Source organism: Varroa destructor, unplaced genomic scaffold, assembly GCF_002443255.2.
Source record: "Varroa destructor unplaced genomic scaffold, Vdes_3.0 BEIS01000003.1, whole genome shotgun sequence".
NCBI classification, from domain to species: Eukaryota; Metazoa; Arthropoda; class Arachnida; order Mesostigmata; family Varroidae; genus Varroa; species Varroa destructor.
The window spans coordinates 2,360,849-2,432,937 of NW_019211456.1; the positions used below are offsets into that span (position 1 = coordinate 2,360,849).

Below are 72,089 nucleotides of genomic sequence, written 5' to 3' on the forward strand. Positions count from 1 at the left end.
TACTTTACTTCAGTGAGTTTGTTTCGATTATTGGGGTGTTCTAATTCAGATATTCTACTATTTCAGATATTTTATGGTTTATGGCAGAAAATGACAAATTTTTGAAAGGTTTTTTTTAAAAAATCAAATGCATATAGTTAATTAACATATTCATAAATAAATAATTTCTTAATAAATTTAATAATACTTTATTCATTGTTGACTTACTGTTGCTTGCTTGAAAGTATACTAAAGTCCTTCCTGCATTACTATCGAAATCTGTGAGACTAGCTTGTCGAAACTTCTCATAGCATGAGTGTTATTACTGCAGAATTTCACCTGTGTAGGTTGCGCTCAAGATAGAGGCCGCTTCAAAACGTTTTTTTTTGCCATTTCTCATATTCTTATTGGTACCTTTTATCCTTTTAAGCATTTTGTTATTTTACTAATGGGAAGTGGTCCGGCACACGAGATGAATTAGGCACCAATGCGGTGTACGTCGTATAGGGTCGACTTCAAAGCGCGTTGTCGCAGCTAAAAAAAACTCGAACCGGTAATAAGACCCTTATCGCGGGATATACATTTCAGTAAAACAAACAAGACTGGCTTCAAAAGGCGGATTTATAATCTGGTCTTTTATTCATCCCGTGTCCTGGGTAACATGATCATGAGATGAAGTACCCTGAGTTTGGTTTCCGTTAGTAGTTTCAACTAACTACAAATATATACAGCATTTTTATTGCTTCACTGTATATTAAAAGTTAATTAGAAAAAATTATACATCTCATTTCACCTGGTAGTTTAAATGACAGCTGATTAATGATTTGTTCTAGTTGAAGAAATATCTGGAGTATTTTTAAAATTCGTAGTTATGCTTAAAGTAGTTCCTAGTACCCACAGTAGTTTCGTGTTCCAGAGGAAAAGTTTTGTTTTTAGTACTATTTAAAGCTTCAGCAACATCAACACTTTTTGAATCGAGCGCGCTTTCGTATTTTTTTGGTTCTGCTCAGAGAAAACACAGCGTACAATTGCAAGCGAAAATCTTACAGGCTGTTTTATGGTAAATTCAAGTAGTCACAAATCATGTGATACAAAAAGACACACATTAACGTACAGTTTGGTCATTTCAACATGACAGAAAAACGACTAGTCACTTCTATGCGATGCCTTCAAATTATAGCCATTTTTGCCTGCAGTATATTCTGAGAATGGCATATTAATTCTCTGGTCTAAAAACGTTGCATATCGCGATGCGACGATGACCTGATGTTAGTTCAATACATCTCACAAATGCTTTCAGAATGGAAATAACAGAACAACGTTGCCCCAGCGACAGAGACAAAGAGAGAGAGTGATAGAGGGAGAGAGAAAGAGGGCATCTAATTCGAGTCCTCTATTCACATACAGAACAGGAGCAACATGGTTTTTAATTTACGAATAATCGCTTCTACGTTTGGTTACATACGGGGAACATTTGCTCGGGTAAACTGAGGCTCTGCGAAGTTGAAGCTTTTTTGTTTTTCTTTATGGCTTCGTTTTTGCATTCGTACATAATGTACAAGAAGAATAGTCAGAGCGGCTAGTGTAAGTAAAAGTAATGTACCGAAAATGTAGAATCGCCACCGCTTCTCACTGTTGTGTGTTCTGAAGCTTGAAGTGCCACCTCGTGCACATATATGAGGCACCTTTCGTTTAAGCTGAATATATTTAACCCGATCGATGCTGTTGAGTGGGGCTCTGACTCTGCCAAATGTATTTGATGGAGATCTGATCTGTTTGATGCTGTTGCTTGCAGATCCTACATTTTCAATGCTACTGTTCAGATATCTGCTTTCTTCGATGTTTTTTTGTCGGGAAAACTTGGCTTTTGTGATGCTACTCAGCGGGGACTTTTTCCGGGTAAGACTGTTGGCTAGATTCGACGGCACCTTCATCGTAGAATCGTTGTCTATCAACATTCAATCTAAATCTTTCGTTTTGCATTTGTTAAAGCATTGGAAGGGAAAGTTCAAAGGGTGGCGGAGAGATGAGAAAGGGTAGTGAGAATGACGGTTTTTAATGGCAAGGAAAACACTTTTCTGCATTCAGCGAGAGCCAAAAAGGCAAAAAAAATAATTGGTCTTCTCTGGAATTTCGGAAGGTTGAAACATCTTCAATACAGTTTGGATTTAAACGGCTTTCAAATTCACAGGTTTTCCTAATTCGTAAGTTTAACACCCATTTTAAAATGGGAGATATCAATTGCTAACAGGGTAGTCCAGATAAGTTCCGATCGTTAATCCTCTTGGCTTCTTTGGCACCTTTTTAAGTTATGACCGTTTTGTGCCCTTACATTTTGAGACTTTGAACTTGTTCTCAGTCCGAAGTTTAACTTCGTTGAAATTTTTAGCATGTAGCGTATTTGAGCAACACTTTAACGAGTTTACATCCGCCAGTGTAGCCCCAAGAACAGTACAATTAACGAGTTAAAGAAGGAATATTTTGAGAATGACTGGTGAGTGGTTTAAGTTAGAGCTGTAATCGCGGTGAATGATGGTTCACAATGGTTAGTTTCAACGTTCAGCGTTAGAAGGGAGGAGCACAATATGAAAAAAGTAAGCTCACATTTTGATTAAATAGCCGTTAAGCTCTCCGACCTATAAAGGTTTTGTCGAAGTAGGAAATGGGCAGTCCTAATCTTTCTAATGTGACACATTCAGAGTTGGTTAACGAACAGCAGTAAGGAAACAAATGGTTTAGGATGGCAGCGTGTATTATGTAACAAGACATTGGCTGATGCCAAGGCAGATAGGGTGGACACGAGAGTATTGCAAACCTGTTGTCAACTGCAAATGTTGTGAAAGAGGGCAACAAGGACAGATAAATAGGCGGACTTTGCTGCAAAAATTAAAAGAGATATTTCATTGGTAACTTCAGATAAAGGTTGCTTCGATGAAGGCTAGTAGGTTGTTACTGTTGTTTCCCCTTAGATATTTCCTTCCCTTCAACCGCTCGATTATTTGTCTCGTTTGAAAGTGCTACCTTTTTCCATAAGAGCGAATGAAAAAGGTCTCCAGTGAATGGAACCTTTGGCCACCGAAAATTAATAATTCCGCTACATTATCGATTATATTCGTTAAAATATAGAAGAATGTTGGGCGTAGTGACGATAAATACGTGGTGAATTAATTTGATACTATAGTTTAAATGAAACGGCGCGTTTTTTGTTATTATTTATGTACCAACCTACTAATAACAGCAATGCTGTGGATTGAAAAACAATTACGTAACTGAGGGAATACAATTTTATTAGTTTAAATTTTAACGTACCCTAATCAAAGGAATGCTGGATGCACGTGAGCGGACAGCAGCGGAATGATAGAACAAAAAGTATCACAAGCAAACAAAAGTGATCTAGATATACTGTAAATAACAAATGTACATAATGAGGTGTCAGTGATAGATAACATGCAAAATATATGGTAACAACCAAGCAGCTGTTTGAGATCGTCATTTTTGAGGCTATATAGCTTTTGCCGAGTCCTAGTGGAATGAAATATCAACATTGCATGGCCACTCTTGTGAAACGGTTGCCAGAAGAGCCACTTTTCGCCTAATTATACAGAAAATAATAACGTCATCTTCTACTATCCAAACTTTCTAATTGTTCGTCGCTGAGGATATATTTGCTTGTGATTTCTGCCTGCGGAAACGGACTCTAGAAGTTGCCGTTTGATCATTTTGCCTCTAGACGGGTTGCTCCTGCGGTGTTTATTTAAAGATATGGCAGCTGTTCAACGGTTTGGTTTCTCTATAGCCTGTTTTATTGGGCCTTGACCCAGAGAAGTGGTTGAAACTCACTGAGATAGAACTGGCGGTGGCAAAGCGGTAGCTGACGAATATCTGGACATTTTCAAGACCTGGGATTCATAATTATTACGTTCTTTTTAAAATGGTGTCTTCCGCTGACGTTGACGTGAGTATGTGGAACTTGGTCTCGTCCTAATTTAACGGCTGAAGCGTTAAAAATATCTTACGGTTGATGAACCGTTCTGTACGAATGAACTTAATAATATTAAGTTTATGAAGGATCTAGAAATGTCGATTTTGAACAACGGAGATGTACGATAAAAGCGATGATAAATTTAGCGAGTTGATCGAGCAGTTTCACATGAACAGCCAGAGTTCATTCATCCTAACAGCATCGCGTACTCTAAAAAGATCAATCTAATTGTTGCTGTAACGGCTGGCGAAAGTAGTAAATTAGGGTAAATAATTCTTATCTAAATACAACGAGGAGCATTCTCGGGCAGGTGCCAGTAGGAGCGACGTGCGGTGCGTCAACGCAGAGCAATCCTAGACATTTTATTACATCTTAGACATAATTTTACTAGGAGGCCCTCGCGAACATCTCGACTGTATTCAGCTATCCGGCCACCCACTGTTCTGCGCACGTTTTCTCTCTTTTTCCTTGGTCTCTTTTCCAAGGTCTCTCTCGTTCCTTGTGGCTTCTCGACTTCTGATCCCTATGGTCGATACATACGATAAACACGGCCTGCAACAGCGTTATAGCGCCAAAAGTTCTGCTTTAATTAGCGCGTTAGAGGGGCATCGCTTGAATTGGCACAAGTTATAAAAGTGCGTACTTTAAGAACATCTTCGCAGTATGGGTCTTGCTTTCGAAGCTTAACAATGGTAACACTATATATGTACTGTAGATTTTCTATTGTGGAACGTGTACGGTTAAAATGCTTCTAATACATATTGTATAATATGTATTAGATAACCAATATATAAATTATATATTGGTACAACTCAATATGCCCTGAATTGCATGCACCATGATATGTTATATTAAACATAACAGTACGTGACATGCTTGTACCTTATTCCATAACGATGGGCAAGCCTATGTCGTAATAGTGTAAAAGTCCTAGATTTTCACATGACAAAAATCCAATGAATGTATGAAACGATACCGTACCCGCTGTGAAACCGGGAACACAAATCATTGTGTGACTGCTGTTAATATCATACAACACGGTCAAAATCGTTAGACTATTATAGAAAATTAGAGTGCATCTACGGAGATATATGGCAGAAATCCATATAAACTCTTTTGTGACCCGAAGTCCATTGTTAGCTGTTCAGATTACGCATGTAAGCTATGACACATAGAATAAATTCGTAGATGACATCTAGGAATTACTTCGTGCAGCATAACATGTGTAGAGTTGGAGTTAACATGTGAAGTAACATGGGAAGTAAACATGTGAAGTTTCTACATGAACGCTTTTGAAAGAAAAAAACAACAAAAAGTGTATAATAAGCTTTCTTCTTCTTTCTATAAGAAGCCGGCTTCAAGTAAGCTGATTGACCGCCACCGTTCTCGCTGTACCGTCAGATCGTTCGACGTAAATGTACGTTTTCGAGCATGAACGACTATTAGATAGGGCAATTGAGCGTTCTCGGTAGTGTTGTACGATGATGGTGATTATTGTTGTTACCATTGTTGCTAATGGTAACTATGGTTACTATTTACAGTTTACAATAGTAACTGACGATGTCACGGTCATTTCTACGAAGATGACGCCAATCCTTGTATTGTCGTCTGATGTTCACCGGGTTCTGTTAGTAACGCATCCCCATATTCTCAAAGAGCGATAAGTTCTTGCAAGATGTATGCACAAGTTCAATACAATGTCGAGTCACATGCTTACTCTAGAAAACTGTGACTATTCCATTCAAAATCAATTCCTTTATATAGAGCAATAGGCGCTTCGTTTGCTCTATTATTGCTCTGTGTTATTGCCTAAGGCAAATGGTAGCCTGATAAACTGAAGCAACGCTGCTACTAGAACAAAAACGAAATAAAGCAAAGCTTTTTTTTTTTTTCCCACTCTGTCATCACCAGCTTCGTTTATTACAATGGCAACTGACGAGATCTTGTTCAGGCTTACCATATTATAAATAAATTTGTTCCTACAACTTGGCTTAACTCAATATATATATATATATATATAGAGCAATTATCTTAATTGAGTCTTGTCGAGTTTTTAAGCGACACGCACGAATAGCCTGCAGTACACGACATCCAGCTAGTTTCTCAAATGCGCGTAGGGACTATGTTCTGGGAACATTGTCCTTGCGACACCGGTTCCACGCCGATGTTGTGCTTACCAAAATACTGATTTTAAAATAGCATTATTTTTTAAAGCATGAAATGCTGGCTGGGGAAAATGGTCTAGAAAGTTGTTTCTTCGTCTCACCCGAATTTGGGTATTCTCTTTTGGGCTTAAATCGTATTCCTTAGAACGGGTCCGTTATGCTAGCAGTTTCTGACTGGCTTCTAAATTAGGCAAATCTAGAAAATGGGGTCATTTTAGGGATTAGGTCATCGTTTGTTTATCAAACGAAATATAGGTAATATAAGGCCTTAAGGAATACGTTATTGTATAGAAGTATTTTATTGAGTCTGTTTTATCAAAACAGGGCTTTCTAACACGGTGCAAGTCGCTATTATGAAGAAGTTCACTGCCACACGGTCAGTTCGAGACTGGTGGATGATGATTCGTCGCTATAAACGTTCGCCTTGGATTAGTCAACGATAGCTTTTTGCGGTTATACGGCCTTTGTCGCCACGTGGAGGCCTCCAAGAGAATTGTCTATACTTTATTATAATTAGAAATATATTATAATTTATAATAATTAGAAATTCGGGTACAGCCGGATATACATTAGGGAAAGCCCCATTTGTTCACTCCTAGCCAGAAATGTATTTGAATAAACGTTACCTAAGGCATGTTGAAAAAGCGAAGTGGGTTGCAGTTTCGACGCCGACGAAAAACGTGGATGAAACGTAAATACGCCGCTATAGTCCTAACACTAGAGCATCATTGAGGTAGTGGACAAAAAATGTTAATGGGCCACGAAAAAGGCAAACGCTATTCCCTCGGCCGGAAAAGTAACGGCGACGGTTCTCTGGGCTAGTCAAACGGTCGGGTTAATGGACTAATTGGAAAAAAAAAACAAGCATACATTGCATTATTCGCTGAGAGGCCGCTTTGACAAAAAAGATCACGTACCGCACCACAATACACTGCTCGTCATCGAAGAAATTGAATAAGGAGGCTGGGCCTTATAGTCATGAATGTGTATTTTGCAACCCACGATGTGAAGTATTATTCGGACGAATTAAAAAAATGCAAGCATCGCTGGGAAAATATATAAACTTTCAATTGAACTATGGATATGCTTCTACGTTAGGCTGAAAACCTTTAAAGTGCCTACTTTTAGAATTGAGGTCTTTTAAATAAACTACTGTGTTTATGACCAGCTGCTACATGAAAATTTTAGTTTAGTAATAGCGATTGATCTAATTGTACGGTTCATTACTATTAGAAAATAGTCGGCCTCAAATAGGACTTTATCATTTCCAATCTGTAGCTGCATTATTAATAAATATGCCCTATACTTCACAGCTTAGGTATAAGAGAAGTGTTTTTTGGTAAAATGCAAGTTCTTCGGTACAGGTGGTAGCGGTCCTGCCGTAGATAGTAGTTCGTGAAACTTAGACATTGTATTCCAAAGAGTAAAATGCCGGTCATCAATTTTAGCTTATATAAATATTTGAAAGAAGATAACAGACAGCGGCAAGGTGAACCTTGTAAGATAAAATTGTTTCCGAAAAGAGCACCATAATATTCTCTCTTACTGACACCAGAGAGCAATCAAGTAATAATGTTGATTTTCTTAGAATTAACCAATGACTTTTCTATGCCGCGGATAGGAAATTTTTGTGGTTCATATAATAACTTCCGTTATGAACAAGTTGAGGACATACCAAAATAATTTATGCATTTATTTATCTGCAAGAGAATCAATTCTAAGAGGAACCAGCTTTTTTTTTGTAATTTTTATTAAATGGCGACACTATTAGTTTAACACAAATCTGTGAACATGCTTTTTTTTTTTCACTTAGAAAACAACCAGTATACCCTGCATGCTAAATTCTGTCGTAACATCTGTGCTGCCAGTGTAGTCACCATAACGTTCCGTCATGATTGCTTTCAACCACACAGGCCTCCTGTGGAACACCCTATATTTGGTTTCCCTTTACGAATCAATAAAACCTGTCCGTCTCGTTCGCCTTTTTCCTTCACTCGCCCTGTTTTCCGTCGTCTCTCTTCTCGGCCGTTCCTATCTCACTTTGTATTTTGTAGTCGTTGTTTCACAGTGAAGCGAGAGGCCTTCTCTATGGCTCGCCGATGTCACTCACGCTTAGAAGCCTTCGCGTTTGGTTTCCCGCTCGCCTGCCTGCGCTAAACAAAGGGAAGGAGAGCGACGGCCTCATGCATCTAGCTGCGCTTCGCTCGGCGTTACCACGCCCTCTGCGACTGGAAGCCATTATCTTGGTTCTCGCTCCGCCCCGTTTGCTTCCCCATTTTGATGAGGCTCGTCCGCTGCCATCGGCCCAGCCGTTTCTACCCGCCCGACACTATCATCACTACTGGTGATGGGACACCCGTTGTGGTCGTCGCCATCGTCATTGCTGTTGTCGAAGTTGCTAGCAACTCCGAAAACTGTGTGTTCCCTGGACACCTTTTCTCTTTCGTACGCCACCTTTGTTACATTCTCTCTTTTACTGTTGTTGAAGCGACGCGAGGGACGCTTGCCTGACTCTGAGCTTTACTCCCACCAACAATGGTTGATTATGATTATGTGTTTCCACCTCATGGAACCCCCTCCGATTGGCATGTGTCTCTTCCGAGCTGCGTTCAGACTTTCTATCTGCTTGTTCGCGTCACTCTGTTGACTACACATATACGGCTCACACCTTGACTGCTGTAGCTGTGTCCGTCTATCGTATGAACTGTTTCTGCGGCACGTCGGGGCGCCTCGGCTGAGAGGCGAATGAAAACGCAATAGAGACGTTGGGAACGATGACAGTTCTATGATGATTATAGCTTTGGCAATAGCCTGTAACTGCAACTGCTCCTCCCTGTTCCTTCGCTGGTGGATTGATGATTTTGTTATGGATTCACAGAGTGCGACGAAGCACGAGTTCACTTTAAAGCCGCAGAACTCCCTCTCATTAATGGCGTCTTCTCCGATTGTCATATCAGATCCGTAGAAGTACAGGCAGGGGAGTGTTTCATAACGGGCAAATGCTTAAGTTCGTTTATACACAAAAACGTTGTTATTGTCACTCGGCACCCTGTGCTGATATACCATCGTGCTGCTATAGCCGATGTTCATTTCTGCTGCTGTCTAACATTCAGAACCCAGACCCTTTTAATCAGGAGCTAGAAAAACGATGGACTTAGATCTACTCCAAAAGAGCTTCAGTAGTTTTGTTGCTGTAGCCCCCGCCACATGACTGCCGTGCATACGGTAGAAAAGTGAACGACGCGATGGCATCGCCGCTGCTACATCTCGCCATCATGTACGTGACTACTCCAATTCCGAACACATGGAAAAACTACTCTTCATATTGTGCCGCTGTTTGCTTGGTACCACAAGAACTTGTTGCCGTTTTCATTGATCTCGTTTGCCGTTTGTCACAGAACACCAGCGCTTCGCCGCGCCAGGTGGCAGCCATGTACTCAATGCGTTAAAAGTCTTCTCTCCCCTGCATAGACTGAATAAGAGGACCTCTGACGTGATTGGTGATCTGTAACCTTCGACTAACCTTACTTCGCCAAAACACAATCAACAACAAAATGTATACGTTTTTATAAAGATACAACTGTATTATGTTAATATATAAATTAAAAAAATCGAAATTTAAAATTCTAACGTCATAGACTCTTGTTTTTTTTTAAATTCCAAAACCTACAAGTTTTTGAAGACCTGTGTACCCGACGAATGAGGGTACCAGTGTGCACGAGGCCGCATGGGATTCGAAGTTCATTGCGCGAAATTTTTTGTATATGCACGTGACGCTAGGCCAATGAAAATCCATTGTCACACAAAGTAAGTAGATCAAGCTTATGTACTCCGAAACGTGTAACTATATGTCGGTTTGTTCTGTGCGTCCCTGTTGGTAGTAAAATTGGAATCGACATCTGCCAACCTACCCGTGTTCTATTGAACTCCAAAGACGCGGCGGTAGCGGGGAGTTTGAACCTGCATCTCAGTTACCCTACAAATGGTGTATGTCATCTGGAAGGTACACGTGTTTATTTGCAATGCAGTTCCGTAGCTTGTTTCAAGGATGTAGACTTGATCTGATCAAGCCTTTCATATTGCATAGGCGAGCGGACATAATACAGATTTCATAGGGAGTAACTGACAACATTGTTATTTTAAACAGAGTCAACGCAAGGAACTTTTTGAGGGCATTCGTATTCCTACACTCGTAACTATCGTCCGCCATACTCTACCCATGACATGCTTCACAAAAAAGGCAAGACCATTTCTGAATACCTTGAGCCATTTACGTACTTTAAGATAGTTCTAGCTGTGTGAAGTGTATGAGAAGCAATGAAGCAGTCTTCGCGAGAGAACTTTATGGGTTTTATGTTCTCCATGTTGATTGGTAGTCTAGGTTTCTCCACAAAAAATGACAAGGAGGATATAAATCAATGTTTTTACCTGGCCAGCTGGGTCGTGCCTGGGCGAATGTTCCCAGCCGCCCCTCTATGCTCTCCGGGTAGGATTTCCATATTCAAATGTAGCATATCTTGTAGAACTCCGCATTCTGCCATGCTTACTATTTTGATGGGAGCCATATCTAACGCCGGCTTAACATACACGAACACAGCAAATAACGTCTGCTTGACTCCGTGACGGACAAGGTGTGCCTCTCAAAGTAATGCGTCGTACGCCATGAGACTGTATTGTTCTGCACGAAATCCATGCTATTCAAGCGGGATACACGAGCAAACTTCGAGGAACTTGAACTGACGTGCGACAAGATGGGTCAGAAACTTGGAGCCACCCCTGTTCTTTTGATATCGTCCTCAGTGAAAATGGCTCGTGCGGATTGCCTTTTTTTAGATATGACGCCCAACAAAGCATCGCTCCAGGTTGCTGGTACACGCCCCTATTGTAAGCCTACATTAGTTTTGTTTAGCATGGGTAGGTGTCAACTGCACTTTTAATGCGCTCGCTGCGGATCAGATTTGGCCTCGCCGTTGTGTTCGATTTGAGTTGCGCTAGGGAATACAGCATCCTGCCTCCAGTGCCTTGCACATTACAGACGTTTGTGCCCCATTACCGCACAGAGGTACTATTCTTGGTGTTCGCCATTGGGTACATACTTGTGAAGTATGCTAGTAGCGGTACATAGTTGCTAGGGCAATGCGTCGACCTTTCTTTCTGCTGCCATTTGTATAGTATGAGGCACTCTGATCGCCGCCTTGGGTTGCTTGGAGACGATTTTAGCGCCTTGGTCAGGGTTTCAGTATGAGGGTCAATGTTTGTGTGCGGATTTCGTCGTACCCAAGAACGGGGTCGTTAGCTTGTTTCCAAGTTTGATCGGACCCAACATTTTTGATAATCTGACACCTTTTCTTTGGGAAACAGCTCGACTCCAACCGATAAATACAATCCTAAAGCGTTCCCCTCTTTTAGGGAATTGTTTCTTCCAATTCAAGTATCAAATTATTTTCACTGGCGGATTCAACGCGAATCTATTGATTAGAAATCTTCCCATGTACCCTCAAACGCTGACGCATTGTTATCAGAAAAAAAGTGGCGGTTGATATCACTGAGTAGGTCAAGTAGTACGTACGTGCGGAGGTAATTCGGCCTGTCGATTCTCGTGTTATTAGCCAGTACGAGCGGAACTCTCAATAGTGGAATCGCATGCATGACACGAGTGTTCCTGTCGATGAATAACGTCTTTCCTGCTCGGAAGACGGAATGTATGTTGCTTTGAAGCTATATTTACTACTTCCAGTATTACTACATCGCTTTGCCATGAAGCGCTCCTTAGTATATCTCATCACTAGCAAAATGGCCTTGCAGCCTAGCACATAAACGTGCGATGCGCGGCATAGGAACTCGATAGCTGAATAATCAATAACAAATGAGATAGAAATTTTGCAGTATATGCTCCTATATCGATCGCAGGACCACAACGGACGGGACTCGCGAACATCGCACCAAAATATACTATTAGCTATCTTATAATACTGGTCCAGTAATAAACACGGCATTGAGCGGTGCTGGTCGCTGCCTATGGGATAGATGTATAAGGTTTGATGTAAAATATCAATAGTATATATATATATATATATATGAGAGTTGACAAAATGACACTTAAAAAGACGACAGGCCGAATTGTCAAAAGGCAAGATATTACGTTACGCTCTGTTGTAGATAAAACTATGTTTTTCTTGTAAATCTAATACGAAATGAAGCAGATCTTAGTGAAAAATTGTACGCCTTGTCGATTCAGGTAACGAGATCTTTGGACGAACCGTAGCTAGTTGATAATCCAAGTAAATGGTATACTAAGGCAAGGGAACTTCTATCTACCAAAGCTACTGTCTTTTTTGCACGCTTCATTTAGAGATCCTGTTGTGCGATTCTGTTGCAGCGCGTAAGGCAAATAGCTATACGAAGTAAAAGGAATGGCTGGTAGAAATAGAAACGTGTTGAAAAATTATACACATGAACAAAGTATGAACTATATAGACGCTATGGATTTTCATGAACTACTTATACATTTCAAACTATTAAACACTTCAGTTGGATGATTTGTCTCAATTATTTCAAATAACTGGTGCCTCGGAACAAACGTAATGCTAGCACAAGCATCTGTCGCGACACTCAAAAATCGGTGGCTTCTCAGCCGTTGCTCGTTCGCGCAGCGAAACATGGCAGGCACCGAAGTAGGTTGATGACAGAGGCTTTTGGCAATACGTATATAACGTAGTGGCTTTCGAGAGTATTTCAGATACGTTCGACAATTAATTCAAGTAACAATTATGTTTTTTTTAACGAAAGCAACTACATACTACGGCTTGGCCAAAAACGAACCGACAAAAAACACTTATGACGGAATACGAAACTCAAACATATTGTTTTCAAGTAACGCCAAAAGTAGTAATCACATTGATTTTACCTTCAGTATCAGTTGAAGTTCCCTTTGTAGTTCATTTGTGGACCGCATAGAACAAACTGCGAATGAAAAAGCTGGTCTAAATGCCTGTGCGACGTCTCGAAGTTACGTACCGCACTAGATGCTTGTAAACTTTCCGAATGTTTGCCTATTCGGGAGATTTTCTCTTCACATAGTTCAAGAGGACATGTACAGGCAAAGAATGATCCTGAAGCTTTTTTTTTTTTAAAGTACTCACTGATTCTGCTGTTAGTGGCAAAACTAAGCATCGAAAGAACGTATTGCCCTTTGGCACAGTATGCGAGGATGCCTTTGGCGGGATGTAGCTTCAACTTAAATAGTTTGCTACTATCGTAATTTTCATATCGAAATAATTTGTTTTTCTATATTTCATCAATCAATAATTGAAACACGGAACTTTTCAGACTGGAAGAGCGACGAGGAGTAGACCTTAGTTGACCTCGTAGTTTGTTTCTAGGTGAATCAAGGACGAGCGATGTTTGCTATGAAAGTGTAATCTAAGGCCACCAGTTTGCAGATGAGGCACAATGATCAACTGAAAAAGTATTCTCGGCGCTCATTGTCATGGAGGGTGGGAGAGACGGCTGGAACTGGAGCTGGCAGCTGCGTTGGCAATAACCAGAAGGTAGAATTAAACCTGACTATTCAGTCTGAGTCAAGCCTAAGCCTAAACCTTGAACGCATATTCTGCCATATACGACGTTTAGTTACAGGCGGTAGGAAAAGACACACAAGCGCAGCTTGTAACGCCAAGGTTTTGTCGAGCGCCGGTTCGTACCCGCCAAACTCGGTTCCTCGTCTTGCTAATAGAGAGAAAGAATCATTCGTAGTAACGCTTGTTCGACATGTACACGCGACGGTTAGTGACGATTTTTTAGCTTGCCGTTTGTCCTTCGATCAGTAAGCAGTTCATTTTTACTTTGGTAGATTAAACGAGACATTTCATTTTTACATTAATTTTTTTTAATTTTTACACAAAAAGACATAACAATTTAAAACATTAAAAGAGAACGTCTATGGCTCAAATCGATCTCGAAAAGTGGTTGTGTTAAACTGAGCGTTTCGGAGAGTTTCATTCTAGGCCAAGATGTGCATAATATGGGGTGATTGAAAGCGTAGCTTTTTTTTAGGGGAAATTTGTTTATTCTATAGAGCATAGTTTCGGCCGATTTGTCCAAAAGGTATTTTCAATTTGGTTGAATATCTCTATTGGAAAGTTGTTTCTTTTAAATCAGTCAATTTTTTCAGTATTAAATTTCGACCGAAACGGTAAATTTTCAGCTTTCTTACGATATATTGTGGTTACCGCCGATATTTTTGAGGAACATCCCTGTGTATGACTGATAGATAAATATTTTTTTGAAATTTATTATCCTTATAAAGCATAATGCTGATTTAATTAATTTTTGAAATTATGAGGCCGTTCATATTCTATTGAATGAATACTTTTCTTTGGGACAGTTTCTTTCGCTATAGGTTGTGATGATAAGTCTTTTAGCATGTCTTTTAGGCGCTTTGTTTGTCTTTCTAAATTCTGCCTCATTTAGAATACTCAGAAGTAATAGTAATCATATTTTCGATATATGAATTATATCCCTTCATGGATAAATGCCAATATTGATTTGGCTAATTAGCTAGAGAGATTTGGCTAAAAACTGTCTTGGAAATATTTAAAAACCATTTTTACCCTATGGGTTATAATTGTTCAGCTGGATTATTCCGATGAATATTTTTTTCGCAAGTAATTTTTTTTCTACCATAGGACGTAAGTTGTCTTTTTTCTTTTCGGGGATTTGTTCGATAACTGCTGAGAGTTCCTCAAATGCTTATATTGAAAAATCATTTGCTTTTTAAGTTCCACAAAGTAAATGCAGAATGCCGGTGTAGAGGTTGGGCAACAAAAACCGAAATAGAGAAACTAGATAAAAGCAGGGAGTGTCGAAATGGTAGCGATGTTTTCATGGAAGATCGTGCAGAGCTGCTGAAAAAAAACATCCTAGAATTGCGCCGCGTGTACGGCCGGAAATTGACTCTACGCATATGAGTGGAGTAGAATCCGCTGTTAATGGTATAACGACAATTTTAAAGTTAAGCCCAGTCGTCCGATGGCATAATACAAGCAATACGTCGATGGAATTATTGCAACGAGGGAACGAGGTTACTTAAGCATTCTCATATAAACGCGATGTCATTTCGCTGGGCAACTAATTGCTGCTGGAACAGGGTAATAGAATAACTGCTATAAGTTAATGGGGCCCGTGGGCCCGTATAATCTATCAGTCTACAGTTATTTATACTTCTGGAAGCTAAGGTCCGCGAATTAGTTAGATATTCAAAAGGACTGTTCACAAAGCAGAAGATTATTTTTATTTTGCTAGAGCTTCCTTTTGAAATCTGCGCGGAAGGTGGGCTTCATTGGGCGAATACCTTCGCCCCTAGAAGGCAACCTTAAAGGGAAAGTAATCCATAGAGCGTGCTAATTTGGTTGGTCATTCTGTGCAATCTTTTTTCTCATCTTCCGCGTACGAAAACAATGCCGCAGTATTGTCCGCAAACACCAAGCCAGTGACCGTTTCCGAAACAGTGCAGCAATGACATATTTGTAAAGTGAGGCCATGGACCCGTGGTAATCTAGGTTCACGTCGTTGCGTAGGCACACTTGGTTTGATGCCGGAAGAAGCCAGCCGTCTCAAGCAGTGCCTAACGGCCCAAGTACACTAGGTAGAACTAGAAACATTGAAGGCCACCAGCGTCGTCCACATTCATATATCGTAAAATGTAGAAATGTATATTTCTGCGAAAATCGTATTGCTGGAAAAAGTGTGCTACACGCGTGCTGCATGAAGAACTAAGTTCAAACTATATTGTTGAAGAAGCTACTAAGTTATCGCCACTGGGGATAGCAGGCTGCTATTTAGCGGTACCTCTAGGTATAATTGGCTTCGCATTTCTATACAGGTAAAATGAGTTTAATTGCAAAACAGGCGCGGGATAAAATCCGTGGGTGGCGCTTTAGACTACGTTCCTATGTTTATCTACAAAGGTCTCGGTTCACGGACTGGCCCGACCCAACTCAACGCCTTGGAAGGTCCCACCGTTTCGTCTTGCTGCAACCAATATAGAGGCACTTCAACACGCACGTTACCTTCTGTATAGAAAGGTTCTGTTTACACTTAATGCGTTATGCCGTTCAACTGGATACGATACTAACTCATCTAAGACAATATCGCTGACTATTGAGAATTAGACGCTGTCTAAACTGTATCACATGATTACGATGCAGCAGAGACAGCTCGGCCCACTTCATAACAGTTAGGCCGTTCTGACAATGGCCAGAAGATCGACCGTATATATTTAAGAAAACGTTCTAATGGGCGAACCAAATTTAATCATCTTAGAACAAATCGTGCAAAAACGTGATGTGTTAGGTGGGGCAGGGTAATTGCAATGCGGTAACTGTTTATGTGCACTCAATTTACAGTTTACGTTAACCTAAATGTAACATCAACGAATCAGTTTAGTGAGATTAATCAGCGGTAAAAAGGTGCCAAGCGAAAGAAATGGGTCCGCTTGCTGTACTACTAAAGCGTTCATGTTTGTTTGTATTTGCCCACCCATATTGACTCATATTAAAATGGTTGGATTTAGAAGCTTTTTTCTGAATCACTAGAGCTTTATCCTGCACGTCAGATTGCATGAACATATCACGGCAGACATGTCTTAGGTCTGAGATCATGTTGCACGGGCTAAGGTGGGTTACAGTTTGATGAGTCTTTCATCGAAACTTTCCTTGTTGATAAAATTGTAGTTAAATATTTTTACATTGATCTCTATGTAGGGGAGGCTGTACTTGACGCCGATCGAAAGCTATTTCGATACCCAACTCTGCGTTTTCAGGCTGAGAATACCCCCGAAGCTTTTTGAAGGACAAAACCTAGTGTTTTGAGTAGAGCTATCGATAAATTCCAACCCCATGATATGTTGGCATAAACATCCATTTACGAGTTCGTCTCATTTACATGACAGGGGGGTGAAAAGGCATTTCGAGCGTTTTTTTTTCAATTTTTAAGTATCCACGGGGAAATTGTAGCGAGCGATATGGAGAACATTTTGGCTCAGCATTTGCGGCAGGGGGCCCATTGCTTTCGCTTGGCGCTTTTTTGCCGCTGATTAATTTACTTCACTAAATTGATTCGTTGATGTTACACTTAGGTTAACGTAAATATTTTTTTTTAAATGCGGGGAAAGATTTTTATGTTTCAAATTTAGTCGTGAAGTGATGATTTTTGCAAATGTCATTCATGATTATTGACAAATGAACAATCTTGGTTCGCTTTTTCCAAGTGTGTGAATATATTTGTTAGAAAACAGTTTCGTGATCTAAAAAGAGGTGTGATTAACTTGTAAAGTTAATAAAATCCCAGTATATTTGACGCATATCGTTCAAGCAGACGAATTTTCTTACTAGGTGATGAGACTAAATCAAATAGGCAAATAGGTGCAACAGGGTATTGCAACACTGATTCAACTGGGAAACGGAACTAACTGTAACAGATTAAAAAAAAATGGGTGAGCCTGGGGACCTCAGGCTGATTTCGCATGTAGTGCTGAAGGTTAATTTTTCAAGCATAAATTCTGTGGGGTTACATGAACAATTTTAAAATCGAGCTCTTTGCGCAGCGAGAAATATGCGATTCATTGACGAATAGTAAGGAGCTTACTGGTTCAGTCTAATAAAAAAGCGGAATTTCCACTCAAGTAGCCCGTCGCTACTGGAATAAGGTAATAGAGTGACTGTACAAACTTGATGGGGTCGCTGAGCTCAACTAAAAAGTTGACTGGATTACTAGACCCAGAGAGTTGCAATTAAGCAACAGATAGCGGGGCTTCGGCTGTGACAGTATATACTTAGATCAGAGCAGGTATCTTAGGTCAGGAGTAGCGCAAGTTAAGTGTTTGTTTCGCCGATGATGAGATGTTTCTTTGCTCAGGAATACCTTATACATGTCCATAATTTCCAAACAAAATGATAGTCAAATATATACATAGAAATCTATGTTGAAGATCTATATTTTTTTAAATCCATTGATAAAAATGGAACGCATTTTCCTATAGCTAAGATTAATATTCTCATCTGAAAAAGGCCAAAAATTCAATCACGTAACTGTTTCGCTTATATGACACCGGGATTGGCATTTACCTAGAGAATTATATAAAAGGAATATTTTTAGTTAAACGTAAACTTAATTATGGGGCTGAAAATACCGTCTGAAGATTGAAAAGCTAATAACACGTTCTATAAAGAAAAGGTATTTTTTTTTCTGTCCGTCGATAGATTTTAGTTAGCTGATCAAACATACTACACGTTTCTGCATAGCTGAAGAGCATATTTTCAGCAGAAATTAGTACAGTCAATGAATACATTGTATACTATTATACCATTTATATACTACTACGAGGCTGTATCTGTCTATTGCACCCAGTCGCCTTGGTAAAGCAGATGAGCTGATTTTTGTGGGTCGCTGGAGTTTCATTTCTGGAGACGTTTAGATAATGCCGACTAGGCGACTACGTTTCGCCGGTCAGAGTTTTTCTCCCATAGGGCGCTTTAACTATTTTGAGCAAGCTGACTCATTTTTGGAAACTTGTCCCATAATTACGGAGGGCTCGCAAAAGTTGTATTTTGGATGGTCATTTATTTCTTAAAGTCCTATACGACAAATGTAGCATTAAATAGAGGTATCGATTCCTCACATTTACGATGTGGGTCCTGGGTCTGGCTAATTGTTGGCAAAGGATGTTTGTTGGGAGCTTAGAACTGTTTATCCAAGTTCTCTGAAACAGACATAGATTTACGTTTTAGGGTAATTTTTTTCACGTTTTACACATTACAGTGAGAAGAGGTAATTTTTTCCGAAACGGTCGGAAGCTTATTGATAACATTTTTCAAATGGGAGAATAGTTTTCTTCGAGACCATAAGGTCGGAGGACAATTGCAAGCCTACGCCTGCAGAGATACCGGTCTGCTATGGCTCAATGGTTGATGGTGCATTCCTGGGATGCAGCACGGCCTGAACATTAGGCCAGGCTGATGAAGAACTGCGACGTGCTACTTTGTAGCGTTCAGATTGGACAAGGGAACACGTGGAGCAGGGTAATTGGAACGGGATTAATATACCATAGCAGTGCAGAGACGTAAAAATTTGCAACTTCGATTTACGTTTGCAATCCAAATACAGTCTATATTTAGGTGTTAAGCGAACCAAGCCTTCATTAATAAATAATTATTTTTTATCATTGCAGTTTATATATGCCTGCCGTCAAATACTTTTTTTTTTTGTATAAAAAAAATATACGATTTCATAGATCGAACTTTTTGTTATAGTTGTTAATTTCGAATAGTAGTAATGTTGCCAAATACGATAGACACATTTGTGTAGATAGCCTCAAAAAAATGCCAGAGTTGTATAATAAAGTGCCTTATTAGCGATAATTAATACTACCATTTTAGTTAATAACATTGTAACGATCTGATTATTCAACGGAACTATCTGACCTGTTTTTTGACATAAATTACCAGTTGGTATTTTTTGACAACTCAAAAATTTACCGCTCCCAAATTTATCGATTAACCAAACATTGTGTTTAGTACGTCAAGAGGATTTGCTTGACTGATAATGATGGATGCCTTTACGAATTTGGCACTTTGAGTGGCAGATACTTGAAGTATTTGGCTTAGCGATTCTCTAGCAAGACGGGAAACAGGCGACAAGACGTACTAATACTTCTTGCGGCCAGTGGATATACATACCTCCTTCTTGCAGCAGCAAATGATTCTACACTGTAAAGGCATGTCTCCAGTTTTTGTATCTGCGAAATGCATATGACCTTGGGCTTTATAATGAATGTGGTATCATGCTTTCTACTCTGTCCTTTGTAATTTGTATATTTTTTAAGGCTTGTCTCTTGGGTGCGGGCTCTAACTGGACATAGTGAATACTGGATAAGATCCGGTGCGCTCCTACCAGCCCTAGAACAAGGGACGACCAGAGGCACCTGCTGATTACTTGCACGCATGCTAATAACAATCTAGCGTCCTGGAATACCGAGCGCTTGTCGTATGTCGGTTTGTGTCAAGAGTAAACCTGAATAATATCATCGTTTTCAGGCTGCCTGTGTATAGCATATTCTATTGGCCTGATGCTCTCTTCATATAAATGCTGTATTGGTAAAATCAGATATACCCAAAAAAGCGCTTAAAGAAGAAGCAAGACGTAAGATAGTCTATAGGTATGTACAGTCTTCTCCAATCGCATCTGTCTATCTATCTCGGTCGTAAAACTGCTTGTCAATGTAACAGTTTGTACACATTTTCGAAAGAAACAATTGGTTAAGCTAAAGAAAATTATTCAAAAATTGTTGTCTAGTCACTGCAAAACACTAAAGGCATACATGAAAACCGGAGCTTTGAGTACAAGGACGTTTTCTTCACTTCGCCAATCAGATCTAACGAAGTCGTCACCTCAGCATCATTATGGCCATCAGTATGATCGGTAGCGCAGTCATAACCGGTTAATCTATTCACTCAAATCAGGAACAATTATATATACGTATACATATAACATAGGCTTTTCAAAGAGTTGTATGCTCTTGTTCTAGACGGTTTTTATTTTGCAGTGCAACCCTTTAAGTTAATTATGAGCCAATTTTGGAAGAGTCTGGTGGGAAGCGACGTATGTAGTTTGTAGAAAGGAGCGCGGTACTGCTATGAGTAGCAGCTTAAAACAATCCGTTAAAACAGAAACTACAGCTTATTAACGAGGACGGCTATCGTTTTAGGGTGACATCGTTTAAACATGTTAGTACTATAGTATAGACCAAATATTTACTGGGATTTTCAGCGCAGTTTGTTACACAAACTACTGCACGGATAGTCAGATAGGCCGGATACGAGTTGGCAAACGGTAGTAGAATCCCGTTTCCATCAAGCGTTTCCCACGCGCGCTTCTCGGAGAGCTGATTCACCGTCATCCACTCGTCAGTTGTGTATTTGACTTGTTCGCAGTTGCAGGTTTGAAGAGGAGACAGGAGCGGTGGAAGTTGCATTTAGCTGGGAAGATGTCTCTGCCACCGGGGAAAAGGGTGGGGGAATGTGGTAATAGCCGCGCTACCGAGCGTCAGTAAACGCATCGTGCGGAAAATAATTTCACTTCATTTTCATAAATTGGCCCGTGGCTAGGCTAAGCTAGAGTAGCAATGAGCTACTACCGCAGCTAGCGGATGTCGGCCAAGCAGGCCTCCCCTACCAGGAAGGATAGACAGCTGCTTCCTCGAGCCGCCACCACCGCCGTCGGCTGAGCGTTTGTCTCTTTCTAGGACGCTGCTTTACTGGCTACTTCGGACTTCAACTAAAACCTCTCTAGGCGTACGGACCTGCCAACCCGCTCCATCATACACACAGGCGCATACATTAGCGGTTGGTGGATTTCACGCCTGAGATGAGGCTCTAGGCTAAGTGCGCCTCACCAGCGCGACAGGGTATCTACTCTGTTCAGCACACGTTGGACAACACAGGCACTTACTTCCTCTTTCCCATTCTGGCTAACGTTGCTTTCGCATAACTTCAACTTGTGTGGGTAGCGAGATGTCTAAGTGGGAATATATAGGGAAGAGCCTACTTAGTGCCAAGGACAGACACTTACCATCTGGCGGCTAGTTCGGCCAGAGGGAAAGAGTTTAACACTGAAAACAAAGATTTAGAGCTACAGGCGCAGCAGAGTCACTGTAGGCATCAGACTAACCCGGTGTTGAATGCTCGAAACAAAAAGGCAAGAGAACAGAAAAAGTGGTAACTACAGACTGAGTTCCCAAAAAGGCCAACAGTGAAAACAGACATATTTTCCACTCCCGAAAAACGGAGTGATTTCGTGCACGCGCGACGAGTGTTTCTGTTGCAAATATAGCGGAGCTGACGATGCAACAAGGGTTCTAGTTCTAGCTTTGGAGTGCTGGCGTGACTTCGTTTAGGTTTTGAGCTAACTGAGACTTTGTCTACAGCTCACGCTGCCGCTATTGAAGCACCTTAGTGTGCAACAGTGAATATTGACTTCGGTTACTCGAGCTTTTATAAGACTGATTGTGTCAATATGCTCTGTTGTATCCAAAAATCAATAGGAGTATCAGAAGTAGCACGAGGTGGAACTGAAAAATCTGACCAAGACGAGCATTACGTATTGATTACGTCAAGCCTTCGTAGATCTTTCTGTGTATGCTTTGCGTAAACAATACGTTAAACGCACGACAAGCGTAAGCAAACGGGCAAACCACGATATGTTTAGCGATACGCACTATCTGAACATTGGGAAAGCTAAGGAAAGATATCCTATTTAATTGACAGCTCTTACGGCCTATAAACGGTACTTATATCACAACGGAATGATTTTAGTAAACAGGTATTTATTGCACAGTCGATGGATCTCTCGTAGGAATGTTGCAGTGACCAGACAGGATTGAACTAAGTACATATTGAATTTACGGCTGAAGAAGGCTCACACTGAAGTGTTGACGGCTCACTAAAACGATTAGCAAAAGCGTTCGTAACAGATCTGGATATTCTTAAAACAGCAACCTTAAAAAAAAATAAATAAATTAAAAAAAAAAGCAATTTTCCTATCCTTATTCCAAATCAGAAGAACCAGGAAGCTTAGTAGCTCCACTAAAAACTACGAAATGCATTAAGAAACGATTAGGAGGCAAATAATTAATAAAATCACTAAAAACTAACAGTCGGCTCATTAATTCATTAAAAAAATATTTTTCCAGACTTTCGCTTTGCTAATATTTGTACGTGTCTAATCATTATAGCGAGATGCATTATAAAGGAGGAAATTTAGGAAAAAAATTATAATTGTGCTTAATAATAATGATTTTTTCTGTCTGTCTATCCAAGCAGAGAGTAATATCTATAGCCCGTTTGTGCAAGAAGCTGTAGTCCCTGCTGTTTTTGAAATGCTCATAATTCATCACCATATTGTAAATAATCGCGCTACAGAGGCGTTCATAGATTAAATTCAATATTGTTTTATCACGGGTGGTCACCAGTCACAGTACTTATTTACAGGGTAAAATATCTGAATTCGAATACATTTTTGCAAGCTGTTTGTTGTATTGGACATGCTTTTGCGGGCCTCTTCAGCCTATCATGATGAAAAATGAAGCGTCGCTTTTAAAATTTGAGCAAGGATCAGCTATTAATCCAGTACGTCCATGCGCAATGAACACCCGCCTAAATTATAAATACTCTTGTCGCCCAAAATCGATGGTTCACATTATCACCAGGCTCCATCTCAGAAACTTCTCAGAAATCCGACAAAGATCTTCAGGAGGCAAATCGAAAGACCTTTAATGCAGTTTAGGTTTAAACGGTTTGATAATTTTTTAACAATTTTTTAACTAAAAATTAGCGGTTTTTTTGAAGAGCAAAATATCGATTGCCAATTGGGTAATTCACATAACGTCCAACGGTTAATCGTTTTGAGACTTTGTGCCTTTTTGCATTTTCTTATTAGCCGTTTTTTTCTTACGTACGTTGAAATATCTATTTCGATTGCGTGGTGCAAAAATAGTTTGCAAAAGAAGTCCGGATTTCAACGCGCTATAGTTAGTCATATAGTTCAGGACTGGGTGACGAGAATAAAAAATTTAATTCTTTTATTATATAGCAAGACTTTAATAAACCCCGTAAAAAGGGGAATCGTAACTTGCTCCTTATCTTGTCGTTTAAACATTGTAAAACAACATAACTAAGTAGAGATTTGTTTAATATTTCAGCAGCTCGACCGATGTAGGGCTGGTCCATCATGCTCAGGGCCCATATCACACTCCGTTTTTACTTGCGAAATTATTATTCGTATTATATCATGGGAGAAAATTTTGTGTTGACCATTTTACATCTTATCGTTTTGTAAAAGGGGCACTCTCATACAATGCAACCGATAGAGGATCTTAATGGGGCGTAGAAAGCGAATTGCTTATATTTATAACACCTAGGTGGGGTTATGGTCCAATTAGTTATAGTTACAGATATAATTAATGCGCTACTTTACTACGCAATACTTAGTTTTGCTATTACATGGTTGGACGTCCTAAGTATTACTTCGTTTGATTAAAACATCTTGTCTTACTCGAATGCGGCCCATGGACCACAACAGGAATTGTTGTTTTTGCCATATTCTCAATCTATTGGTGCAGTTGTAGCATAGTCTACAGCGAGCAATTATAAAGTTTGCATATTTTAAAAACCTATCTAGGACTACATATACAGATAATGGAACAAAATCAGCAGAAGAAAATATTATAGACCCACCGTTTGAATCGATGCTATATTAATAATGTATTGCCGCGTAGCGTAACAAATTCATGTAGTAAAAACCAAAATTGATTCTACAGAACAATCGGCAATACGCTACGATAACGGGTGATATATCAGGTCTTTTTCCCTAAACCCAGCTGGATCGATATTTCTTCATTACAGCGGCAGCTCTCTGTTAATGCTTGGAACTTATCTTGCGGAACTTGCGGAACGACAAGATGCGCCATACTTTAAAGAAATGTACTTTTACGAGAAATTAACTATTGTCTCTATTCTTTTTTTAGCCACATATGCTCATGTTGCTCTGCATCTCAAAACGTGGCCGTCACGTATTTCGAGTTTTACATCCGATACCGGCGTTGGGCATCCTATCAGACGACCGGTTTCCAGGGCGAGACGAGGTGTGTCAAGGCCAATCATTCGAATCCAGACTAGCACCTCGTTACATAAAACAATAGACGTTATTGCTAATTTTAGTGCACATTTTTCATAGAGACTGTTATTTCCCTGTGCCTTCGTAGAGTGTTTGTCATATATTTATCTCATTTTTATAACACTCGGTTAGCAGAAATGTAAACGGAGCATTAATTTTGCAACTGTCTCAGTGTTACTATATACTCCAGTCTTCTCTGCATGCTTTATAGTAAATCGACGATTCATTCGAGTGCGCTACTTGTGTTTCCTGACTTATTTATTGACCCAATTGGCCCTCTTTTGTGCTATTTCAGTTCTGTTCGGCTTGCCGTCCTTGCATCTGTAGCCTTGTGGAGAAGTTACCATTTCTCTGCAGGGAATTCCCCTTTTAGGCCCGCATTAGACACTATCTCATGTTGAAGCCCATTTGACTAAGGACGATTTTCTATGGTGGTTAAGGTTCGGTAATTTCAAAACGCAAATGAGGAACGTAAGCCTAAACGTGGAATCCAAGAGGGACATGGGGAAAGGGGCGGAAGGAATCGTCCGTCTAGCATAAAGCAGTCCTGCTACAACGAGGGCTCGCCGTCGGCTGTGTGTGCCAGCAAAGCTTTGCAAAAACCTATTTGAGCGACGAGATGGAACAAATCGCTAAAAAATCTTCCACAAAGCTGGCGGCCTATCCCCTGCGGTCCACACTAAGATGCTTGCAGCCAGGGCTAAGGCAGCGGCTGCCTAAGAAACGTCTTTGGTACCGGCAATTCTTTGCAAGCAGTCAGACAGCGCGCGATGGACGACCAGCACCAGCAGCGGCGATAGAAAGTTAGTCGCTCCGTATCAACATCACCCTTAGAAGGTTGGAAAGTCTCTGAATGGCCGGCGGGCCGGTCCACACAGGGAAATCTAAAATGTCGAGTAACGGTGTAGTCTGGCTGGTAGTAGCTGTGTTACAAAAAGGAAGACTTTTAACCTTCAGAATGGCTCAAATGGTGTGGAAGGTGGTCAATGGGCACTTGGCTTTCTTAAGGGCTCCGCTGACTAAGAGCCCACCATTGGACGGAGTCGTTAGGAGTGGGAGGTTTCGCATCCTAAGGCGGCCGCTACTACGTCTACTACTATCACTAACGCCAGCAGCAGGCGTTAGGTGTTGGAAGCGCTGACGGCGGATGAAGCGGCTTGCCGCCGGGGGCATCGACGCGTCCCGAGGGATGCTTTTTGAAACGAATTTAACTTCCCTTCCTAGGGCTGACTATGATGATGCTTCCAACTCCGACGGCACGGCTGCTGCTTGCAGCGTCCACTAAGCGGGAGAGCACTTTTTTTCTGCTTACCATACGCGTGCCCCATAACTGTTTCTGTGAGATCCTTGCAAAGGTCTCGTAAAAACTGACTGCAATCAGTGGCTAATTCGGTAGCTGCTAACGTTCCAAGTCATAGCTGCAATGGATATTTTGAAATTATACTCACAAATTAATTAAGCCAAGCTGATAGATAGGCATCTAATTATCATTCTTGCGTTAGGCAGATCTTCCTATATCGAAATTAAAGCGATTCACTTAAATTTACTTTTATATTCTCGCTGGTATTTTGGTCGCACCGGATGTCGTCCTGCGGCCAGGTCGCAAGTTTTAATCAAAAAAAGACAGCATTTCAAATGCGTCAAAGTTACAAGTTTGTGCACTAAGTTCGTTTGGACACGTTGTTTATTACTTGTTTTTTTACAAATATTATGTAATTGTAACCGATCAGAAATATGGTCAGAATTTTAAGTAATTCTTAAGAGAAGTGTTGTCATCAGGGGGTATTTAAACGGCGTATCTTGTAATGTTCCTGCAGTTATAAATTGTAATGTCAGTAGAGAGGAAAGAAATTCGCGTTCATCCGTAATTCCTAGTACCTGTCATACGCCTGCCCATAGCCGCGGCAGTAAATATTATGCATAACGTATTGAAAGGCGAACTCGAAGCTTATCGATTTCTAACACTATTTATCCACAACGCTCACCTATTTAGAAAACAAGGGTGTATTGTTTCTTGAATCTCGAAATAAATTACTACATATGGCTCGCCCCATAGGCTGAGCCTGAGGAAGCAAAGAGGTCATGTGCTCATACGTGCACAGCTGTGTATACTGGTACGATGTGTCGCACGTAAGCACCCTCAACGGTTATCGAGCTCAGTTCAAACATAGTTTCGTTGCTGTTAGAAGGAAGACTTCGAACTTTACCACCGCTCACAATTTCGATGAATCGTAACGATTTGCACACCGGAGGCAAATGTGACCTTGGACAAAAATTTTCATCCTACGTTGAATGAAGTCTGGAACCTACGGGGTGAAGTCAACTGAAACGTTTCGAACTTATCTTTAAGCCGAAAAATGGGTCAAACTTTTAGACTTTAAATGCCTCACAAACCCCATTATACTGTATTGAGTTGCACCCCATTATACTGCATTATACTGCATGAAGTTGGTAGGCTGTGCACAAGTAAAAAATATTTGATTTCAGCCGAAATGTTTTTTCCCCATTTACCACATAGTTCTAACCATACCTTGTAATTATCATCTGTTTAGCCTTCGTTGCCTCAATCTAAAAGCACTCGATTCTGCATGCAGTATAAAAACGCATATATATATATATATATATTAATAGACCGATATGATTGGCACTCTTTTTATGTTAGGCTGCCATCGTAAAATCGCCAATAAGGACGCAGACGTAACTAAAAATAGTAAGTAATTCATCACCCCATAAACGCTCTGCAGGAGAAGGTATAAATAAATGAAGAATAGGACAAATGAATTTTTCAGACTCGATATTCGCTAATCTATGGTTGACGTTTTTTTTTTTGTATTAGCATTACCATTTACCTAATTTTTCTGGAATATCTGTATTTTACCTAAACTCGAGTATGTAAGAAGTTAGCTCTATTCCCCCTTACAACGTTTAGAGGGTATAAATACAATACATCGGTTGAAATCAGAAATCAGCTAGACTTTCTTACACTGATTTACAAGGGTTTGTAATTCCACTGTCTCATTTATTTAGTTCTTTCTTTCGGTTTATTATAAAATCCAGAATACGTGTGGATAATGCAAAAATTGAGTGATATTTAATTTCATAGTAATGGTTACCATAAAAAAATGAAATGTTCCACATTATTAAGTTACTATTCCATTTTCCCTTGTGTTAACAGCCGTTAGACAAACTTTTCAATGGCGCTTCTAAGAGGCATAAATGTAATTTTTTGCAGTGTAAAATAATACTGTTATTTTATGTCATGCCTTAATAGCTGTTACTTACTCAGATGACATAAATGTACAGACACCAGCTATAGCCACTATCTTAAACAATCAAATACTAGCAGTACATTTAGTGACGTATGAATCGGAAGCGAAAGCACGAATTTCAACTGGTAAGTACAGAAACGAGCGTTGGCATTACTGAGCGAACCAAGATGTGTCACATGTCCATTAAGTTACATACATATAAATAACTACATCAAATTAATCAACTACCCCAAAGTTCGAGCTATTCAGGTTATTTTTCTGATTCTCCGCGTCTCATAGTGATGCAGACATTATATGTATAATCGCCCACACATATGATACACGTATATGCAAATATTCGTACAAAAAGTGGCCGAAGGGAACTAGGCGTCCGCTTTTTACCGCACAGAGGTCAGCCGCAACGGCGTTTTACATAATATGGCTGCAGGGACTAGCGTCAATGCCGTTTACATATGCATTGGCTGGCGAAAGCGCCGCTGATGCCAGGACGAACTGAGAGGATGTAAACGAAGACGAGGTGATATCTACATTAGCTACTCTAACAAAAGGATAGAGGACCTGAGGTCGTTGCCGTCGCGCTGCATCGATAGCATCGTCAACGAGGCAGAAAATGCTGCTGCCTCTAGTAGGGAAAACGCTATCTCTATTTGACGAAGTGCCAAGGCGACCCATGAAAGTGGGACGGGTTTTTAGGAGACGAACGGTAAGGCTAGAGAAGATGACAAAGGCGCTTTGCCGGACTGACGAAGGTTGCCAGGGGGCTACAAGGTTGCGTATAAGCGAAAACAGGCGATCAGTGGCAAGTGGTGGGCTCGGGCAGGCAAAAAAGAGAAAAGCTAAGGACGTCACTCTTTTCCTGCTATCTCGTCTTCGTTGGGAACTAATAGGCTGGTGCGCGGGCAATCGGTCGATCGGATCGGTGAGCTGGCGAAACGACACGTAGTCTGCTCTGCGCTAACTCCTCGAGAATATGCTGACCGGGTTGGCATGTAATATAGCAGGATGGGTCGAATAACTGAACGAAAGGCCAACGATAGCCGTTGCGACGGCAGCAGCACCTATAACGTCGTGAGGACCAGATTGACAGGAGAGCGGAATCAGCCGCATCACGATAATGCAGAGAACCTCGAGCATTGAATGCATCAGAGAGAGGATAGTGGAAATGATGGCAGGGCTAGTAGGCGGGCTCTGGTGCCGCTGGAAGTATGGAGGGGATTGGAAGCGGAACAAAGAAAGAAAGGTAATGCGTCAGGATGGGACAGCGCTAGTGGAATCACGGTAACCGTCAGATCGCGGACAGTGTAGACGCAGCAGCAGAGGTGCAGTGCAGTAGGCCTATCATCCGTCCAGCGAGTGGGAAGCTTAAGAGACGGATCGCGGAATCGAAGGCCCAAGAACTATCCACTTGCCGAAGACTGAATTTTCTCTTTATCTGTTTCTGTTCTTCTCGCTTTCCTCTTTTCCAATGGAACGAAACTATCGGGGCGGCACGGACGGAGGGTCTGTAAAAGCTAAAAGGGCGTACAAGCTATATGATATGGTACGGCCTCATCCCTCAGTCTGCTGGTACACCGCGACTACCGATAGACACAGTCACGCAAACGGAATACAGGACAGGGCGGTTTTGGGTTCTGAAAACAGATCTGTCGAATTGGTCAAGGTAAGTAATGCGGAAAGAAAGAAAAGTCTTGAGGAAGTCGTTTGCGACAAACTACGGAGGGGCCACTTTGAGCAGACTTAAATAACTCGCTTGCATAAAAGGAGCTTACAGGGACGCGCTGTTTGCATGCCTAGTCTGTACTAGCTATATTGACTCTGGCTGGATCGGAACTGCTCAAAGGGAACTGGAGGTAAATTCCCAGGAGAAGGGGCAGGAAAGATTGAAATGCAATTTGCGCATAGTGGCAGCGCTCGTACTGACCGTGATGACGATGGAAGTGCGTTGGCACGCTGTTTATGAAATAAGCTAACGTTGCCAGACTGCGGAACTGAATTTCCTGGCAGCCAGTAGTCACGCGTACGATTCTAAGAGTGTAGCGACTAGACGAGCATCTAGACTTTCTCCACTGCCATTGAGCGAATGTTTCTGAGACTCTTTGAGCTACCAGTAGCCGTAATAGGGAGAAGTCGCCCCGTGTAGTTGTGCATTTGGACGACTTTATTGCTCCGCCCTTAACGTTCTGTGACTTTCGCATTCAAAAAATAGTCCTACGGGGATAAGCCCTCGTTGTGCAGAGTATGTCTGGCGAGCCTCATACGACTTAGCTTAATCTGAAGAGATCCCTCGGTAGGCTAGAGCAACGACAGATGCCTATGATAAACTATTGTCCAGTGTTAGTACGATGTTGGATGTACTAATGGAGGAATAATATTCATCGGTGGAATAGGACTGTTTCTCTACCTGTGGATATTTCGAAGCCTTTTGCGAAATGTGGCCGCTGATGGGCGGTTATAGTCAGTAAGTTAGCCTTTGGGTGAAACATTAACAGCACAAGTATAGCTATGAGCAGTTCATTCAACTTCAGTATACTCCAATTATGAAGGTCAGAACGTATGACGGATACTTCTAGGTAATCTACTCGGATGCAATTTGCCAAATGGCCATCCCTTGGACCGCGATGACAATACAACAATATATTAACAACAATGATATAAATTCATCCTAGGTGGATGATTGCAATAGCGCCAATATTTACACACATTACAGAAAACGATATGATGAACTGTAATTAATGAAAATCCTTTCTGTACGAATATGGCAACGTTTGTTCGGCCAGAGGTATGAATCATGGGCCTAGTTCTCATACATCGGAACTGGGCCAGACTAAAATATAAAGGTGCACTACATCGGTGCCGTTTAAAAATACAACTGAAATAGTAACTTTCTGCAAGAAACAAGTGGAATAGCGATCTAAGTCAGAACCATTCCAATAGGTAACTAAATCCAATACCCTTAACCTATCTTTGACTCGAGATAAAATACAGAGCTTATTTTGCTTTATCCTTATGTTTAAAATTGGACCCTTTATTTTATGAAACAAATTATTAATCGTTAGTCCTAACTGTGGGGCTACTTGTAATAGAATTACTATTGAAAACGCCACAAACATACAGAAAAAATAAAAAATGAAAATTTCTTTAAAAAAAGTGTTGTAAGAATATTTCTGTGCTAAGAAACGTTTTGTAAAGTATTTTCAACTATAACCATATTTAACTATAACTACTAACAAATAGTTTGTTAATTTATAGCTTTATCAAGTATAAAGAGAGGCTGAAACGACAGTTCTAAAATTAATAAATTTGAAGTAAAGCAACCAGTATTAATGCCGCGCTTCTCTTCGCGTTACTATTCTATAATAAACCAATTTTACCAATATTCTTAATAAGGGCCTTTTTCAAAAGTTATTTTAATTACATTCTTTATATTCGCCCTAAACACATTTATAATGCCGATATTTTAAATTTATTTATAGAGATTAGTTATACACCGAGAGCGATAGGGTAGAAGCGTGGAGCCTTTTTTTTTTTTGAGAAATATATAGAGTTAAATTCGATTTTCATCTGGCCTTGGAGCAAAAAAACAGTCGCACGAAGAGATCAAAATTGAATGATATCAACTATCAAAGGAACGAGAGGATCAAAGCTACACAGAGTAAACCAATACTGGTGTAGACGTAATAACGTTACAGCTCATCATCCTGGATTGTTGGACGAGAGAATGGGTCAGTGTCTTGTTGAAGGACACTGATTTGCTTATCCAAGGCGCGTGAAACCCTGGCCGTGGATATTGTCCTAGTCTCATCAATAGCAGCACCTTATTTGCAACAAGCACGTTCGCCATGGACATATGACTCATGGTTATTAGCAACACTATTTCAGATGTCACTGTCAGAGTGGTTCGATCTGGCGGGTTAGGTTTAATACCATTATAAATATTATACATAGGTTGGTCATCTAGGCACCTGAGAGATTCGCATCGAACTGCACTCCAGCTGGTCTATCCTTGCTAAATATTCACGAAGAACTTCTCTTGCCGTTTACCGATTTGTGACACTGGTAGGTATTCGGTGACTCATTCAGATGGCAGAGGGCCAGGTAGCCGTGGAACCATCGAAAGCCTCTTTAGTCATCGAACCCCAGAGTCTGCAGTTCGGAGCCTACTTCGCTGTGAGCTCAAACAAATGTGGCCGGAAGCTAATGGCATTACTACGGTTGAACAGAGTTAATAAGCCACTAATTAGGGACTAACTGTGCATGTTCGAAGCCTATCTATATCGCACCCTTCATAGTTAAGACATTCGTTTTCCTTTCGCTTCATTCACGTGATCCCCTTCTACTAATTGAACCGGCAGAATACAGAGGTTAACATTCGGACTTCCACTGAATCGACTGCTGAAGTTTCCATTGAGCAACAGGCGCTTATGCCACGTTGATAGTAAGTAATTTTATGAGTTGTTGCGAAGCGGAACAATGTTGAAACGGCGTCCCTGAACATCTTTTCGTCCGCTTTACAACTATAGCAAGGTAGATGGCCTCTCTTTTATGTAGAACGACATCCATAAGCTGCGTCTGGGCGGGTCTGGGGCTTCGGATCAATTAAGTGCAACCCTTGTAAGCCATTGTGCTTTCCATTAAATACTTGCTTTTGTAAAAATGAAGTTACATTCAATCTAGCATATTGATGTGAGATCAAAGGAAATATACCCAAAATATTACTATAATAATACTAAGTTCACGAGTTCGGTAATCGTCGTTCGCTTGGCTGTGTGGTTCTGCCGGTTAAAGGGTCTCTAGCCTCCCGATTTGCGCGCTAATTTTCAAGCTTCATATTTGTATATCTGTATCTGCGTATGCATCATCGTGTGTAGCCCAACTGAGGACTGCCAGCGTGTCTGTAAATGCGGAAATCCTGAGATGCTTGTCATCCGGTCATGATGTTGACGTGGCACTACTATAGCATGTGATGCTATTTGGTTCTGTGGTCAGAAGAGCTTCTCGTCCAGTATGTTGATGCTAGCCAACGATTACAGGTAACAGATCATAGAACACACGTATCGAGTGAACAAACACAGTCCGTGATCGAGCTCTAAAGCGTGGAACACGAAAACGCAACGTGGGCTAGGAAGTGAGGAGGAATGATTCTCTGCTATACGAGGCTCAATAGAAAACCACGATGAGGGCCAATAGAAACAGTGGCGCAAAGGACAAAGCGACGATCAACAACACCAAGCAACAAATCGGGCCGGAATATCTCGCACGCGCCGCACTGATGAGTAATGCGGAAACGGCACCGGTGGCCGAGTAGTACCGAAGAAGACGGAGAGAAAGAGGGAAGTAAGACAGTGCAAAGGGATGTTTATTTTTATGTGGGCCTCCTTTTCCGTCCTGGTCCGTCTACTATGTGGACAGTCTACTACATATAAACTATAGATGTAGGTAGAGGCTTATGTGCCCTACCGGTAGCGCGCCTGGGTGTAGGAGAATGTGCGTTTTCGCTGGGGTGAAGACACGTTATTTTGCAACGGGCACTATACTGTCCACAATGAGTGGCTATTGGTTTCAAAGAAGACCATCTGTAACGCACTCCTATTTGCTGTCCTCTTACCACATTTGATAACGAAACAACTGAAACAGAACATATGCAATGCTTGCCAAAACCCTCTATTTTTCGATGCACTGATTGTTACTGTAAAAATGTTAACGTAATCGATATTTTTCCATATACTTCCATGAACATATACAAGCCGCTCCATATTTTCTAGCAAGGCAACGTTGATTTTAAAACGTGTATTTTATTCCATTTTCAAAATTTTCCAAGTACACACACGAAGAAGTGGGGTGCAGGTTGCGTTACTGGATGTTTTCTTCCTCCAAATTCCAACAAATGGGGCTACTTGAGACACCTGCTATAAAGAAGCAAAGTACCCAGCCCATTTTTCCACTAGAGCCTAGCCCTCTCCAAAACAATATCTTCCATAGCAAAGCAGACTGCGTATTATAGAAATCACTACACTGAGCTTTATGACATTATTTCCGTGGGGACTATATGGGGTAATATTATTTCGCGTTTATATTAAAGAAAATGTCGATTTTTAGTTATACAGAAAAAGCGGAAGAACCAAGTCAACGAGGTGGACGCGTATATGGAGTCAAAATAAAGCAAATACGTTTTTTATTATGAAGCAATGGTAAAAACTAAATCTAATAAGTTCTATTATTCTTATAACACCATGGTTCCATCGCTGTAGAACTTCTACTAAACCCAGGTCAAAAATTGTGACAAATAATTTTTGCATTCGTCCTATGGCAAAGTATTAAATAGAGTTCTGCAGAGACCGAAACAGACGGTAGCCTAATGGTGCAGGATCCGGACTATAAAGTCGATGCATTGCAATTTCCCATCCGAGTTTGTTTCTCTGTTTCTCTAAAAACATTTAGAGAAACTAAACATGTCATTGGGACACCTTTTTTTATTCGCTAGTTCCTGTCTATTAAATTCAATGGTTTGCTGTCATCTTGCTGAGAGCCGGAGCAATTTTTTAGCAACAACTCATAATGCGCGATTCTCTTTAGTCCCGCCGAACACGTAGCCTTTTTTATCATCACTTTAGGTGTTCTCACAGATCGTGGGGCACGTTTTCTTCATCTGTCCATTAGGGTAGTATGTTCTCATCACATGTGCCCAACCGAGTTTGACAGATGGAGATCTGATTAAGTCCATCCAAGCGGCATCTACATAAAGCTTTTTGTGGTTAGTTTATTTCGAATAGTTTTCATAATGAATGACTAGTCCTTTGGCGATACTCAACCCTTGCTATATTCCACCAGCTTTTTTCGTAACTGGTCGATCCAACGAGCAATGATTTCGCATTGCAATTTCCCGAATGAAAACGACACAGTCATCTCTGGCTCGTTTCTTCGGTGACAACACACATTTTTTGTGAGTTTTGCAGAAGTTTCGCTCAGCTTCGAGGCGCTATTTTAAGCCTAACTAAAAGCATTCAAGCAATTTTAGCATACCTACTACTGTCAGACTTCAACCTTTAAATGACACCAACACCAACCTTACACAGATTACCTAAAAAATGCAACCTAAGGTCATTTAGATAGAAAAAAATTGTCAATACTTTTTCAAGGACTCAAAAAAAGATATATGTGTATACGCTAAACTAAGCCCACTGTTTTCATGCTAATGTGCCACACTTGTAAAATAGAATTTTGTGTGGCGGCGGAATGAATATCTGTAACGCTTTCTCAAGTACCAATAATATTGTTGATAACTATACCGTAGGCTACTATTGCTTGTTCCGGCGGTAGCGTAGTGCGTACCGTATTATAATCTTAGGGACACGTTTTGGTCTAGGTTCGAACCAGGGCATAGACGCTCGATTCGTGTAGTTCTGGTAGGATGCTTAACGGCGATATCGGATACTCGAAATATAGACGCTTGTAATGCTTCAACGTTTTATTTAAACACTAAATTCTTTGTATTGGACTAGGGTTTAGAACTCAACCTTCAACGGTTCAAGCTAACATTTCTACGAAAATGTTGGGTGCTTTGGATTTAATTTGTAAATCGATTAACAGCGCAGCGGAAGGGTTCGTTACGACCGACATTCTGTAAAGCGTACGCGGACCTGTGTATTATGTATCGCTACCGGCATCCCACATATATACCACCAGGTTAGATCAGTCCATGGCGAGTTAGCCACTATGTTTTGCTTGCTTGTAAGACTGCTTTCCATCATATCCAGTCCAGCCAGGCCCCCACGATGGTCCTGGTGCTTAGCCCAAATCAATTGAAGACAGGTTTGTTCTTCACCACTGGCACCGTTGATGATCAGCCAATTTAGCAATCGATCAAATCACCGCTAGGTGGAAATGTGTAACGTATTGGTCTGACAGTGCCGTCCAGCCCTTTGTTTGAGCCCGATGTCCCTCAAAAAATCGTTGTTATACCGTCTTCTATCTTCAGATCGTCTTCTTCACTTCAAGCTCGCGCCATCAAATAAAAGAAACCGAATCTTTATTATTTAAATGCGAACGATGCAGTATGTCGTGCCATAGCTCCACTACAAACAGCATACGAATAAACCAAGGCAGGACAGAGGAAAAGGAAAAGCATGACGGGATATTTCGCTGCAGCTACTTCTGCCAGAATTCCCTCCGCCCCGTCCCAGAACAGGCGTTCTAGGACGGGGCAGAGGGAAAAGGGACAGGCGACACAGCAAACGAAAACTTTTTGCCCATCGGCAGACACCGGTGGGTTTCGGCACTCGGCGTCCAGCTCTTGACAGCATTTTCCTTTCCGGCGACGGTGCCATGGACCGCTATTTCCTTGGCCTGCAGCTGCTCCAGATTTGTTGTCTGTTGTCCTTGGTGCCAACCTTCTCTTTGTACCCACTTGCAATCACAGGCCGTCTGTAGGATGACGACAAGCAGTCCGTGTGTGCTACCTTCACCCAACCCTCAACTAGCGCTCTGACAAAGTAGAGGGAAGCCGGCTGAAGAGAATAATGCTTGTAAAGAGCATCACCAGATGGCGCCATCTCGTTCAACAGCAGGACTAAATATCAAAGTCAAAAAAGATAGGTTTTTATCTTCTCTTTCCCTCTATCTCTCGGTCTGATTGGCCGATTATGTGTTACAGGAGTTATCTGTACGGGTAACTTATTCATTTAACTAGAAAACGTCACAAATTAAAAACGACGAACATGGTCGGGCGGCAGGATGATATGTATATTTATATTGAATATAGCATGTTGTACTGCTACGTTCGTTGTTATTTTACAATATGTGCCTAACTTAGAATAATTTTAAAGAGCCATATGCGATAGTCCCGCTAACGGATCGTAGCCTGAAAAAAACGCGAACGAGATAAGACTAGACTAATAAAACGGGCAGAAGAATTCTCACAATAAATCATATTTTAACAGTGGTCGGAGAGCTGAATAATAAAAGCAGAATATAATTAATCTCTGTAGAATGCTCCATTTGTTTGGAAAGGGCTAATAATCGAATTTACGTAACCTAGCTACTTCTAGACATTCGATAAATTTGAAAAATGCTTTCTGTAAAATGTGATAAAAAAATATTTCAAAGGCTATCAAGAGTTGGTCATCCAAGCTTTTAAGAATTACCTAATCACTAGAAGATACGATGTCGTTGAAGCTATCAATATGAGTTACATTCTTCAAAGAACCTTCGTGACAATTGCCTCAGGCCAAATGGCGGGGGAATAACAATATTGTACCTCCGTATCTCCCTGATGTAGGTCATCTACGACACATGCTGCACTAGAAAGATACAATTTCGATACTTTCACGGAATACAGTTCATTGGCAAACCTAAGAGGTAAAATATAAAGGAAAGTAACAGTTCTATCTATAACTAGATTGTTTGTCCGCTCCTCTATTTGCTTGTATTGCTTACTAACAATTCGTACTTAGTAAAAACCAAATATCAGGAATAAATTCAGTCCGCAGTAAAATAAAGCCTTTCTGTAACGGCCTTGTTTTTTAAATAAATGTGTGTCAGCTGCGGGTTTAAGGCTCTAAAAGACTCAGGCTAATTCTTATATAGAGGAACTTTGAATGGTGTCCAATTCAAAAAGGATCTTACGAGGCTTCAATACAATTCGCTGCAAAAGTAGCCTAGTCCTCGAACAAATCTATCAATGTTTCGGCTAAGCACATCAGGTACTCATACAGTGGCCTTGTTGTCCACACTTCATACGTCGATCATCTAATATCGTTCGTGATTTACACAATTGCTATTCTTACAGGCGCGTCAGCTATACCCCTAGTTGAGGAACGCCATAAATCAATAATTCGAGTACTGCTATCAACAGATACTATATAAGATACGTGTTTATAAAGAAGCTTCTACTTGTCACACTTGGCAAGGCCAAGTGATATCCATCCTATAAACGGCGCAAGTGCGGCCTGAAAGCTAAAAGAGCTAGGTCGAAATTACGTAGGCGTGATTGCTATCCATATTATGCGCCTGCAGTGATATGAAATTTAGGGCCCGGGTCATCCTTTTTCGGCCTACATGGGAACCACTAATAGACGACTGCCAAAGTAGAATTTGAAATGAGGTAAAGCAGACGATCTGAAGAGCAGCCAAACCCAGCGAAGAAGAACCAACTATTTTGCAATGAGGGCTAGAGTAGAAACGATAAATAAATGTTTTGAGTTTTACGCAGAGTACTGCCTTTAGGCATGGCCTGCTCCCAGCACAAAATGAACGGTATTCACGGCCAGTGTCAAACATGGATTGCCACCCGTTTTTAAGTTTAGTATGGAAACACGTTAGCAGTGCTGAGTTCGAGTAGAAATAATAGATTTAATTAAGGCTACATCTAAATAAATAGCAGCAAAAATGAGCGCTATCGTCGTCTTCTTTGAGCGTGCTAAGAAAGCGCTAACTCCTGATTTCACCCGTAATGAGAACTACCCTGCTAACACTGTCTATACTAATTCCAACGGTATCTTTACAGGTTCGCCATGCAGGAAAATTTTGCGTGATACACAGGAGCTGATCTAAAAATAAGAAATTGTTTTTTGATTATCTGTGAAGAAGGCATCTCAAGGGTCAACGACAGGCACTCCAGTTGTTTCCTGCACAGATCGTACGTAGCGAACAGTATTAGGCAGTATTCTTAAGCTTATGCTGCTCATCGACCCTATAAACGACATAGTGAAAGTTCATATGCAGCACTTCGCTAACGCAGATGATGTAGACTCCATGATGGTTACGCCGAAGAGAAGCTACACGGTGCTGCGAGTTCCTCTTAAGGATCTAGACAAATGCAAAATGTTCACTTAATCTGTTCGTAGCTCAAAAAAGATGATGATAACATCACCGAACACATGCTCTTTATACAATTCAAATGTTTATTTTTACACCAGATTGAGTAAAATCTTTGCCTATATATCTAAGTATACATTCTATTGCAATTATAAAACGTGTTAAGAGTTCCACATCACTGTTATTCTCTTCGACGATATCGTTCCCTGCATGATATCTAGACGTAGCAGACTACAATATTTACAAAAACGCATATCGTGAAGATTGTGATAACCATCAGTCTTCTAATAGAGTTGATTACATCGTTTCCACCGAGAATCTCTATAGTCCTTCGATCAAGGATGCCGATGTTAGAGTCTTTTGAGCTTTCTACTCTTTATGTTTCGTGTTTTACATCTAACGTCGTCGTTAGGCATTCCATCAGACAGATAGCTGGCTCCCAGCCATCACGAAGCGAACTGTGCGTCTATGACCTATGTGCGTCACGAACCTATACCATAACGTGTCCCTAAGATTACAAATACGGTAAATACGTTACCCACTAAGCTATCATAGGGATAAGCTTTTTACTCTACGTGTTCTGTAGACAACTTACGGCTCAGCGTTAGCGTGACGTTTATGTACGTGCATTTTCTATACACTCTAGCGCTTCTCCGTTCAATAGAAGCATATCGGAATTTTGTAGTTATATTCCCCTCTTTTGAAGCTCACAGCTTCCGTTTCCTATGCGTTGATGCTTATTCTAATGTCCGACATGCCCAGGGAGTAGTATCCAGTGTTGCTGTACAGTACAAGGTCGTATGCATACGCGACAACCTTCACGTCTATCTGTCTCTTCTGTCTGTTTCATGCTTATTTGTTATTATCCTTGGGTGATCTGCATGTAATATCACAAACAATAGTGGGCTGAGGTTCTCACTTTGTACAAACTCAATCGCTTGTGTGATAGATCAGTGTTCCGTTAGTTCGTGATCTATTACGATCCTGCTGAGTTGAACGATGACCTACAAAGTCCATGCGCATGTCGGCACCCGTCGTTTAGCAGCTTTTCAAGTGCTTCAATTTGCTATCCTGAGTCGAATACGATCCGGAAATCGGAGACGACTGAGCTGATCTTTTCGTGACAACAAGTTTTCGGCTTTTTTGGAAGCGTTATGTATACCGACAGCGCTGATCGTTAAGCATGAAATCCGTACTAGCCTTCCACAAGTGCTCTCTTGTGTTCGAAGTATTGAAAAGGGTTTGTATATGTTACTTTTTTTTCGCTAGCCTTTGCAATAACGTTGGCTCCATCAATGCAACTACATTCTTCGAAATCAGAGCTAGTTTAGGCTTTGTCCATATAGTTCGTATTTCTCGAATCCGTGAGCATGTATTAATTTGCCGCTCAGCAGTCTTTGTGAGACCTTGGCCGTCTTCTTCATGGTGAAGTCGCGTTCCCGTTCATATTTCCATTGGCTGTCTTTCTCTGCGCAAACATTTTCGTACACCCGGATATCTGTAGAACAGTATTCTGCGCGGTCAATGTGCCTTCAAAGCTGTTTTACTGAAGCTTTTCGAGTTTTACGCATCCACAAGTTAGGTTTTTGTTGTGTTTGGTTGAGTAGTCACTCTTCCTGTCGCTGTCCATGTTTACATTTAGCCTGTCTTATGGCGCGTCTGTAACAGCCTTTCTATGCGACGTAGTAAGGGGCACATCTCAGAACAAATGGGTGCTCATATATTAATTTAGTCTTGCACAGTCTTGCCCTTCGAGCACTCATGGTTCCATTGTAGTTTGCCCTTTCTGGCTTTTATTTCCTTTGTACATGGCTAGAGCAAACTAGTGAGGAATCCGTGACATCTGGATGTTATGGGCATAAATAAGAACATACTGAGTGCAATTCGCTACAAGCGGTTCGCTCTTAGTTGTTTCAAGAGCGGTCTTCTTTCCCTATTCAAGAGGTCAATTGTCTTCATAGCAACATCAGCGCCGGCAGGGATGCGCTGCATGATCTCCCTTGTTTCGTTAACTCTTGCTTCTTTCTTGAAAGATGTCTCGCTTATCTTAGGTTTGTCTAAAGTAGAAATACCTGCTGAGGATTCTACGAATGTTGAAGGTAATGCCCAGAGCCTCAGATTGGTGCACGTGTCGAATAGAAACGTTTTCCAGCCGTTCGGTGTAGAAATCAAACAGAGGGGCTCAAGAAATTGCTTACACTTAGAGCTGCGTCACTGGACACAATCAGAATGAAAGATGTTCGTTGGGATCAAATTGTGCTTTATTAAAAAGTCGCATCTAACGCAGGTGATTGTCCCTTGCAAAACTTAGTATTTCGTGAACTCATTATTAGAATTACTACGCTTATTCAGATAATAATAAAATACAATACGACAATTGGATTATACTATAAGGCATTCAAGATTCGCGTCTGCCGGTGTCGGTAGGCGCTTTAACGTCCAATTATATTTAACAGGATTTGAGTACAAATTCCTGAGTTGGCCTGTTTGATTCGTTACCTGCTATAATGTACGAGCAAACTGAATAAATCTAGATTAATTGATAAATTATTATTGTTATTATCTCCAACAGCTTCTAAATTTCAAGCTTATAAAAACAGATTAATAGAAATCCATTAGTTTCGATGTAAGCTGCAACATGTAATGAAAGGAAATGGGTATCTCGTTTCGAAAAGTATGTCTTCCAATTCGAAAGACATACGTTTTGCGTGACGAATGTTAAATGCCTTTTTTTTTCTTAACATCCTCAAAATATCCATAACTTAAATTTCTGCGTACTGCAGTGAAGTTATTGTACAACATTCGATATTCCATAAAAGGAAGAAGACCGGAAGGTAGCGCGTTAGTTCGCGGGGTAAAATTTTGTCTGAAGTGAAATTATACGTATGTCTTCCCAGAAATCTAAGTTAGGTCTACACAGCTAACTACTACAATATAAATAATTTGGCAAAGAAAGAGGCTGCCATGTTGACTTTTCAGTTCACTGCTTGTATATATTATAGTCTTATCCGTGACGGAATAGTAGATTTCTAGGCGAAAATTCAGATATTACTATACGACAAATTTTCGACCCCTGTCAACATACAATTTTTAGGAGCGATATGCTGAAATTGTCTTAAAAAGAAAAAAATTTTCTCTGGTGCAGGGTCTATCCATTCTACAAAAATTCCCAACAGTTGTTTCTTGCCAGAGAGACGACCAGTTAGCCCAGTCCTCCAGGCCGTTTCCCAACTGTATAAGAAATACATAATTCCCGGTCCTAGCCGCATCTGACAGGATCGAATGGGTGTGTCCGCTGACACCCTTAGGTGTTTTTGCGTATGCGTTAATTGTGTAGATTGAGCAGTGACGGCTTCGCACACAGCTTATTGACCTAGGCGGGTCCTTTTAGACAGCTGATAGCCATCCCATGTGTGTACAAACAGTATAAGCCCATCATCGGCACAATCACTAATTCATAGGGAAACAAATATAAGGGGATTAAAGAAAAGTAACGCTATTAGAGATGGCGACAGCGTAGCATCTATAAACCGGCCTCAGTGTAATAATAAATAAAAGAAAAACATGGGCGTGCGTGATGAAACTCAATGAAAACTGGTTCTATCAAGAGGTAAACGGAATCTTGCAATTTTTAGAGAAAACTAACACTATGAAAAATTTCCTTAAAAGTTATTGGCCATAAAGGGAACATAGTTTTATTGTGATATTCTATTGTTTTATAATAAAAATTCTAATACTGCCTAAAATACTTCGTTGTTTACCATAGGTAACGGTAATAGCATGACAAACGCATTATGCGCCCTATCTTGCATGCTCATAACCGGATGTATACGTTAGTTGGCAGCATCTCTATACATGATGATTATGAACGTGGAAGGTTTTCGAAAGATATTTCATTTCGGCAAAAATATTATAGATGGCTACACGATGAATGGCTATCCTGTATATATACACACATATTTCCAGTTATATGTTGATGAAATTATCGCCATAACATTTACCATGACGCAGAAGAACGCTGACTACAGTAGAAGCTCAATGTTTGGATACAAGAAGAATAGACACAGGAGATCTTACTCGATCATATTTTCTTTCACACAATCCTGCAGAGATCGAGCCACATCTAGTACGGTTGTTGATCACGAATGAAGAACCGTAATGTTCAAAATCATGACGGATGTGCTCCACAAGCTTGGGGCCGGCGACACAGAAGATGATACCTTGTGTTTTACGAGATTAAAAAGAAATCATGCATTGTGACTGTGCTTCAGCCGCATTACCGAACGATTAATTCAGATTATAGATGACAGATTCAGATACAGAAAAACTAGTAGAATGACAATAAGCCGCTAGGAAAAAATCGATCGTAATCAGTGAATAGAGGGGGCGTCGTCTTTCACAATGACCGCGTCAGATGACATACGTATTTAGCGACTCGACAAAAACTGAAAGAATTTGGATGGAAAATTGTAACGCTATTGCCGTATGGGGGCGGAACTTGCACTGTCAAAGTATTGTCTGTTTCAGTCTCTGCAGACCCTCGTCAATGATGCTAATTTAGTTTCCATCGAGCAGTGCGATAATCACTTGTCACAGTTTTTGCGTCCAGAGACCATACAAGTTCTACAGAGGTAAAATTATGATGTTACCATAGAAACAATTACGAAGTTAGCAGGAGGTCATCGATCAAAATAGTGTATCTTTGGTTTAAAAATATTGCTCCGAAAAACATATTCTTTCAATTTCGGCTCATAGATCATCAACACTTTTCTGCCGCAGCGTATGGACACTTGAGTTGACGCTTTTTTAGGCCTTGTTTCCAAGACTATATCTAAACAAAAACAGACATTTCAATGGAATCTTCAACACCTTTGACAAGCCCCACTCCTCCACATATACCGTTATGACAGCCTCCGCACAGTAGTTCGGGTACTATATCGTGTAAATTTCAAAATATCCTTCTTTAATAATAACTATGTTTCAAGTGTGTAGACGTAAACTTGTTAAGGTGTCGCTTAAATACGCTATATACAACAGATTTTAGGGCCACTAAGCTTTTGGGCTTATAGCAAGTCAAGTAGCCTAAACATAGCTAAGACTCAAACGGCTGAAAATCCGAACGGTGGAAAAAAGCGCTGAAAGTTTCAGTATAAACAAACATTGGAGCCTACAGAGTTGATCCAACTGACAACTGATATTTTCCTCTTTCAAAGTGGGCCCTAATCTTTGCATCAATATAGCAGATGTATCAAGCGTAGCTTCGAATCGTTTACATGAATTTTTGAGCGTTTTCGATCTATAATCTGTTGGGGGTCCTTCGCTTTGCCTCATGAAGATCTTTCCGAATTTTTGACAAGCCGCATGAAAAGTGGCAAGAACGTAGATTATCGATGTCAAACAACACGGTGGGGGTACTTGCGAGCCCAAAGCATTGTTTTACCTTACAATGAGTCTGTGGTTTTGTTTTGGAGAAAAACAAGTTTTCTTCTAGTATTAAGGATGGCGGAAAAGTTCATGGCGGTTACGATAAACAGTCCGTGAAAGCCTGCCGAAATTAAAGTATATATGTATAGCTTTTGAATAAGCATGTATTCGACTTCTCTGGATAGCCAAGAGATAACGCTCATATAATAATATGCGGCAATACATACAATAATAACTGCGTACTACCACGATTCCTTTTTATTTAGAGTCATCGGCTGTAGGCGCGAAAGACGCCTCCAAACCCGCAAAGGACCAACGAACGTTTTCAAGGCTACGAGAGGGCTCTATTCCAGTGTCCTTAGACAATCGAATATCACTTAACTTTTAACGAACAACTACCAAATTGACCAATAGCGAAACCAAGTCCAATAGTGAATATTATTTCCATTAAGGCTTTAATAAAGTAGCAGAGTTTTCATTTTCCATAGAGTTATATAAGTGATATAATATCTAAGCACGCCCATACAGCTAAACCAAGCTATCGAGTCACAGCTGCGTCTGCTGCTTGTTAAGGGGTTAATTACCTCCTGGTCGGGTGCGTGCAGGGATCGTTTGACAACCGGAGTTGCCTAACGCTTGTTTGTACACCCGTTTTCTATGCAAGTTAGTAAATAAACGCCGAAACTGGCTAAATGCTGGCCGGGGCAACTAATATAGTAGCCGTGCATGCCGACAGGGCAAATGAAAATTTTCTGCCCCGAAATCGAGTAACCTCCCCCTTCTCACGCTCGTACTGGTGTCTACCAAGCTAGAAGCATTTGTTTACGTTTAGCCGAAGGTTGCCAGCAGCGGCAACTCCAAGAGAAAGGGTACGGTTGGAAACGCGTGCAAAACATATATTCAACATAACACGACCCCACATATAACGAAGCAACTATGATAAACTTATGTACAAGATATAAAAACGTTTAATTGAGAAGTATAGTTTACTAAAGTTACCTTTTCTGCCTAGTAGGCCTGTCCGCTCACACAGTGAACAAGCATCCTAGCAACAACAGTCGATGGAACATCGGTAAAGCGTTGGTTAGAGATTGGTCATATCAAAAGCTTTTTGAATGGAAACATCGAATTGTGCTATAATAATAATTCCAGTTACTTGAGCAACGAATAACTATTATTAAAACATGCACATAATAAATTAAAAATGAATTGGATATAGAAAAATTCTATGAAGTAATACAACATCCGAATAGTGCAAGAACATTACTACTTAAGAAAAAAATACTTATTCTTTTAATACCTATACGATACACATACATCTGCCTACCTACGACTTTTTTGTTGAAAACGGAAAAAAGCTTTAAGAAATAGACCAACCTGTACTGTAAAAATATTTGACAAGCATTTCTTTATGTTGTTTTACATATGGGTATCTCTTAATTTTTTTATGATTTCAATGTTTTGGATAAAAGCAACAATGAATTTCCCGGAGCGCGCGTCTCTCGTCTGTTAAAGATCAGCTATTTAATAAACAAATACAATAGGACCTATATTTACAATTTTACCTAAGTGTGGTTATTATCTGTATAAACGCTATTCATATCAGCTAGTTGTAAAGTAATTTTCTCTGATAACTATTATACACTTATTCCTTGAATAGACTACTAAAGTATGAGATCCTTAAACTTCATTTTGTATATAATAATAATAGGCAAAGTTTTTGTTATTAACTAAGATCATTAGCTCTGAAAGCTTTTTAAAAGGGGGTGTGAACCCCGCAAATGGCTAATGTTGTAGTAATGAACGCTTTTCACCTGCGTTTTCTGACTGCGCGCGGGTTCCTCATATGATACTTAGCTTTGCTTCGTGTACGAGCCGCTTCTTCTACCGATCCACACTATTTTAAATAGTAGTTCGAAGTCAAATTTTGTTATTAACATACACATTAGTTCTATTTCGAAATGAGTTCCGGACCTACATTGCTCTTGAATTTTCTAGAACCATCAAGTTAGACCGGGATGTTAACGTCTTGGTTCCATACTTACTTGACAGCATTAATTGAAGTGTTACTTTAAATCAGTAATACAGAAAAGTAGGCTGTGCCCACTAAGCATTTTAAACATCTGCTAGAATTGCTTGCTTCCTGTCCTAAAGTTTCACCCGAATCTAATGAATTCAAGTAAATCACTCTACGGTTTAACCTTCTACCAGCCTTATATAACCATAGCGACCGTCATCCCGACGACGGCCAAAGAAGCTCCCATTCCCGAAGAAGTCCTCGTAGCATTGCGCGTTCGAGTTTGTTCCCCACTAACTTGGTCTCATTCCAAGGGGTGCCGCTGCCACTGCCACTACGATTGTTGCCGCTTTGCGAGAATTGCTATTGCCGCTTGCGTCTTCCGACGCTTTCCGTTCGCGCTCACCAGGAGGAAGCTCGTGATAGAGGACGACTGCGCCGTGATTAATTTCTCTTGTTGACGTCGGCTGGCGATGGCGGTAAAATAGCGCCTGTAGCGAAGACCTTTTGAAAAAGCTAAGCCTTCCTCTTCTTCTGTCCATCAAATACTGTTCCTCGAAAGCTCAAAGTCAAATCGTAAAGCTGAACAGCCGCAAACAGCAGTGAACAGTGGGCGGTAGGGAGCATTATGCCCAGCTTTTGCTTACTAGCTATAACAAAAGTCGCGGTGTTCCGGGTCTCAAGCTACGCCACCCCCACCCGTAAGATGAGAACGGCAGGCGTTCCGTTGGCTATGTTTGTGCGCTCCGATCTGCCTCGTTTCTTTCGGCAGCAAAGGAATGGAATCGGGTGCAAAGAAGCGACTAGGAGGAAGAAGATCTAGACTGGAGGCTGCAGCCATAGACATGAAAGGGAGCGCCGGCGAGTAAAAAATGGGGTATAGCGAATTGCGGGGAAAGATGGAGGGATTTGGAGTTTCGACAGTCTTCTTCTCTGCTATGAAAGAGGCGCGCTTACGCAGCCTTTATCTACCGTAAGCACGGTCCGATTCGCAGTGCGTTGTTTCGTGGCTGTGTGACCGGTTCGCTGTTCGTAGCTGACCAAAACGCACGGTCCAAAACACAAAACAAGAACTGGAGAACTGCGGGAGGAGAGTAGGGCCGCGCTCTTCGTGAACGAGTGTGGGACAAGAACGTGCAGCTGTTAAGCGGGACATAGCGGCAGAAAATGGGTAAAATGGTAATGGTCGGCCAAGCGGTGGCGACAATGACATGACCACAACGAGTAAAGTGATAGCAACGAAAGTAAAGAAGAGGACTGAGCCGTCGACAACAAAGACGACAACGACAAAGCAAGAGAAGAGGAGGGGGGGGCGGGGGGTGGAAGAACCGTTTCGGCTATAGGCCATCCGCCAAATAACTAACGCTTGTTTCCGCGCACACACATGTACCCTACGTTGAGCTAATGTATGCCCTGTCAACGCCAGACGGTTCTCTTTATCCGCTTACTATGAGAGCTCGAACAAAACTGGCTAACGGCCATTCCGGCCAAAGGGTCGTAGGATCGAGAAAAAAAGCGTATCCATAACCACTTTTGTGCCCAGAGCTTATATCTACATTAAAGAGTTGGGCCGATTTCTACAGAGCCACTATTCCGCTGTATGAAGCAGCCAGTATCAGTACAAATTGAAGAAAAAGGAGTAACTTATGATGACGGCGTTGTGAGTGAACGCAATGTCAAAGGAAGCCCGTTGGGGCATTCCGCAACATCAAGTTTGGTACTGCGGGGCCGATGAAAGGGACTAACAGAATTGCACTTATGACAATGTACTAGATATGTTGTCTTATCAGCAAATCATCATTTTCTTTTGGTACAACATCTTTGTCAGCTGGCATAACCTCAATAATGATTTATTGCCGATGTAGGAATATATTTTTTGCTCTGGTATTTATTTTTTGTCATATTAGTGTACATGTGCATTCATCCGTCTTGCGGGTTTTTTTTTTTGTAACGTACCCTTAACAGGCCTCTATCTTATCAATATAAAATTATGCCGTGATTTTTACTGTGAGTTTAGCCTAGTTTATTGACCTTTAAACTGCTAAAACTGAACTAAGCGATATATTTAAGTTATATTTTTTGGCTCTAAGATAAACCTTAGCCAGAGAGTCGGCTGCCAAGTTCTTTCACGAAACAGCGGATATTTGGGATCATCAGGCCTCCAGGTCTAAAGCTCGTAGAACGAGCCTAGCGTTTAGGTACAGAAAGCCAATACATAATCTTTTCTAGAATACATCGCATCATTTCAGTGAGTTAAGACATGATCGCTATTCCAAGTCTTATTTGCTTGTACAAGGAGACTGGCATCTATCCAGTCTTATATATATCACAAAAAAAAAGATGTTTTCTGTTTAGATCTCCCTATAGCCCCTAATAACACGGTGGTGTCCAAGATGTGTCGTTTTTTACGCTTATTACAGAGACTCCTTTCAGTCAGATTCAACCTAGAATTGGGTACACATTATGTTGGGTGTGCAAGGCGTAATTATTCGTTGCTAAATCCCAAATAGGAAGGTGCATTGAGAGAAAAGCAAGCTCGCAATGTTCTGGGTGAACTTGGGCATGGCCTTGCTTCTGGAGAAAGAAGCGGCGAGGCAGGCACGATGGCAACGCACGTGTTGAAGAGTGGCCGAGGACTCACACGGGTTAATGTGCGTATGCGTGTTGTCGTGTTTGCTTCCAATTAGGAGTCGTCGAGGCAAGGCATTGCGTTGAACAAGCGGCTGAACAGAAAGCGACCACCTGATTTAGTTGACGAAGTGGTCGTAGTCATTGCGTTGCTTGTCTGCACTTCGTTACCGTTCGCCACTCACCTCAGCATCTTCCACTCTTCCTGATTCTTCGCTTATTCACTGTTCTGCATTGAGGTCGTTGAGGAAGTGTACGACGATATGACAGACGCACGCGGCCATAGGCTTAAGGGGAAAAGGATGTACACAATGATGCAGACCCTTATAATTGTATGGGTTACACACATACTCCGTCCACATTATCGCCCGAATTATTCGCATATGATTTGTTGCGAAGCATGGCAGCTTGGCCGAACGGCTTCCTATACAAATTTTCTCCCGCCCACCTCTTCTTATGTTATCTTGTGCTTGTTAATCTCGGCACGTTCAAGGGAAAAGCTACAAAAAAAAAAGGCAACGTTCTACCAATGACAGTAGATTGAAGGTGGTTCTTTTGAAATTTTTTTATCATTCTTCATTTCTCTTCATCATAATAAATAGCAAAACATCAAAACTTTACTACAAAACATTTGACAAAAATAACAAGCATGTAGCATGCTCGAAATCCAAATAATGCAGGGCTTAGATTTGATAGGTACAATCCAGAACGTAATGTCATGTCCTTTCTCGTCAGTTTTCTATTCATAGGTCTTTTTGTCCACTTCAATATAACAACGTTAGACGTTATAACAACATAGAGTTAGCTAGTATTTTTCCATGTTCATTTCCACACAGATGATGTCCGCTGGCACATTTCAATGAATAACAAAAAAAATATAACAAAACCGTAGTTCATTAGGACCTGCATCTTGACTTTTCTCAATTACCGAAAGATATTTTAGCCCCTTCAAGCCAATAATATATATATATATATATAAATAACGCAAGAAAATAATATTGCTTAGGATCATTGTTCCCTGTCCTAACCCTAGTAGCGGCCTAGAAAATGTGAACCAAGTCAAATTGTCCCCAGGTCGCGTCTCTAGCATGAGAACGAGGTTTTCCGGTGAAGTATTTGTGATGCGAAATAGAAAAAGGACCAGTGTAGTCAGTGCAAAACAGACTATGATAAAGTATCTCAGTCTCCTCGATGGAAATCTGAGATGCTACTGTTGATGAATGGACCTTTAAGACGGGATCATAATCATCTGCATATCGCGTAATTCAAGACGGGAAATACAAAACACTGACAACATATACTACTGGAAAGACTTGGCGGTTGATGTAGCGCCTTTGGCTGGAATGAGTCGGTTAGAATACGCAACGTATATAATTATGTAACTTAGCCTTGCTGACTACGGTTCAAACTCTACTGAGGTCACCTTGTCGCAAGTTATGTATTCCTTAATTACTAGACAGAGGTAAGTACACAGCATATAGTCTATAAACGTAAAATGCGGCTCTCTAAAGTCCAGATACGTAATTCCGATATAACGTTGAAATTTCAATAATTTAGAAATTTGAGAAAAAAAAAATGGTAATTTATGGACGCAATTTCTGGTGGGACAGAGAGTGCCTCTAGCTGTACTTTTTTTTTTTTGTATCTTTTCAGTTTGTTGCTTTCTTTAGTTTTTACGAAGTAGTTTTTATGTTTGAATGCTATTGCAAGCACTCAGAGGAGAAATCCAAATAGAAAAAATAAATAAAAAATATTATTGAACGATCGTCACATTTGGCACGTTGCTGTAGATATGGTCTGTCACGGCCAACGATCTGGGTGCCGTCAGATACAGTTCTTGTCTGACGCTTTTTGGCCACTCTCGATCAGTCAGCAGTTGCTCAAAGTGCCAATTCAGTTCTATATCATTACGAGTCGACATCATTGATGATGGTGCCTATGGCCATCGGTCAAATCTACCACCGAAAACAACAACATGTCGAAATATCTGTTACCCTGGATGCCATTTCCCGTCGCATTCTGGCACCGAACAATGTGACCACACCCGTTATAGTGACATCAATACATGACATGACGTCGGCAGCGCGAAGCATTCAGCTCACCCTGAATGCCATAACAGATGTAAGACGAGTAAAGAAAAGCGTTTCTCCAGTTGTTGACACTACACTCGTGTCCTAATCGACGAATCAAGAGCCATGAGATCGCTGCCTACCTACATTAAACAGCTATTACAAGCGTTTATAGTACGCTTACTTTGAGATGATGTCTCGCTAAGATGACCACCGTTCTACAATGTCGATGATCGTAAAAGTTCCTTTTTTGCGTGGTCTTTTTTAGTTTTGCCTAAATCATGCGGTAAACATTTGCCTTTTTTTTTTTTTTTTTTCCCACTCGATTCGTATGACAGAGGTATCTTTACATACATCGATCCTGAGTGCTAACTAACGGTCAACATCTTTGAGATGAGTCGCTTTCTACCACAACTCGCGCCATTTAATTGTTTGCCTTTGCCACAAGCTAATTTTTACAATTGAAAATCTTGTCTCTGTAATGTTTTAATCAACAGACGACACTGATCACGGTTGCAGACGTTCCACTGAATAAATAATATGCCGTACCCGCCGCTGTATTTTCAGGGCGGAACTAATTTTCGTAAATCGTAAACATTTTTTTTATTTTCTATGGCGGCGCTTTGCTTTTCTAAAAGCTCGAGTGACGATGGCTGAATGAATAATCGCAGGGTCCAAAAACCACTAGTTGAAATCCAAGAAACACACTTGGAAACAAAATCACGTGGTGCAACATTTAAATATCTCACTATTTTGGAATATTTGATTGACATGTCTCGCAGTTTATATTCAATATAGCTGTGAAATAATTGGTTTTATTTCACAGCTATATTGAACCGAACGTATAACATAACATACATTTCTATGTCTATTATAATTGTCATTGGAAGATCTCATACCGCTGATATTGTCTAATATTAACATCAATAGCTCTACACATACGGGACTTCAAGAAGACGTTTTTAGAATCGGAACACGATGCTCCTATCCTAAAAACAGGTTTATCCTTTATAATATATAACATGTAGGTTCAATATCTCTACCACGCCAGCTTAACTGGCGATTTAACAACATGCTCTATTTATTTTTTATTATCGACAATATTAAATAAGATAAATTGTATGCATTGTCACTTGCTGGCGACTTCTTTCTTGAGCTGGGTAGCTCACTTTTTTTATGTTCAGCGTGCTCACTAGTAATATTCAAGTACATACAATATATTCAGGACGAATAGTAACATTTTTTTAATATCAAATATTTTCCGAGCTGAAAAAGCAGGTTAAAGAAGATGGCCGATGTTGGCTCAATATTCTGGAACAGGACTTTTCAAATGGAAGTTATTCCCGGCAGATTGTATTATTAGCATGAATTCAGATGCGGCTAGTTTCAAGGATAAACATACTATTGGATATAAAGCAACGTTATTTGAATAGTGCTATTATGTAACATCAAGGGTAATTTTGTATCTATTCTTTTTTTTTCGTTCGTCTAGGACGGGTCGGATAAAGCGGCTTGCACTTTATGCGCTCTTAATGAATCAAGTACCAAATGCGAGATCATTGTCTTGAGAGCCACTGATCACTCGCTGATACCGTTGATGCTCCGATTCCTGCTGCTACTAATACTCTTACGTCAGCCAATCCGACGCCGGATAGAATGGAGAAGAGGGCTCACTAGGGGAGTGGGAGTTAAAGGACAACGTTTACTCAGAGAGGTTTCAGCCAGTACTTCATTTTGTGGTTGCGTTTCAAATTGCTCCAATCACTCGAAAAGCAGTCCAATTCCTTGCTATGGCGGCTGTAAGAACGGCAGTTGTGTAGGTAACAGCATTAGCAGCCACACGGGTCTCTAGACTAACTGCCGCCCATACGACTGCAACCGACTCAGTACTTCTTGCGTCGCATAAAACTCTCGTTCACCGAAGCAATCTGTAAAGGGCGGTACGTTTAGTGGAAATTCAGTCGGCGGAACACCACGTTCGTTCGACAAGGGCAAGCTGCTGTCGGGGGGTTACATTGCGCTTTCCCCTGTGTATTCATATTAGCCACAAACGAAACTCGGCTATTTGAATTTAAAACGCGGGGGGGCTCTTAACGTATGCTGAAGGTATGCGTTCAGATAGTGTTTATAAGGGTTCCGACGCAGAAGTTCTCGCATCGCTTTCTCTTAACGGTATAACCTTTTCAGGTACCTACACTTACCATATGTTCATTAAAATGGTAGAGGAAAATTACTTGCATGATAAAGTGCGTCAATCCACTTTGTGGGTTTAGGAAGTTTTAGTTCCTATAGAAAATTGCTTGATGTTTTCATAGGTGATGGCGACAGGTTTGAGTTGAGAGATCGAACGGTTTAGCTAACGTCCAATGAAACCTTCTCTATCGACCTGTATCTGATGACGTCTATGATTAGGGCAGCGACAACGCCACATGACTAACATAAGTGAGGTAGTTTATAATTTTACGCGTATGTTATTGGAATCTAGTCTCAATAGCTCGAGAGCTGTAAGTGAAATAATGCCATCACGATTTTGCAGCCGTCAGATCCCATAGCTACTAAACCCCGAGAGACTTTAGGCTCCGACGAAAGTGATCATCGAACTGTCGATCACTATTAATATTTCTTAATGTTTACTACCAGTAGACAAGGACTACGTTAATTATTAGCTACTAATTACCCATAAATTGACCATCAGCAAAGGGTACATAAAGAAACCACCTGTTCTTCTCAAGAGCCAAAGTAACTTTTTATATGCTATATAAATATGCTCCAAATATGCGTACTATATGATTCGTACAGTTTCCAATTTGGACCAAGCATAATCTAGAATAAATTTGGTTTTGTCCCGTATAATAACACAAGCAGAATAATCAAGTGTTCCTCTCTTCGAATACGCACTCCTTTCGCTAGGTGTTCTACTTGCCTTAAAAAACGAAAATAATTCCTCTGTTCAGCCTTTACTAATTTGCAAGCTGGGTCTGAGACAACATTGAACGAAAGCATCTTTTTCAGGTCGTTCATTATAAACATAACACATTTTGGGTCTAATCGGGACCATACTAAAATAAAAAAAAAGCATCAATAAGATAACAAATAAAATCATAAAAATAAGAATTGGGTACCTATGAACGACGGTGGTTAACAATTAAGAGCGCTCGGTCGAACGACAAGTGTAACATAGAATATCGATTTTACGTTAGTGTCCGTGATGGCAATGAGCTGCCTGCGTTAGGTTGTTATGTACGTACAAGATGCTCAAGCTTGTGCTCTGTTCTATGCAGATGATCTTTGTTGCTCAATAAAAGTCAGATCCTGGCCGTAATACGTCAACTTGCCTCAACTCGAAACTGATATACGAAGTATAGAGGCAATGATGTTTTAATGTAAAGGTGAGCGCATCATAGTCGTGGATACTTGAAGACTGGGAAGCAGAAAGGTGGTCTTTACAGGTTGCTTCGCTTGGCCACAATACCGGCTGACGATCGAAGGTCGCTTGGAGAAGATATCGTATAGGATAGGAAAACATTTGTTGCGACAACGTCTATCGGTAAGCCCTTTAAACTTAATTTAGCCTGTTTCTCAAATCTCAAATCTACCGCTGTAGCACCGTACGGAGCTTCCACGAACTGAGAGTATCCAGCAGTCAGGCGGCTTCTTTCACTAGACAGGTCAGAGTCAACTGATCCCGAACGAAAGGCCGACTGACGCATCACCAAACCTATCGGTCTACATATGTGCGACACACTACGGTTCGTAAAATACCTAAAGCGAAACTGTCATCCACTAGAAATATCAGCGTACAGCCGGCTTCTCAGTTAGTAAAAGTGATGTATTTGGATCATCAATGAAGTGATTCGAGTTCTGTCTAGTTCAATGTTGCTAATGAGAGAATAGAAATTATAGGGTTCTTCGAAAAATTATGTACGGGATGATTTTATTAAAGTAGAAAAAGGAGAGGAGAACGAAAGAGAAAATGGCTCCGAATCCGAGCGTTTTTTCGTGTATGAGATTTAAAATATCGGTTGGTTCTACTGCGCAGTAAACGTATAAGCCTACGCTCTTTGCACAAGTTTAGTATTCATCGTGTGCTATGATCATACAAGCCCTACCACTCTTCTACGCAAGCCTTGGTATATAAAAAGGTTCGATAGAGTGCTGCGTCTCCCTTTATGCACATGATTAATCCAAAACCGGGAGCCCTACTCTCTCGGTCGTGCTTCAGTCATACTGTTCGGTTCAAGTCGCCATCTTCCCTCTCCTTCCCAGGATTATTTTCAGTCTCATATTTTTTTTCTAGATCCCTCGATTCATGTTGCCAATTTTCTTGTGATGTCAGCATTTTGGTTACGATTTCATTAACTCATATGGGTTTGTTCAGCTAAGTGTGTCCTGCCTCGCTTCCAGTCAAATCCAAGGCCTGGAAGTGTACTACTATGTACTTCGTCTGTACACAGATGCTCACTAGCATGTCGTCTATCCTCACCATATATGTCTAGAACCGACCATGTCCGGTAAGCACCCGAATAGTGTAATATGACAGCTCGCTACGGAGTTTGTCACTGGAGATTTGCATGATCGGAGATCTAGCCTAGTTCCCTCGTGTTAGCCTAGTTAGGCCCGTGTTGGTTTGACGTGCCACTTCTGGCCCCTCTTGCAGTCGTCAGGTCCAGTGACATCTATACAACACTGGGCTCTCTCCTCGGCTAGTGGGTTCACGGGAGCAATCTGACTTGCATTAGGATGGCGTCAGAATGAACCCTACTCTAGGCTCGAGTTTCTGTGATGGCCACCGTCCTCCGGGCAGCCAGCAAGGCCACTTTCTCCTTGTTGGAGCCCAGGTCCACGTATGGCCATTGTGATAGATGTACAAAGCAGCTGACTCCGCCGCTGAGGCTAACAGTTTCTGCCTGTTACTTTTCTTTGCTCCTTCTGTTCCCCGGATTACACGTGCCAGATAGGGTCGCCACTTTTATCGCTGTACGAGCCACGTGGTACGTGTGTAGAGTTCCGGTCTGACCTGCGTCTATCACGCTTTCGACGCCTTGACATGGCTTTGTCCCGGTTATGTATAGGAACTCACTTCTGTTAGCGGCAACTTTCTCATGGTGTTAAACGTTTTTTGAGCTAAGTGTGAGTATACGTAAGTATCGAGTAATACAACAGTCTAATAATTTGTCTCAGGTTGCGGCCACTCTCGTGTTGTCGGAATGAAAATAGCAATTGTGCGTAATTGTAAAATAAGGCGCAACTAATTGACATCTAATTCTACATTTATTACGTAGATTGAATTAGTGATTCATTGTCACAGTTGTAACCAAATTATAATTGAATGAAAACCAATATCTCTAATCTATAAGTAATTATACAACGCAGAATAGGAACAAGCAACTTTTCAAGCCTGATTTCCGCTTTCATAGAAATAAACAGTTTTCTACGAGACTTGGCAGTAATTGCCACGGATTTTTGTGTAAAGGATTTTGCCTCTTTTAATCTTAGGCAGTAGTCTTGATGTAGCCAAGCGCTTAGAGTACGATTAACAAAGAACAAAATTTAATGTGGTGTCGTGATCAGAATCCAGTGCTGACATTCTCACAGCGGGTGTTAAAAAGCCACATGCTACGAAGATCTGCTATAGACCCGCTGAGCCATCTACGTAGCAAATTTTCACGGTGGCCCCCAACAACAGAAATCGTCGCGCTAGTGGCATAAACATGCTATATTGGATTACGAATTGAAGGGCATGCCGGCGGGGTCTGAAACCAAACGGTACGTGTCACGATAGTTGGAAGGGCGGGCAGTAGGACCTTGGAAGACTGATTGCCAACCATGATCTGGCATAAGGGGCTAGCGAATGATTTGCATCGATAGCAAACCCGCACCGCGACAATCCTGAATCAAACGAAATCACTCGAGCGATACCTTCGTAAGCGGGTATATTGTGATATGCAGGTGATTTAAAGACTCGATTGGCGCGATGTAATGATTCTTTAGGCGTGAACTATTCAGTGACCCGAGTCAACGACCCGGCCACCGTATACCCTTTTACTTGCCTGCTCCATATAGGATTGTCAATCTTCAGGTCCCCCAACCCATAGGAGTGTGGCTGGACCTTTTCCGACAGTCAAGGCCAATTCCCAACGGTATAAACTACGACAAATGAAAAAAAAAACTCCGTGTTTATAAATAAATTGAAGCTCGTCTATCGTTCCGTTGACTGGATGACGAGAAAGTTACTTGCGAAAAGTACAGCGACTGTTTGGTGTTAAACCTAATAGTCTAGCGGTAAATATGCGGTTCGGCTTAATAACAGACTGTGGTTTTCTGTTTGTTTATTGCGGTTAGCCGTCGATAATTATAAACCAACGGAAACCGTTTGCTGTCATACCGCTTGTTGCTATTTCAATTCAACACGCGGGTGAAGGGGTAGTCGATAGCCCCCGACGCACAGAAGCTAATAGACTTCCGTGTAGCTTCCGTGAAGCTGGTGCATTCATACGAAATCAGCGATGCCATACTGTGGCGCCACATCCTTTCTATGATAACTACGGAACCCAGGCTGACAAGCGATCCCTAACTAAGTTCACAGTCTAGCATATGTTCGTGCTGAAAATGACAACAACATCTTTGACGCTTGTCGAATTAAAGGGCTTCGGAATCTAGTTGTTAGCACACCAAATACTAAGGGAAGATACCGTCGAGGATCTTTTTTGAATTTGTTGATTGCGCGCATCGGGATCAGCTGATCAATCGAAACCGTTTCAGTGCTCAGAAAATGTTTGAACTTTGGTGGGTATAGATGATAACGAAAACGCCAAAGAAACAGCTAAACAAAATGGAAAACATCGTTGTTTATTTATGCCAATACACGGAACATCGTACACAGTTACCCCTAATCCGGAAGATGCAGTTCAATGCAAAAGATGCATAAAATCGGGACTCAAGGCATAGATCGCAATAGCGAATGTTATGAACAGTTGGCCAGCAAAGCTGATTCCCGCCTAATCGACCGCCTCGAGCAGGACGCAAATTTACTATGACGAGTATTGTAAAAATAACTTCGACGACAGCCACAAGTATACGTATTATTGTGCATAATAGTAAAATATTAACTACGATTATAAACAACTATGCACAGTCTTCATGACGCAGAAACGCTGCGCGGTGCGACAGATGTCCACTGCCGAGGCGTAATCGCGTTGCGTATATAATAGTCGAAATAATTATACATCTATATATTCACCGAGTTGTCAACTCGACATTCCCGCAACTGGAAATCCGACCGCAAGCGTCCTGATTACGGCGGCGCCAGCAGTATTCACTAATTATACACCAGCGTTAATCATGACGGCAGCGGCGTACATTGCTTGTGGTTTGGAGTAGACTCCATGGCTGGACACTGGAAGTATGTTTACGTTTATGTCGTTAGTCACCATCAAGATCTTCAGCGTACGTGCCTCGGGCAATATAGACTATACGTCAAGTTTTTTCAAGAGCCCCATCACTTCTATGCGCATAGGGGTCGTGTCTGTATCACCGCTAGCTTTGATTATGAGACGAGCATCCAGACCTTTGTCTACGCGTACAACTTCGAAGTGGATCCGAATTATAAGTGTCCCCCGGATCTCACTCAGGCCATCCAACATTTTGTCAAACTTGTACTGTTGCCGAGCGATGTTATCCTGACGACCCTAGGCTCGAACTAGCTACTGCACACATCGGTATCGGCTCACGATTATTATATAGAATCCTTCTGGGTAGCCTATTTCGGGCAAGGTGGAATCGACGCGAGTCGACAATCTCTCGATTCAGCCGATTCACCAAAGTTGGATATACCAACCTAGTAGAAAAAGGTTTTAGAGACTGCTACTAGGAACATGTTAACATAACTTCAGTGGGCTCCCTTGGGTTACAGTATCATTAGCTCTTTTTGTTGGGTTCGGATTCTACCTAGGCTTTATCCAAGTTAGCCACTGGGCAAATTATACTGTCTGGTCTTCTTTCTCCTTCTTCAATAATTCTTTTTCCCAATTTTTCCTCTAAGAATATTTTTCCTGCTTCAGCGATTGCTTTATAAGTGTGTTTAGGTCAGCACGACGAATTGGGCATCAGCTTTTAATTACTTTTATAGCACAGGCTCGTGAAATAACCAAGCTTCACCGACTAGATAGCTACAAGATTTACCAAGCTGTATTGTGGGCACCATTCACACCGGCAACCTGTCGAAAACGGCTTTGTACTGCGTGCATCTTCCAATGAGCTGTTGATTGATGCACGCGAAGTGAGAGCTTCGCCAGTGTAGTAACGGTGATGACGAGCGATGAGTCGCCACCTCTTCGCTTCACATTTTACGCGGCGATGGACACATTCGAAGCAGACTCACGACCGGGCCACGCTTCAACCACGACGAAAGAAACCGATTCAAATCTGGCCAAGCTTCCTACTCTGTACCGCCGTTGTACAAATGCCCATTTCGGACCCAATGTCGTTCTATTTGCTGTTTACCGCGTCCTACATCGGCCTTTTTATCTGCACAGATTTCGAGCAGTCCACTCTTGACAAGTGTTTGCTGTGTTGATCATTGAGCGCTAAAACGTTCTTCGCTACGTACCCGGGCTATATATCTGATAAGCGCCCTTAGAGCTTAAGCCAAGACCCTCCCTTTAGAAATTTCGAATTAAAATTGGCCACTTAAATAAATATATAGAAGAAACAATCACATTGATCGCATGGCATTGGCAATTACGTGGTTGCATAGGGCACCGTCAAATAACGTTTACCGGATGGACTTCGTTTAACACGCTTTGGGCTGACTGTGAGACACAGTAAGTATAAGTAAGTAATACGGTGCAGTTCTGACAGATCGTCGCCTCTGTATGCTACGTATCCTCTAAACTCACTCAACTGCCGTTACAGATAATGGAGTTTGTTCCAAGTCATCGTTGTTCGATGTTGCGAGTACGACGACAACCGTGCCGCCTGGTTTCAGTGGGGAGAACTACAACATAGCGGCCATGTAACTCCTCTTTATTTTTTGTGGTGTGTGAATGAAAATATCAATTGTGCGTAATTGTCAAATAAAACGGAACTAACTGACGCATAATTATATGTATAAATTATATGTGCAAATAATTGTGAAATACGCTTCTAGTCAAATCTACGATAAAATTTTATATGAGTCGGAAAATATATGTTGCAACTGATCAGTCTAGATGTAATAGGATCGTTCTTCGCGAAGAAGAAAAAAGACATATAGGATTATTTTTCAGTTGATGGTGTTGAATATAATTTTTGGTATCCAACAAAACTAGCAGTACAAAGTGGCTAGCTTTAAAAGGTTTCATTTGTTTATTACGAGCTTTCTCAAACAGTTTTTTATTCCTTCCGAATTTGTATTCGCCTTTTTGGAAGCCGAACCGATTCTCCAAGGACTAGTCCTTTTCCTGAGTAAGCTTAATCAGAACCTTTCCATAACTTCATTGCATTTAGCAAGCATATAGGCCGATGAGTTGATAAGCCTATTTGTTTGCCCAGCTTATCTACAGATAGCAGGCCTACTTCTGTATTTAAGATCTTGCAAAATAGTCTCCAGCAAGCAGCCTGTCAGCAGCTAGAGCCGTGAATAATTCGGGCTATCGCTTTACGAGAAGCTTGACGGCTCTGGGGTTTGTAATCACCCTATAGTTTTGCTTTGTAACTCTAAATGTTCAACTTCTATGCGCTGTTTCGAGAGAAAGGCTGAGGTCGTCTTTCTGAACCTGTTAGACAAAGGTAAAGACGTTGGCTTCACAGACAATTCCATAACACAGCACATGGTACGGGGGGTTCCATATAGCTCTTTTTACCTTCTCGACTTTTTCTATTTGGATATTTTTTCCTTTTGACTTTACAGCCAAGCTATTTTTAGGCCGCCCTAAGGTTACCTCTTTGAATTCGAATTTTATGCTCGATGTCTTTTTTCGATTGACCGTTCTTATATAAGATCTTCTAATCTCTTCTGTCGATAGCGATCTCCTAATTTTTGGTAGCTCTGTATTAGTTACGAAGCACTAATTGTGATTTCTTACGAAGAGAAAAATCTCAAAAAGGTCTGAGCAGCCTCAACCACTCAGTTATGGTAGCAACCGCCTGTACCAAACGTCAGCTTATCACAGAGTGGAAAGCACCCGCGGGTTCCTTACGGTATCAGGCAAGTCATTGCCTTATTGGCTCTCCTTTAGGTACTCCTACATGTTTGTGGTAAACATCTTACTCGTACCGATTTAATTAGTCTCGTAAATGTTGGATTGTCGAAAAAAATATTGATTGTTTTTCTATCTAGATGGATAAATCCAAGTTACATATCTCAAATAATATGAGCCACTTTGGCGTCGGTGTAGTTTGGAAGCTGAGGTCTGACAGTAACTGTTGAGATACGTTTATTCAGAGTTTAGCTAATGCGCCTCGAGGATCGGCGAAATTTCTTCGAAGATTTACTTCATTTTGCCATTTAATTACATTACAGGCATACATTTGGTCAGGTCCAAACAAGGGTGTGCCGTTTATGGTAAAAATACGTTATCGGAGGAAGTGGCTCAAAAATTATTCTATGGTTTTCGTTGTGGAAATTTCGATTTGAAAGATACTCATGGTAGTAGTAGTAGACAGAAATTTTCGAAATTACTGCGACAGTTGGGTGAGATGAACGCGTGACCAATGTCGGCAAGAAACTAAACATGTATTGTTAAGCAATTTCAAGTCATCTGAAGAAAACTGGTTATAAAAAGCTCGATGTTTGGGTGTCACACGGCTTGACGCAACGATATTTACTCGATTTGCAAAAACTCTACACAAATACACTGTAGTTGGGTCATTTTTAAAGCGGTTGATTACGGGTGATAGATAGTGGACTAGATGCGACAATAGTATGTGAATATGCTCCACAATCTATAGTGAAGCCCAGACTGATGATGCCAAAAAAAAATGTACGCTGCTTGTCTGGTGGGATTGGATTATGGATTTGTATTGCATAGCAAAAGAGTTGATCAACAACTAATAAGATTATAGTAAGTCAGTTAAAAAATCAGCCTAAACTAGTGACGAGGATTCTCTACCACGGCAGTGCCGGACCATATACATACCTAAGTGCTTCAATGTATCTGCCGTATACTGCACCATTAGATTATCATCTGTCTTTGATTTTCATAGAATCGTTCCTAAACATGTTAATTCAATAGAGAAACGCAAAATTCATTTGTCACTATTTGACGCAGTGACGGGATCGTTCGAGCGCTTGCTTGGTTTAATTTTAATATAAAATGTATATATTATATATGTATATCTCACGCAAATGTCCAAATAAACCTGTAAGCTATAGCTCTTTAAATCCAGTTTTCTATGCAATAAAAATTCACATCACTGTACATTTCGGACAGAAAGTACGGGTCGATAAGGACAGCGTGGCGGTAAGGCCACTGCGCCGTGACAAACAGCATCTTTTTGTACGAAGTAACGTTTTGTCCTCTTCGCGTTGCTTCATTGATCGTCCGGTCGACTCGGGTCTATATGTTTATTTCTAGTTTCAAAATAACCGTTGATTCCTTAAACAAAAAATAACCGTTGAAGTAAACTTTTTAGTAGGACGATAATCATTTAAGAAAATTTGAATTTTGCCGGAGCAAGATCCAAACAATAAAGGCCGTCGTTGCATGAACCTTTTTCCTATCATGAAAAAACTGTTCTGCTAATTAGCGGCAGTTGAAATCTTTGCAGGGCATTTGCACAAAATGATATTTGTCGAACCTACTTCTCTCTGGATTTAGTAGTTTCGGTGGTGCGCTTTAGATAGCTAATGCGCATCTTTTCGAATACTTTGCCGCACCATCTCAATATGCTGTAGAATGTCTAAGTGAGCCCCGAAACCTGGAGAGCCCAGAACCGATAGGAAGATATATGGACTATAGTAGTTTATACAAAAGGTTACATTCCGAAGTGTAAGCCTGCCTTTTGCAAACCTAGGCGAGAATTTGAGGTAGATGCCTTTCCTGGGTGACTTTTACCAATGTTTCACGGTTCGGATCCGCGTTGATTCAATATACAAGGGAGATATACAAGGCCTAAGAGTCAGCCGTAAGTTGAAAAGCCCTTCTTTTAAGGTTTAATGGGCAAACAGGTTACAATATTATCATCACATATGATATGAACATCATCACACATGAATTACTGTAATCGTTATGGGTCAGCTAATCTCCCATTTTTTTCCCGCCCCATTACTATGTGGTCAATCTTAAATCTGAATGTTTATTTGCTGTTTCGCGTCTTCTAGAGGACTAAAAAACAACCCTTTGGGAAAAACCTCTATTTTGGGTTCTATCTGCCCAAACTACTAATGCATGCAATCCACCCAAGCGCGGAAAGCCATTACTGCCATTCGCTACTTCACACGTACTGATTCAGGACTGCAAATACGAAATCAATTGATGAGCATTTTCGAAATGATAGCGTACGCTGTAGTCAAATTAGTCAGAGGGACGATGCGATCGATCTTTTTTGGAAACCGAGACCGGTGTATTGTCAACGGGTATCTAACAATGCACGTGTCTTCCTACATTGAAAACAAAGAGAACATATTTACGCCAAAGATACGATAAATGTAAATGTAGTATTGTCTACTCCGCTATTCTGAAGAACAAAGGTACATTCTGTTCAGTCATAGGCTGTGAAGGCAAAAAAAAGCCTGTGTCGGCCATAATTGTTGGTCATTAATACACACATGATATCTTGAGCAAAAATCGGAGAAGTATAATATGTATGAATATATATTATTATATAAAGTACGTTCTCTTAATTAACGCAGCCCACTGCGCATTGTTACCCACAATAATAAGTGGGCTTCAATGCTTTTAGCATAGTTCGTATTCTATAATATGCATACGCTTAGAGCATATTACCTGGAAAAAAATAAGCTTTTGTTAAGAATCTGTGTGACTAAATCGAATATTTCGCTTATGCGTACCAAGAAAGGGGAGCTCACCTAACAGTCTATTTTATTTAGAGGGTTACTAACATGCCCCGACGCACTTAAATGCGGCATTAACGTGGAAAAGAGGTTCCAGACATCCCTGTAGACAAGTGCTTGAAAAAAAAACTGATAGCGCGCAATGGCATTTTTCTTTTATTGATCGTGGCAAGTAGACGCTAAACTTGTAAATCACCCAATCGCACCCATTATAAATTAATTTTCCTCTCCATGGTCGAATACTAAACGCAACCAATCTCGCATTCCTCTATCGCCGTCTTCGAATACAAGGGTTTAGAAAAAATAGATCATCCATCTATCGTTTTTCGTGTGATGTTATGGAACATCGATGGCAACTGCATAAAAACGGGCGTGTTGAAACCTAAAAGCAGTTCGGCTGGTCGTGCTATTTGGTCCCACACCGACACGACAGCCGCCAGTCGGGACCAATTGAAGTGACTTTAGCTGTACCTCCAAACAGTTTCAAGGAGCAATCCAGGCTCGGGTCGTCAGGATCATCAGGGTGATTATCGAGGACCTGTTATCTTAAAATCTTTAAACGTTTGTTACCTGATGCCCCGGTGTATACGAAACCCGAAAAGTATGGAAATCGATAATGCACAGCCAGAGAAACAGATCGAGCTATCAATTGATAACTATTAGTGACTCTTTTAACGGGACGGACATTCTATAGAGGACGAAATATGAACATCTGTTAGAAAGACTTGCCAATACTGTGTAGTTCAGACCGCACTCGACAACTTCTATTCTGATAATGGAATAGTGCGCTTTGCTATGAATTAGGTACTAGCGACGATCTAGGCCTTGCATGTTCTCTCCACATAAAGTCCTTCATACGATAATTATCAGAGCCCATAAAAGTAAATCCGTTAGTCATTTTCACTAGCTTCATTTTCGCTAGTTACAGCCGTCCACAAACACAGCAAGAAACCTTCATCGGATAGCTATCTCCCAGTGTCTGGTAGTACCACAGTTTTCTTAACATAAAGAAACTACAGTTAATTATAGAATGGTTCAGTTAGCATCATTCGAATTTTCTGATCAAGACCAACATGAATTAACTAATGGTAAATCAAGCACAACACAGCTATCTGGTCAAAATCAATACAAGAAACCCAACTGAATTTCCGTCGGCTTTTCCCAAGCATTTGATTTAGCTAATCATGATTTATTAGCGGGACAATCTAAGTGTTGATCGGTTCCCCCCCATTGCTCTATCACAGCATTAACGATGCCCTCAGTCCTATTAGCGCATACGTTGCGGAGCACCTCGTCTCGGCCCCTCCGACCCAGAATTTTTATTCTCGACATGAACGATGTTCTGTCTGCGGCGATTCGGTACAGTCTCCATGCTGATAATTTTAAATGATTAGGGGGTGATAGTTATGCCCCGCCTTGGCCCCGGTCGTCGTTTAAGCATGATTGGCGTCACCCACTGTTGGTACTATTTTTATAGGTCTGTAATAAAAAGCGTCAAATTCGATGTGAACTTTAACAGAGGTCCGATGATTTTGAATTTCTTTATTGTTTTCAAGCTTGTCGATTTCATCTGAGAGCACATCATGGGATGCTGCTGAGGGGGTGCAAAGCTGGTAATTTGGTTATTATATAAGATAGCAAAAAAACATACGGAAGACATGTTTGCAGTCTTTCTCTCTTGATGGAATAAAGCTGCCTTTGAATTGAAGTAATACATAGCAGACATGTCGAGATCCTGGGGTACTCGAGATAGCCGCTTCCCGGTATCGAAGAAGTGTGTTTCAAGAATATTTTCAAATCCCCTCTGGCGACGAAAATATCGACCGAATCATTCATGGGAATCTCGACCCAATACGATCTAGCATGGTATCCAGGTCGCTACTTTCAGTGTCTATCAGCTAGCTAGTAGCTTTAGGCGGACGGAAATTGTTTGATTTCTTTTATGTCTTCCCCGTCTAATCAAGAGCTTGAATAGTGTCAAATATGGAAAACAAATATTGGTAATCTTGTTCGCGTAGTAATCGTACCACTTTATTCACTACAGCCAAGTTGCGTCTAGGATCCAGTCATTAGATCTAAATGGGCTTCTGTGATGATTAAACGTCCTAAGCAAACTACAAGTTTGTAATATTTTCATGTTTTTCTTACTGTGAGAAAAGATTTCCTATCACCGCAATCAGTTAGGAACTAACTTTTCGAATCAAGTTCAGATCACAAATTATTGATAATGTAGGAACACAGTGATGTCCCGTTTAGATTCGCCACTTGCCGTTCGTTGAACATTTCATGCGCCTTTGAGAGTGCTTTATTTTGCAGGAGGTGTGACGTCCTTATCTTAGAGGTATTCTGCGAAGTGTTATATAGTGATTTTGAATAGTTGGGGTCAAGATCCGAATGCAGTTGAAAGGAAAAGGTTTTCCGAGCTGAGTAGGGCGGGGGTCTTTGAACAGTGCTATATAGTATACGTTATGTAGTCTGGCAATGAAAGGACGTCAATAGCGGTACTATTAGCGACGTTTCTCGACAGCGGTGCTCGAAATGGTTATCGAAGCGTGTTGCAATTATAGGCACAATTTCACTGTAGTACGATAACTAAGAAGAAAAGAAGACACGTATTGACCGTTTTTATGTAACAGCTACAAAATCAAATTTAATATCGGGATCCGAATTTGCTGTTCAATGCATTGTATATAGTAAACGTATTCACGATACGCTATCTAGGAAATATTTACCCTAGACTGAATAGAAATTTCTAATTACTAGGAGTTACAGATCAATTTTGCACCTAACTATTCGAGAAAGAGCTCTGAGTACTGCATCGGATTCCCCAAAAGTAGAGATGTTTGTCACTATTGTGAAAGACCTATAGTTAACAATATCGCACTGATCTCTGATCTCCTCAATATCAAGGACTATTCAGATTTGCTGAATAAATAGCTCATTCAAAAGTTCTACCTGATTTACTTACAACATATCGTTACACATGGAGAAACATATTTTGTTTATTCATTTTTTCTACAGAATACATTTTTTTTACATACGGGATAGGTTGGAACAAAATTGGCGTTGCTCTTTTCGGCAGCTGTATCTAAATCGGATCAGCTATCTGGGTACATTTTACATTTGACATGTCTGACAAGCATATTTAGGCTCAGACTAGTCATCCATTCATAAGCTTGCGCTACGACATTTCAATCCATATCTATTAGCGCCTTCTCAGTGAGGAAGTAGGCGTAGTCATATCGAAATTTATCGGGCTTTCGTCTAATTTCGGCCATCCATATGTAATGATCCAACAAACGTAAGTATGGGCTACAAGGTCCTTACGTCCTTGTTCCAGAACATATTTGCATGCCCAGCGAAGCTTACTTAAATTGCTCATGAGGCCAAACAATCGCAGTTCAGCCACATTTTCTACAGTATCAGAGTAAACCTTTGATAAAGGGTGCATTCTTCTGAAGAGAGTACGACAGTACAGTGTCTCTCTCTCTGAACAGAACGGGGGTAGTGGCCAAGAAAGACACAAACGAGTTAACAATAATTCTTGCGAGTGAAACCACCTCTTTGTTTTATTATCATTAAAGAGCTCCTGTTTGTCTTCGGAGGCATAAAGGTCGTCTATAAAGCACCTACGAACCATATGAGGTATATCGTTGGTTACACTTCTACATTGAATTTAGCAGCTTAAGCCTTCATCAAATCATCTAGATCATCAAAAATGCAAATCTGCATATTTTTAGGCTCTATGTAGAGACAGATGTGTCTGAATGATCCAAACGGCGTACATTGATGTGATCAATAGGCCTCGCATTATCTGAGGTCCCTGCTGATGTGAAAATTGTTAGGCCATCCATTTTTGAATTTTGAGATACTCTGTTGTTGGCGCGAGTATCCTTTGGGTTTCTGCTACAGTTACAAATAGGGGTCTACTTTGCTACTACTATTGATCTGAACATTAAACTTATAGGACAGTCGTTGAAACTGTGCATAGCGTGTCTGTGTGTTATTAAATATATTCAAGCTTGAATGTAAAATGTTTGTGGGAACACCATAGCAATGAATAGAACGAACGCCACTTCGCAGAAGCGAGCAGTTAACTTGAAAGTCAAAAATTTCTCTATTTTAATTGTGCTCAGGTTTTTTTTGTCGTTGTTATCAGAAATTCTCGTTATATGTGCTACCATGGACTATAATTTGTGTCGAGTGTATTATCTGTTTAATCTATTGAGCCATGCTCGGGAAATAGGGTACTGTTTATGTACGCTTTACAATGTGTGTTTACTTTTCCAAATGCCACACTCAATCAATTATGTAACAAGCAAAGACTGCACTGAGTTTATATAGAAGTTTAACTAATCTGATCGACTGTACATACGGTACGCATAGTTTAACCCTGGAAAAACATGTGGAGCACTTTTGGGCTAGAAATCGTCTGTCGACTTGAGCTAAGATTGTATACACGTTTAACGCCGGTTGCTGGCCAGCTCGAACAACCAATATTAAAAGAACAGGGTCAATATTTCAATTAAAATCACGACGATTTCACGTTAAAGAAGCCAAGGGCGCTGTGTACAAGGGCAAATTTACTTCACGGTTTTTCTCGAGAGCTGTGTGGAAGGCCAGGAAGCAGGACCGGTCCTGCTAACACTGATAAGGCAACCATGTAAGCATGGATTCAAACCGCTATCAAAGCAAATTATATCTGCCTACCCCTTCTTTTGTAGTTAGAATAATTATTATTATCATGATTATATTAAGTAGATTGTGAACCAAGGTTCGTTAGTGGTATGACCACGTGTGACTCGTGTTTACGATCACTAGCTGGTTAACTTATCATATCAAGTGTTTTCCATTTAATAAACTTATATTTGGCGTAGTAACCTTCATACAATTATTTCGGACGATGACGCAGTAACTGACGTGCAGCGTGCCACCCGCAGTGGTTAGCCCTGTTTCACTCTGCCGTGATCATCATCGTGTAGCATCACTATCACACACTTACGTACATATGTTATTATTTGTACAAAAGCCTTGCATACATGTCTAAACATGCGTAATATGACCAACTAAAAGATATTAACGTGGATCACAACCTTTGAAATACTAAATTTAAACACGTATTTTAAGGAAAAATCACGTTTGCATGTCACTCACCGTGATTCACCTAGTTCAATTTTTTTTTTAACAAAACATATGTTATAACCTCAGGGCGCCAGGTGGCTGCAACTATGGGCCAATATAGTTTCGAAGCTTTCGGCTTACAAGAGTAGTTCGTGAATGCAGACACTCTCAAATCGACGGTACTGCGCACAATCGTTGTCTAGTAAAGAGCGAACGAGGTCGTTCATCTTAGAGCGGGGCTTTACTGTTATTTATGTGGCAAACCTTTTTGATCACCTGTGGCTGCTCCTGGCCGTACGAGCTATCCCGGTGTCCTATCTCACATTTTTTCATCCGAGGAAAAGATGCGAGCAGCCATAAGTAGTGCCGTGAAGCGTGAGTCTCTCTCTTCGCTTGTAGTCGCTGTCGGCCCCTCTTGGTCGACGTTAGCTTTCGTCCACTCAGCCTATCCCATTTCTCCCCTATGCACACAAGCCATATTCCCATTACTTGAAACTTACGGTCTTTTTCGTTACCTGTGTCAGTTCGTAGCCGCTCTACGTGCCCTACGTACCCGTTTACTACGAAAAAGGACGGGATGAGGAAGGCAACAGTTTCTTATTTGACGAGGCATTGAAGGCATACCATAGCCATCCGTCCCGCATATGAAATTTAGCAATCGATGGAAACGCCACGTCTACAATCAAAACCTGCAAAGCTGGTAATCGAGCTGCAGCTTCAATGCTGCTGAACGAAGGAACCGGACGCCAACCTTGGGACTTCTCTCTTGTTCTCTTGTTTACATCGCAACCCAACCGACAGGTTTCATCTCCATATTTTCCTGCTTTTTCATCCTGTTCTTCTCTTCCCTTCTTCATTCCTGCTCGCGCTTTTATGCCTTTTTTCTATTTGGCCACTGTGAAGACGGATCACGCCACTTTCCTCTGTGGTACATGGTCTTCTTCGGTTTTCTCTTTCTCATACTCCACCTTTTCGCTTAGCTTGATGTCGACGTCGCAAAAGGATCATCATTTCGGGACCTCTTTTTTTTCCGTATTTCAGCTGACGCAAATAAAAGAAGCATACGTAGAAAAATAAGAGCATTCGATTGGATTGATACTAGTGGGCTGTACAGCATAGCCGTTGCGCAGGAACACCACCTACGAGTGTGACGTCACTCGCTTGCCGCCTTACGTCGTTGCTATATCTGCTAGTGCAGCTGCCTTTCTAGAAACATGCCCCGTTTCTAGATGAAAGTAGTATCACATTGCGTAACGTCGCACTTGCACATTGTCTGGCGCTACGTGGTAGAACCTGGTGCTGTTCGCGACGGGACCAAGACCACGGTGTACCTGGCAAGGTATTCAATTCGCTATTGTTGCGGCTCCTACTGCTTTCTGTATGGCAGATACCAGGAACCACTTCAGAATGGAAGAACAGGCAACGGAAGAAGGCATGTGAGATGTAAAAAAGGATAAACGTGTCACCATCATTGCTTCTTGGTCGTGTGCTCGTTTTTTTCTTTACACTTTTTGCACTTTAAAATTTTTTCCTCTTATGGCCGCTCCTCCTGCAAGTACCTCACAGAAAAGGCGGCAGGAGCAGAAAAGGCTAGGTAGAACGGTACTGCTGTACAAATGCCACCAGTATGGGACTTAGACCAGCTCTGTACTCGTAGCTGTCGAAAATACATTGACCGGTTGAATGTCCCACGCGACCTACGAAACGTTAGACTGCAACTATCATCGTCACGTTCGACTGCAAAGAAAAAGGAAAAGATAGGTGAATCAAGAGGTAGTGCACAGACTTCAATAATGACAACTCCTTCCGGACAGTCAACCGTCTAAAACGGTCGTTTCGATAGTATTCAATGGTTGGTAGCATTCATCACACACAGTTATCACCGTAGCTGAGTAAGTGTAAGGAACATACCTAGTCTGAAACGAAAAAATCAAGTGAAAAGAAAGAAAAAGGGCTGGACCCAGTAAAGAAACAGATAGATATGCGTACATACATTAGAAAATCACTGGCTTATTTCTTTAGGCCATAACTTCCTTGAATGCAGATAGCCTGTTCCATATAGAAAAAGGGAAACCCATTGATAGAGGAGGACCTAAAGCCGATCTCCCAATGGTCATATATTCGTTTGGTTTGGGCGCCAGTATGGCTGCTTGTGTTTGGTGTGTCTCTGATGGTTAAAGTGGTATGTGGTGAGATTTTTTTTTACTTCAGTGGTGTTCTTTCATTTGTAAGATGTGCTACATGGGATGATCCGTGCGCAATAGACATAGACTATTTTGGCCATCAAAGCGTAGAGCTAAGGCCAGCCTGATGCGGAATAAGGCAAGCTATTCGGAGGCTCGGGAGGTCGCTGACGACTTGCTGCCTGGTAGCAGGCCTTGCCAATGGCTTCACGAACTGCTCGAGTAAGATCGGTGGCCTCTAGCACTGGCTAAAGCGAAGCGATATTATTAGCATCGAAATCCAATGGAAGCAGCAATCGGCTAGTTGGCCCTCAAACCAGTAAGGCTCGCACCAGAGCTGAAAGCCTAGCACAAAGGAGGTCTAGAAGGTCCATCACGGACACTACCCCCGTCTTCGCAGCGTCTGCATACATACCACGAGCTGACAGCCACTATTGGGAAAAGCTTCTATTGGTTTTGCAGCCGAGTAACGCAAGCAAAACTTACTGCACCACTGCGGTTGGTACCATGCCACTATTGGTAGGGAAGGACGTATTGAATATTCTAAATCGGATAGTGAATGGTGGTCGACTGTAGAATTGCGTTCTCCTGCTTCGTAAGTCCGAACTCAGTTACGCCACAAGGCTTCACAAAAGTTGTTTGGATTTCTCTGAGTGAAATAAGTAGTAGTGTAGCTCGTGTCGTCACTCAACGGCAGCACGCTTTTGTATCCCTCAT

The 72,089-nt window shown here is 41.0% G+C and overlaps 1 long non-coding RNA gene across 2 annotated transcripts; it reads left to right on the forward strand.

The window, feature by feature from the left end:
• Nucleotides 1-24,704: 24,704 nt before the first annotated feature.
• Nucleotides 24,705-60,147, forward strand: LOC147756381 (uncharacterized). 2 transcript variants are annotated; one of them, XR_015324365.1, is made up of 3 exons: nucleotides 24,705-24,823; nucleotides 25,151-27,565; nucleotides 59,988-60,147. It is a non-coding gene; the product is annotated as an uncharacterized LOC147756381 (long non-coding RNA). The 2 variants fall into 2 exon arrangements; XR_015324364.1 differs by lacking the exon at nucleotides 59,988-60,147 and adding an exon at nucleotides 38,626-39,109.
• The last annotated feature ends 11,942 nt before the right edge of the window (nucleotides 60,148-72,089 follow it).